The following is a 55672-nucleotide window of genomic DNA, read 5'->3' on the forward strand; positions in this document are numbered from 1 at the left end:
GCTTGAGTCAGCTTTGACAAAAGACAAAACATTCTAAGAATTCGAAAGTAAGAATTGCAATATCTGGAAATAGGTTCTGGCATATTCTACATGGCACAATCCTATTAAGACTCTATCTCTCCTTCGTGGAGTCCTCCTACGAGTCACATTCCTAAAGAATAATGCTTATCCGTAGAACACTCCTCCTCACTGCTAGCCAAGTGAGATGGCAACACTCTACTCGACTATCGATAACTAACTGAGTTACTTTTACTCTGTTCTGCCTCTGGCCGAACTGTGCATACCTTGTTTGCCTAATGGTACTTCACTGAGCTACAGCTAGCTCGACTTTCTTCCCCTAGATAGTCAATCTAGTACCTGGGCCTGTCTATGGATCATACATTGATAGCTAGTTCCAAGCCTTAACAACCCATCATTGACCGGCCTATTACAGGCTCAACCCAAGACCGTCCTATCTAAGCTCTTATCTCGGCCCATTGTGCAACCCAATCTCCAAAGAGGATCCTACCTGGCTTGGCCCAATTTATCTATACAAATTACCCTCTTAGACCTGTAAATTCTTATTGGAACTATGAGATTCTATGTGGTGCTAATTGAATGAGTAAGGACGAAAACTAACAAGATTATTAGAAAAGGGGATCCAGCAAGCAAGGTACATCTGTATTTTACTTCCTTAAAAAAAAAAAAAAAACTTTTGTTTTGAATTAAATTTGATAATTAATTTATGAGAAACGCTCGAACCCCATAATTTTAAATTTATAAATCCACTCATAATGATTTGGCAAAAGAATTGAGTTTTATGTCATTGAGTGTATGACAAATAAAAAACTGACCCTATCATATCACATCAATATAGGCCAAATTAGATTTTGTTTTTTTTATATCTCAATTTTTTTTTATTTAGGGACATTTTGGGAAGATGGATATAAATCAACTTTTTCTAGCGAAAAGTCATTTGAGATGATAGATATAAGCCAGATTTTGAAATTATCGAAATATCATACTATAATAATTTTCAAAAATATGCATGAGGGTAAAATAGAAATTTTACAATTTTAACAAAGGATATGACATCATATTATAATAATGTTTAAAAAAGCGAAAAAAAAGAGGAAGAAAAGCTGCTTATCAACACTTCCTAAATACATTTGTGAAAAAGTAAAAAAACAATTATTTATTTCCACCAACCCAAAACACCCCCTAGTGATGAATCCATGAATTATGCACAAACTATATGGTGAAAAATCAGGACAAAAGTATTTGTTTTTTTCTTCTTTTTTTTTCCAAGTGTTTATTAAATTATTAGATAAATGTCAATGTCAATGAGGTTGGTGGCCAAGAGGTGGTAAGATATTTTTCCAAGCAATAAGGTGTCATTATAATTGACTATTATTTGTTGAGTGAGTTGGTAAGATGTTACTCTCTATTGTCAAATATTCATGTTGAAGCCCCTTTATTTTATTTGCAGCAAATTATATTAATAGTGTTTACATTATATTATTTTAGTTTTTATATTTTAATTGATTTAATTTTATTTATTAATTTTAAATTTTATATCAATTTAATCTAATTAACAAAGTCAGTGAGATTTTTTATAAGAAATTATTTATGAGTTGATTGAGATTGCTTCATTGAGTTCATACAATTTGTAATTTTATTCTAAAAATATGACACACGCGACTCATGTATGAATTTTTCGTTTAAAAAAATGTTAACAATTGTAAACAGTTTAATTAAATTAAGATAAAATCATAAATTCAAAATAAAATTGAGTCAATTAAAATTATAGAGATCAAAATAAAATATAAGAATCAAAAGTACAAAAACTACTTATATAATTTATTTATTCTTTTGTTTATTTATTTATTTAGAACTTCTATTGTTTACTTAAAAATGACAGCAGTGGGTGACTTACAAAATAGTTTTATGTAACATGTCTTTTTAGTGTACAAATAAAATAAAAAACAATAATAATAATTGGTCAAGTACACCACCACCAACTAAACTAAAGTAGCATATTTTATTTTTTTTTCTTTTCCCACCCATCCACAACGAAAAAAAAACGTATTGCACCATTGATGGAGAGCTATTGCCCAAACAATCAGCAGCAATTTTTTTCTTTCCAAAGGCAACCAAAAATAAAAGATTTTAAATGATTGTAAAAAAAATACAAAATAGAAATATTTAATGATGTCATCCCCCACCTCCACCCAACCCCTAAAAAAAAAAATAAAAAAAATAAAAAATTGTTGAGAAAAGAATAACATCTTTAGTCTTATATATTTACAATTTTGATAGAGAACTCTAATAGAACTGCTCTAAAAACAGCTCTAGTGAGCTGGCACTACACCAAAAAATATAAAAATATAAAAAAAGAGGTAAAAGACAAAACATAAAGAGAAAAAAAACAATTTAATACTTATTTAGAGCTTCTCTTTTAGAGGTCTCAACCATTTTTCATATATTTACCATGTTAATCATTACGTTGAAGCAAAATTCAACTTTATTTATATTAAAAAAAAAAATAAGAAAGAAAAAAATTAAAAATTAAAAATTAAAATTAATTTATATTTATATTTCATTCACATTGTATTTTCTTTTTTCAAATCTTTATCCAAATTCATTATCTAAATGCAACATTAAAAAAATACATAAACGTAACTTATGTAATATAACACAATATTTCATAACAAATACCCAAGAAGTCAGACATTTACGTCACATCATTCATAATATAATTATGATATTCTTAATATAATCACAATAGTTCATAATTTTCACTTTAAACTATTTTCAAATCATAAATTTAAATATAGATTTGAAAAGAAAAAGAGAAAGAGAAAGAGAAAAACACTTAAATTTCATTCACATCACATTCTCCTTTAACTTTTCTCGTTCCCTTTCCAAGTCCTTAGCCAAATTCACGAAGTAAAGCCAACATAAATGAAATAAAAGCTATTTTATTTTCCCATTTGCTTTTGTTTTTTAAATTTCTATCTAAATTCATGATCCAAACACAACAAAAGAACATGCACACCATAGATTCACCATTAATCTGTTTTGTGACCTTAACCAGCCAACCCCTTTCATTCCTGTTTTATCGTCCAATTTGTTCATGCGTCTATGTATAAACATAAAATTCATATAGGAAACTTATACATCATGACTTGACTCAGTTTTGAGTCTTATCACTTTAGAAAAAAAAGCCCATTGAGATTCATATAATTACACAAATAGCACCGCCCGCCATCATTCTGGTGCAATATTCTGCACAAAAATTCTGACAGAATAAACGAAACTATTACACGACTTCAATGGGAACAGGAACAGCCGGGTTCTTTGCCGCCACCAGAAGCCAACTTGTAACTAACATCCCAGGTGTCCACAGGAGCTGCTTGGGCATGAGGGACGTGACGAGGATGCTTCTCTCTCTTGTCCCCTTTTATCTGCTTCAATGCATGCTTGAGGGCTGGCAACAGAGCATCCATGCACTCCGCAACTGCATTTGGATTCCCCGGCATGTTGATGATCTAAAACATAACAGTAACATACAAGAAACACAATGTGAGAAGTCAATTCCAGCAAACAGAGTCACAGGAAACTAAATTCCAGATCATTGTATTGAATTTTTATTAAAAAACTAAATTGAAAATATATATCATAGTCACACGTAGGCCCATATGATTTCTGTTAGTATATCAAGATCTTGTGGGTCCATCTATTTTATTCTTTCCTTTCTTTCCTTCTTTATTCAGTGAGACATGCGACCTTTGTCCCAACCAGGACTTGGAACCCTACATGTCAACTTCTAAGGCTGGCAAACTAACATCTGGCTCTGGGGGATATTGAGGGATCACCTGTCACTCCGGTTGAAATTCCAACAGCAATTGTTTGATAAGATTTTTGCAATAAACAATTTATTTATTTACCCACAAAAGCCAACTAATTCTATATATGGGATTTGAAAGGGACCATTTCCTTCCTTTAGAATTAAAATTCACCTATTCCACAATAACTACATGGAATTTCAGAAAACGATGTTACCAATGTCTTCATGTTGACTCCATTTTACGAAAAGCTTTCACGTCCCTTATTCAATGTGCTATCCCAAAGAATGTATTTGTGCTTCCATTTTGAAAAAAAATAATGCTATATGTATCAATTAGTATACTAACTATTGTATCAATTGATAATGTGGCATAATTTAAGAGATTTTTTATATTTGTAATGCGATTAATGAGTGGAGTCAATAATAATGTCATAACTAGTGTTAGTACACCAGTTAGTCCACTAATTGGTGCATGTAACATCACCGTTTTGAAAATAGATAAATCCATTTCTAAAACAAGTCCTATCTGCCCACTTAAAAAGACCGATAACCAGTGTCCATCCCATTAGATGTGCCGTGCTGTTAGGGGTGAAATATGTACAGTGACTGACCTCCAACATTATTAACTACTCAGACATGCATGTTCACACTAAACTAAACACCAAGGCCTTACAATTGCACCAAGCAAAAACAAATCAAATCAAGCACAAATACCTGCAACATAAACTGATAAGTTTTACACGTTGCTTATATTTGTTTCTAACTTTCAACATGATCATAAACGGTTATTAGCATACAGATATTTATTAAATTTTATATTTATATCAACCTGCATGAATCCATTCATTGCCTGTGATGGGATACAGGAAAATCAGGGGTTATATTTTAAAATTTTTCCACTAATATTCAAAAAAATAAAATAAAATTGGAATGAATCTTTGGCCTTACCAATGTTGATCCTCTTATTCCAGCTGCAGCGCGTGAGAGCATAGCAAATGGTGTCACCTGTTTACGAAATGTTCAAGAAGATAATGAAAATAAAGATCTTGGCAATTGAAACATAAGAACCATCAATGATAAAGCAGCAACCAATGTCCAAAGGAAGATTAACTAGGGTCACTAGTACAATTTGTTATCTAAACTTGCCTTTTATCATCTTAGCTCCTACTTTTGATCAGTTATTAGGATCCCAATCTATTAATAAGTCAAGCAATAGTCATATCTATAATACAAAAGACCATGTGATTGTCATGTGAATAACTTACCCAAAAAAAAAAAAAGTATTAATATTGACTACTTACCCAAAAAACAAAAGTACTACTATTGACTCTTAATTCATTAGGGCAACCTTGGGTTGATATTTCAGCTGTTGATATATTTTTAACAGCTGGCCCCGGTATATATTATATCTCATATTTTCAGAAAACTAATACAAGTCAGCCCTGGGCTAGGAAACCCTAGAATCTCAATTATCTTTTGTTCCCACTTCAATTATTTTGCTATCTTGCTCTCTTTTGATTATGATTGTTGGAACTCCTTTAAGGATTAAACTTTTACCTATTGCAACAACCAGGTTGCTAATTCTGCCATCTTGCTGCATCACAGAAGACCATGTGGAGGTCTCTATAGAGTAGTCTTGCCCCAGAGCGGTAGTTTAGTATTATGCTTACAGGAAGAAAAAGAAATGCTTCACATCCAGGTAATGCTGTAGTTTTTTTTTGGTCTCGGTAATACTATAGTTCAACCCACCTTAAATTGGATCATAGAAACATTTCTCCTAGAAGATCACAAACTGTTCATTAATGGATCGACTCTAAAGCTCACAAAGGTTTTTGCATCAGTCATAAATTGATGTCAATAACATTTCAAGTATGTAAATCTTTATTGTTTGCATATGTTAAGATGAATGACTTACTATACTTGAACCAAAAAACACCTTCCTGAATGCACACATGAAGAAATATTCAACAAATATAAGAAGCAATTTATGAAAATAAAAGATGGGAAAACGAAAACAACATGCAGTTTTGTTTTATGCAAGCACAAATGCATTAAGAATTAGATGGTAAAACAAACAATAAATTTCAGATAGGAGAAAATTCCATAAACATTAGTGCATATGTCATTTTAATTTTGAATAAATGCATTTCATTTTCAGATCAACAAAGTTTAACCACGAAGTTTAACTTCAAAACCTTAATAACTAGAAAGTTTCCAGATTTTAAAATTCACTAGTCATTACGGCGTATATCCACTTTAAATAAATTTTAGTTCAAAACCAGTTCAAAGTCTAAACTTTTCACATGATGCATATATTTGAGCACAACTACAAAACAAAATACACACATCTAGGGTTGCAAATGAATCGAACTGTTCACGAATGGGCTTGGCTTGGCTCGACTCGGCTCATTAAGGGCTCGGCTCAGCTCGTTTAGTAAACAAGCCGAGCTCAAGCTCGAATATTAGGCTTATTTATCTTTATTTAAATTATGTAATAAATATATTATTTATATATTAAATAATATAAATAATATTAAAAAAAATCTTATCGAGCCGAGTTCGAGCCCAGTTACTTATCAAGTTGAGCTTAATCTCAATAAATGAGTTCGATAAGCAAACAAGCCGAGCTCGAGCTCAACAAAGCTTGGCTCATTTGCAGCCCTACACACAACGTATGCAAGAGACATGGTTAATATTTGGTTTACTAGAATGGAATGGAACGTAACGATCATTCCATCAAAATGTCCATTCCCATGTTTGGTTGATTAAAAAAATAATAAAAAATACATTGCAAATGGAATTATCATTCCATATGGAAGCTTAAGGAATGACTATTCCATTCCATCTCATTCTATTGAACCAAATAGAGCAATTTAGAAAGCTCTTCTTACCTTCAGACTCTCTTGCGTCATGACATAAAGAAGACCAGGAGTATCTTTCTCTATCACATCTTTTGTTGCTTCAGGGGTGACATCTCTTGGGGTGAAACCAGTACCACCTAGGGAAAAGGGAAAGGAGATACTTAATAGCTTTAGCCTATATTTCCTACTCAACAAGAAAAATGGTTCTTAAATTATAGAACCTTACCAAGGGTAAGAATGAGATCCACTCTGTCAACATCACTCCATCTCTGCAAAACATCCTTTATCTGAGGCACATCATCTGGAACCACAGCTGTTGCAACTACCTTTGCTCCTCCTAATCTTTCTGATGAGGAATTAACCACAGAAACTGCCCTCGGACCACTACAGGTTCAAAAATTTCAAGAACCAGTTCAACTTTATGACACCATGATGCACAAAGTAGAAGTACTGTCCATATGTGAGGGATACTACGATCATAGCTAAATCAAAGAAATAAAATTGAACATTTAATAAAATGGACAAATTAAAAAAGTTATCATTGAAGGAATTATAAATTCTTTTGATCCTAAAGAACTATTCAAGTCAGACAATGATGCTTAGAGTGATTACTTGTAGAGAAATATAAACAGACTGAAAACGGTGAGCCGACACATCAACATTCTTCACAATCTTTGTGTAAAATTATGAATAAGAATGGAGAACAAAGATGATATGACAGCGCAAAAAAATCTTCAATCCATGGAAAAATATTAAGAGACAAGATAGCATGTTGGATGAGGTGGGGTGTGCGCGTGTGTGTGAGAAAGAGAAACAGAGACAGAGATAGAGAGAGAGTCTGAGAATGGAAAATGAGGAAAGAGAAAAAGCAGAGAAACATCATTGCAATATGACTCCTTATCCTCATCTCTTTGAGGTGATAATTCTTTCTTCAATAGCTAGTCATTCAATCTTCCACGCAAGTTCAGCCAGTCCATTTTGTAACCCCAAAATTTAGAACCCTAGAAGGTAATTTTACTTTGTATTTCCACACTTAATACAAAATGGAAGAACAAAGTTTCCTCTTGTTTCCATGGAAATAGCCAAAACGTCTCCATTTTCTAAGAGACCGAAATGAAACATTAGTGAAATAATGAAATTCAAAAATTCCCACTGAAAGAAAGCAACTCATTGAAACATAACGAAACATAGTGAACCAATAAGTTGCGATGACACGAATTTGGAATCTCTCATAAATGTTTTTATAATTTTTTAGGAAAAAGATAAAAGGCCTTATTTTATTATATTAATAAGAATTATTATTATAATATTAGTATAGTAATACTATTTACTTATCAAAAAAATAATTCTATAGAAATACATCTTAGTAAATTTTTTTATCTTATTTTGTTGGAATCTCACACTTGTGTCAATAATATACACTTACATTGATAAATCAATTTATTTGACAATACTTCACAATTTTTTTATTCTTAGCAATATTTACATGTATTCCTTTATGCAGTGAATGAATCTAAAAATCTAATATGTTTAATTAATCAATTATTAGGCTTTTATACATCTAAATAAGTTTTAGTAATTCTTATGTCCTGTTTCAAAATTTCTCCGAAATGTTGACGAAATGTTTCTGAAACGTTTCCAAAATGTTTCTGTTTCCATGCTAGCCAAAACAACACATCAAAAAGAAAACTTCATCCGAAGGCAATTTATTTTCCTCCCCCACCCTCCCTCCAATACGAACAACGAATTGATGAACATGTCAAACAATAAAGGTGGAAACAAAAAATTAATATCATTTTTAAGATGGAAAAGTCAAGTGGTGAAAAAGAACTTACTAGATTGTAATGATAACTAAGATGATGTATGGGAAATTATTACCCCAGCGATTGCGCTTGGGTAGTCAACAAAACAATAAGCCAATCCTTTCCTCCAAACAAAATTGAAAAAATTGAAAACCTAAGAGCATCTAAAAAAAGTAAAAATAACTAGAGGATTTCACAATAAGTCATAGTGTGGGCATATATTGGAAGAAGGTAGAGGTTGCAGAGTTCAAAACAGAAATTTGATGTAAAAGGATGAAGGTTCAAGTAAATCCAACTCTTTATAAACTTCTAGCTAATAAGCATACCAACAGCGTAGAAACCTATAAAATCTGTAAGAATTAGTGGATCCAAAATGCCCAACAAGTAGCTTTTAAGGTATTAACAAGAAAACTCATTATGTCTTATCACAAAAACATACATAACAAATTGCTGAATATGTGTTGCAAAGAACTCAGTACTTCCATGTTCTGCTTTGACAAGGAAAAACGTTTACTTTGCTCTTCTACTGTAGCATCAATGAAGTGACCCATTGGGAATGACGATCCCAAAAGGTGTATCCTAATGCATTTAATTCAGAACCCAAACCTCTTGGTTCCAGCATCCATGGCTTATAAGGAAGAGCGGTACTCATTTAATAATAACCATCCATGTCAAATTTAAATTATCTATAATGCAGCCTTCATGAAAATATAATCACCAATTACATAATTTGAAGCGCTACATTGTTATTATTGATAGATGTTGATTCTCTAAACAAGACTATGCAACTTTCAGCTGGTCCATTTTGTAACCCCCAAAGTTTAAAACCCTAGAAGATTTACTTTGTATTCCATACTACATAGCAGAGTGAGAAGCGATTTTTCTCCCTCTCCAATTATGTTGTACAATAAAGGTCGAAAATAGAAAGTGAAAATCATTTAAGATAGAAAAATCAAGTAAAGAAAAACGACTACTAAATAGTAACAACGTCTACAGTCATGTAAAAAAAAAAAAACACCAAGGGAAGAGAGAGAAGGAAAACACAAACAGCAGCAATAAATCCTTCCAACCAGACAAACTGTAGAGTTGAACACAACACTGACTTCGGGCAGGTTCTTCCATCAATCTCCTGGCCCTTGCTTAACTCTTCATTCCGTAAACAACTCATTGGTTGATCTGATTGAACCCCAGACACGTGAGAGCTAGCCTGAGGAATGCTTGGTTCCCTAGCACTTCATGGGATGGACATTAGCAGTCCCCCTCCCTCCAATTTAACACTACCTCACTCACTCAAGCCCACCAGCACAATAAAAGAATGAGGGGGCTAGGTACTCCCAACACGTCAAACACGGATACAAACGCGGACGAGGATGAGGACACGAGACATGGTGATTTAAAAAAACAATGAGTACACGGACACGGTGGGGACAAGACAATAAAAAATTATTATATTTATATATATATTTATTTTCTATGTAGATTAATATTACATCCACAATAATCAAAATTAACACTAATTCAAGATAAAAAATTTAAAAAAAAAAAAAATTACTCTCAAGTTAACTTATTGTTTGTCTTTTTTTATTGATGTATTAATTATTTAAATCTAAGTAAAAATAATAAGCATTCAACATCCAACATCCATAAAAAACACTGGGGGGGAGGGAGGACAAGTTAGTGTCTCCCTTGAAAGCAAATTAATTAAATAAATACATGTCCCTGCAGTGTGCTTGCGTCCGAAACCGCTACAACACCTGTTTTGGAGTGTCAGTGCTTCATAGCACCCTAGCATAGCCTTCCCCAGCAGGGACATCCACAATAGATCCAATGCACTTTACAGGATCTCCACCTTTAATAGCGGTACCACTACCAAAGACAACAATCCCTACATTCTCATTCTCAAGATTCAACGTTATTCCTTTCACACTGCTAGCAAATTCAACCATCCCCAGCTTGAATCTCATTTAAGAGCATCCAAGAAAAAAGATTTCACAAAAAATCTTTTTTTTTTTTTTTGGATAAATGATTTCACAAGAAATCATAGTCTCTGTATAGGAGGAAGCCGAGGAATTTTGAGCGTACTGTCTCGTTAATAATGAAATGTGAGCTAAAATCAATCTCAATATACATGGCTTCCAGTAAAAGATTGATACATTTTCAATATCATTGACACTCATTTACCAAAAGAGAGAGAATACTGACCCGTCCACCAGCATGAAGACAGCTGAGTCAAACAATCTCAACTTTGGGGTGATCATATTAAGATATTACATTTCAGCAGTAGAACGAAACACGATGTAAGAGCATCATACAAACAAGGATAGTAGGAGAAGCATGCAGAAAATCATGATGAAATAAGAGGAAAAAATTACGAAGAGCATCATGAGAAAAGCACGACATAAGAGCATCATACAAACAAGGATATTATATTTTGCTAATGTAGACTGAACTTTTTGCTTCACATATATATAAAATTACTCCTTCTTCCTCTAAACCTATAAACCCTAACACTAAATTTCTTCATTATAAATTCCAACTCCCTTTATTATTATTATTATTCTATTTTTTTTGAGAAGTATCAAGTCCCAAATATATGAAGGAAGCATAAAAGCCCAAATCAAAATAATGATAAGTGATTCAATTAAAAAACAGCAATGTCAAGTTAGAATACCTCCGATCAGGCCCAGTCCCTGATGCAACTGTGTCACTCACTGTAAGAATGGCTACTTTAAACTCAGAACCTCGAGGATCATCTGCAGTTACTTCTTGTGATACACTTCCTTGGGTAGCACAACCTAAATCTAGCGATACTGAACTCTTGCTCACAGAACTGCTAAAATCAGAAATTAAAATGGCTATCACAGAATTTCCAGCAGAGATTACACAGTCTGATGCTGGCAGTTCTAACAAAGCATTTGCTGACTTCATACTTAAAAGCCGGCTACTCATCTGATGACCAGTGCTCTCAGCAACAAATCTGAAATCAATCAAGAAGTACAACAATATATATGATCTTCATGCCAGTGGAAGCAACAAACGTATTGTAGACTGCAAAGGGTTAATGAGAAGATACACCCAAAAAAACACAAGCCTTGCTAACAAGTGCCCTTGGGGCAGAAGAAGCAGACAAAAAAATTTAAGAACACGAGACACATTTCATTGAATTTAATGCACTTTTTATTGAAATCAATGCACTTTTTAACACTTTTATCTATTTTCAATACACTTTTTACCTTAATCCCAATGTTAAACAATGCCATAGCGGCACTCTTTAGCATTTGCCAAAAAACATAACACCAAGCCAGTATTTGAAACTATGTCGAACTCAACCCTAAAGTACTCTGGACCTGTTACCAAAAGGTAATGCCGTTGAACAGAGAATTAAACTCACCCTGGACTGCCAGATCCATCATTGACCTCCCATCTAATAATAGAACGATGAAATTCGGGACGAACAGGATCTGGTTTTATGGACTGCTTAAGACGAGCATGCACTCTGCCCAAGAAACAAGAGTAAAACTATTATATAATATCAAAAACATCAAACAAACATTTCAGTTTCATAGTAGGTGAAATAGTAAAGTTAAATCAAGGAAATGGGGATGAAAAAGAAAATCATGAAAACACAAAGACGGTGGTAACTTTTATAACCTTGTGTTAAAACCTATCACCTACTTCACCCACTTAAACCTACTCCACTAAACCTAACCCACTACACCACTACCACCTCACCTACTCCACTAAACCTAACCCACTACACCACTACCACCTCCACTTCACCTACTCCTTACCTACTACACACTCACCCTCTTCTATATATAGGAATCATGAATCATTGTAATATATAGACAACAATACATCAATCAATAATACATTTCTCTATTTCTCTTTATACATTGAATTTTTTACATGGTATCAGAGCAGGTTTAGCACCTAGTATTTTTCGCTTCACCGGCGGGCGGCAACCTCACCTTAGCCGTCCGCCGGACCTCAACCTAGTCCGCTAAGATTGTTTTTACACATACCTCCCATCCGCTGCCACAAATTCCATAACTGAACTCTTGTCTCTCTCTTCCATTCTTGCACCAATTCTTCACACCATTCACACAACATAAAAGCAACACTGCACATCGCACATTCCGCCATCAGTTTTTCATCCTATTAACATTAATAGCAGAGAGAGAGAGAGGTACATCACCAATTCCAGAGGAATGAAGCTGTTCACACAGTCGTGGACCCCACTCCCGCCGACGAAGATCATCGGAATAGTCGCCGTCGTCCACGGGTTCACCGGCGAGTCGAGCTGGCTCATTCAGCTCTCTCTAGAAAGAGAGAAGAAAAGGATGATGGCGATGATGATCATGGGGGAGGTGAATCAGCAAAGGATCAAAACAAATGGAATATGGATGAACATAGCAGAGAAAGGGACAGGACCACTGGTTCTGCTTCTTCATGGGTTCCCAGAATTCTGGTTTGGATGGAGACACCAGATCACTGACTTGGCTAAAAAGGGGTATCACGTGGTGGCACCTGATTTGAGAGGCTATGGTGATTCTAATTCTCCTCTTAGCCCTTCTTCCTACTCTGTTTTCCACATAGTCGCTGACCTCATTGGCCTTCTTGATCACTTTGGTCAACAACAGGCATTTGTAGTGGGTAGTGACTGGGGAGCCATAGCTGGATGGTACCTCAGCCTGTTGAGGCCTGACAGAGTGAAGTCACTGTTCCAGGAGGCAGGGAGAGCAGAGAAGGCATTTGCAAGATATGATTATGTGACAGTGATGAAGAAGTTGATTCTGATAAACAAGACTGATCTGCTGATAGCTCCACAGGGGATGGAGATCTTTGATTACCTTGAGTACCCTCTCTAGATTCTCTCTCTCCATATACATCACCAACCCCATTTTACTTTTCTTCTCTTATTTCTTTATTTTTTTCTTTTACTTCCTTTACCACTCACCCATGTGATCCACTCCACCAAAAACAAATAAAATAAATAAATAAATAAGCAACTGAATTGAACCCTCCTCAGGTCACCCAATTCACTTTTTTTATTATTATTATATACACTTTTTCTCCACCCAAAATCATCATCACAGTTTCCATCGCCCACACATTCTTTCTTTTTATATATATATATATATTTTTCTTTTTCTTCTTTCCACCGCCCAACTTTTCCTTAAATCTCAGCTTTTTATCTTTTCTTTTTTTTTTACCCCAACTTTATTTTGACACATATTTTTTCCTTTTAAAAAAAAAAAAAAAAAAAAACCAAAACCATTTACACATTTGCACAACAAACCATATTTTATTCATCTCCGGGATTCACCCCGCTCCACATTTTACACAACCAAAAAAAAAAAAAAAACAAAAAAAAAACCACACAAGATCACCATCACAACAACAACAGATTTGTTTTCTGCAGACGGCCACCCACCGACCTACTCTGCCGCCGGTCTCTTCTTTTTGCCTCCGTCCTGGGCGGTCCTTGACGGTGCTACCTCTGTGCTTCCTAATCCACCAAGCACATTCACTCCCCCATACTCCTCCACTGCAGCTTATGGCGGACCTCCAAATCGAAACATCACGGTGGCCTTCCGCTTCAGCTCCTTATTTTCCGCCTTTAGCACACTTATCTCTGCTCGCGCATCCTTATACATGCGTTGGAGCAGAGCCAGCTGGGCGTTTAACTGCTGCACCTCATTTGTCCTACTCTGCAGCCGGTGCGACAGGTTTGTGACTGCCGTCATGGTCTCCACACATGACTTCAAAGTATACTGATTAGCCTCAATATCAGTTTGCACCGCCATTTTTTGCTCCACCGACCGCATCGGAAAGTTCAACGGAGCAAAACCAGAGGCGCTTGGTTGAGGTTCACTGGCCACCGCACCAGTTATCTCTCTTGTTGACTCGTTGAGGTCGGGAAAGAGAGTGAGCAGACCACGGGACGAAGAGGCCATATTCTGGGTAGCTGAACGGGACGAGGAGGCCATGTTCTGGGTAGCTGGACGGGAAGAAGAGGCCATGTTGCTGAGTGTTTCAGAGACGGGTTGGTTACAGAGTATTACAGAGTTTCTCTCTCAGCAAAGGAAGAGTTTTTTCAGAGGATTTTTTTCAGAGGATTTTCAGAAGTTTTTTGTCTGCCTCAGCCTCAGCATCAACCTTGGTTAAATAGCCAAGGCAGCCACGCGCATCATGCGCCGCTCGGCGCTCGACGCCAACCTGGACACACCTTTTTATGGCACGCCTTTTGATGGCACGCCTTTTGATGAATTGGGCACGCCTTTTGATGGCACGCCTTTTGATAGATTGGGCACGCCTTTTGAGGGTGCGACTTTTTAAGGGTCCGACAAGACTCTGTAAACTGTCCCGACATTGATTCCGGTTAGCTCCTTCAAGGGTCCGACAAGACTCTGTAAACTGTCCCGACATTGATTCCGGTTAGCTCCTTCATGGGTCCGACAAGACTCTGTAAACTGTCCCGACATTGATTCCGGTTAGTTTCTACAAGGGTCCAGCAAGACTCTGTAAACTGTCACAACAACTGTCACAACATTGTCTGCTACAACGGTCCGACATGACCCCATAAACTGTCTTCTACATCGGTCTGACACCGCCATCCAGTGTCTTCACCAATGGTCTGACACGACCATACAGTGTCTCCTATCCTCTTTTATTTTTATGTATTTTCTTGTTTTGTTACTCTCTCCAAACTCAAGTTGGCTAGTTCCTATCCCTCTTGAGTTTGCGGGGGGCTGTTAAAACCTATCACCTACTTCACCCACTTAAACCTACTCCACTAAACCTAACCCACTACACCACTACCACCTCACCTACTCCACTAAACCTAACCCACTACACCACTACCACCTCCACTTCACCTACTCCTTACCTACTACACACTCACCCTCTTCTATATATAGGAATCATGAATCATTGTAATATATAGACAACAATACATCAATCAATAATACATTTCTCTATGTCTCTTTATACATTGAATTTTTTACACCTTGGAAGGTGAGGGTTTGCCCATCCTGCAAGATAGCGAATGGCGGGGACCACAAAAAGATGGAAACAGACTAAACAGCTCACAGGATTTCCAGGTAACCCAAATGCAAGAATCTTCTTTGCTGTCTCATTGTTTGGTGAGTCAGGAATGATCTCAGAAAATGTCAGAGGCTTTCCGGGTTTCATGAGAACCTGAACAGAGAATGTCAAAGGAATGCAATTTAAGTCATATGTCTGCCTTCTACTGATTATTGAAGCATGAGAAGTGAGAACTATGTATTTGATGCAAAATCATATACGTAAATAGTAGTATTAAGAAAGCATTCTAAGATGCTTTGTGGTCAGTCAAGTTAGTGGTATTTTTGTCATTTCGAGCTTAGAAACTTTGGTAGTTCTAGTTGAGTCTAAGTCGGGTATTTTGGTATCTTTGGGGGCATTTTTTGTATTAAGGTCAAGTTTTGGTGGTCTTTTTCAAATTTTTTTATTATTTAAAAATTTTTATGTAATTTTTTGTATGACTATGGGGTTGCACCAAGAATCAACCTTAAGTCCTTATCTTTTTACTTTAGTTATGGATAAATTGATAAGAAATATTCAGGATGATGTGCCATGGTGTATGCTTTTTGCAGATGATATCGTGTTAGTGGATGAAACTAGAGAAGGAGTTAACACTAAGTTGGAGACTTAGAGAGAAGCACTAGAATCTAAAGGATTTAGGATAAGCAAAACTAAGACAGAGTACATAAAGTGTAATTTTAGTAACAGTAACTATAAAAACAGAGGAGAAGTGAAAATTAAGAATGAAGAACTACCTAAGAGTGCACATTTTCGTTATTTATGATTGATTATTACAACGGCTGGAGAGATTGGAGCGGATGTAATCTATAGAATTAAAGCGAGGTAGCTTAACTGGCGGAATGCGTTTGGGGTAGTATGCGATAAACAAGTACTCACTAGACTAAAAAGGAAGTTCTATAGAATGGTTATTAGACCAATGATGTTGTTTGGGTTGGAATGTTGGGCAATGTAGAAACAACATGTAGATAAGATGAGTGTTGCTAAGATGAGGATGCTAACGTGGAGGTGTGGCAAGACTAGAAAAGATAAAGTTAGGAATGACTATATTCGAGAATGGTTTGTTGTTTGGAATGATCTAAATAAGTGCACTTTTTGACTTTTTACGAAAAGATATGTAGAAAAGTAGAGAAGTGGAGAAGTGATGTGATCCAAAAAAGATAAAAAAATAAAAAAATGTGCTTATATAGCACACCCCAAACAAGCTCAGAGAGAATAGATTCAGATGGTTTGGTCATCTACAACGGAGACCAACAGAGGTAGTAGTGAAGAGAAGTGATACAGTAACGGTAGATGAAAGTGTTAGGGAAGGGGCAGATCTAGATTGACGTGGGCTAGTATAGTAAATAGACATATGAACCTCCTTAATTTGACTAACGAAATGGCCTTGGATAAAGTTGAGTGGAGAGGAAAGATTCATGTAGCCGACCCTATTTGATGGGATTTAAGGCTTGGTTTGGTTTGGTTCATTTAAAAACTAGGTCCTTTCTATTTTACATCAAAGTTTGGGGGGTGTTAGAGAGTTATTTGGTCTTTTGGGAGAGTTTGTATAAAGGGTGTTGATCTGTAGCAATAACAGACTTTTGCTTAAGAAAATACAGTTTGGGCTGAGAGTTCCATACTAGCTAGGGTTGAAGAATTGGAGGCTTAAGTCATATGAGAATTCGATCCCACAGTACCTATTGATCCCTATGTCACTCACTACTATGTGGGCGAAGAGGCTAGCATGTAAGCTGTTTAAAGGAAGGCTGATCTGCATAGAAAGGGGACTTTTGCTGTAAAATATAAATTTGAGCTTAGAGCTCCATACCAGGCTGGGGTGGAAGAATTGGAGGCTTGGTTCTTGAGGATTGGATCCTGCAGCACACTGATTCCTCCATCACTCCTTGCTGCCCAAGTTTGGAAAAAGTCTGGAACAGCCCCCAGACTTCATATTTCACTTGGAGTTAAAAAAGAATCACTTCGTGTCTTAATATTGGTTCCGGTAAATGTGTTAAGCTAGAATATTATATTTATTTGCTAGCCCAAGTCTATTGGCCCTAGAATATTACGTGACCTCAGCAAAGTACTTGTTCTAGTGATCCAATATCACATTGTAATGGTTGTTTATTATTAGATCCTGTTCCATTTCCTGAATTCAAAAGTTCAGGACTTCATTTTTTGTGTATATATTGCACCAATAGAACCCATACTACAATCACTTGAATCAAGAAACTAGGGTATAAATACATAGCATCTTGATGCTACGTACAAATTGCATAACAGGTTCTAAAACTACTAGGAGTCAGGAAACAAATTCCTTAAAAACGATAGAAAAACGTATACGTGGGCCACCATTGAAAATTGATCAGAAGAGGGCATCACTTTACCTTATGAAAATATAATTTCCCTCTCTTTTCAAGCAAAGGCTTGACAAAATCCCTGTCTCCCATAGAAACACCTCCCGAAGATAAAAGAATATCAATTCCAGCAGAAAAAGCACTATCCAAAATCCTCTTAATCTTTTCTTCATCATCAGGAGCTATACCAAGGTCAAGAACTTTGCACTGTTGCTGTACTGCAGCAGAAAGAAGCATTGCACGGTTGGAGTCTCTAATCTGCACAAGAAGATGATCATCTTATAAGAAAAACATGGGATTTAAAACCAAGCATATAATGGATGAAAAATAGACATAGTGAGTTAAAACCACTCTTTTTGCCGTCTTTAGTGGGTTTCTTATTCAGGCCAATATGAAAAAAATTTAGAAAGAAAAAAAAAAAAATCGGCAAAAAACATACTTAAACCAATGTCCCTTCAACAATTACAAATCAAATTGTTGACAAAACCTTAGGGAATTAGATTCAATAATTTAAAGTACACAAAAACATGCAAAATATCAAAAAGAGAGAGAAGAGCAGAAATCATCTAATCATTTTCTGGAAGAAACCAAATTTATGATGAATAACACACACAGCTAAAATCGAGGAGCTTCAGAGCATGAGGTATATGCCCCATGCATGCCTCACACTGTGGTCTTGACATGTTAGGCCTCAGATTAAGGGCTTTATAAACCTTTGACAATAGATAGTTCAACCACAACCCACCCACGCAAAAATAAAATAAAATAAAAGAAGTTAAAAGTAATATCATAACAAAAAAAGAAAGGAAAATAATAAAAGAAACACCTTAGAAAATACCATAACAACACTTTAAACGGCTTTCAAAATATTGAGATTTTGTTTTAGAGCCTTGTTCCATACAAACTTCAAATTTGAATATTTGATTTCTACTGTAATGCTTTTAGCCTTTTGTAGCCTCTTCACTAATTCATCACTTTTTGGTCCTCCTCCGTACACTTTTTTTACGCAGCTCAAAAATCTTAATCCAAACTACTAGGGTCAAATCCCATGGATCTACCTTCACCAGTCAGGCCTTTGTAAAGCCATTGTCCACTATAGACTCTCCCAAAGCCTGAATGTTTCAGTGAGGAATCCACTGCAGACATCTATACCAAAATCAAGCCAAGGCAACCACTGGTTCCCTCAATAACACAAAGTGGGTTATCCCTAAACATTACAGTACCTGGCCACGACTTAAACACCCAGTTGTTGGCTCTACAAGTTCATCTCCCGTGGAAAGCACAGCAATCGTTGGGGTAGGATATACCTGGATAACAGCATTAGCATTAGCATTAGCAATCAATCTTTTGGGTATTTCTCCACACACTGAAATTTAGTGTTTGACCATAATTCAACAATGCATAGTTTTGGTTCAACTAAAATGATCATGAAAATCAACCGACTAATAGGATTTTTTTTTTTAATCCCTTAGAGGAGAGTGAAAGGAAACGATACTGATGTTCAAATTTAATAAAGGTCCACGAAAATAACCAATCCATCCATGGTGTCTTTTTCAAGTATTAAACCCAGGGAAAAAAAAAGAAGAAAAAAGCCCTTTACTACCTTCACCATTGTAACACCCACAGTGGCAAGTAGGCCAATTTCAGCGGCACCTAATCGCTCTCCAGATTTCAGTACTACATCATCTTTCTTTATGTCACATCCCTGAACAAGAATATTCTACGTGAGCATTTTAAAATCAGCAATTAATAACATAAGTATCAGAGCATGCAGAACTGTGCAAGGCATGGTCAGAACAAGAAATTTAAGAGAGTGTGATTCATCAAAGGTGAATATTCTACATTCAGGTTATCATGCCATCACAGATGTAAAGTAATTATCTGCAAATGAAGCCTTTGCAAATATTTAAGGTAATGGGTAGACCATGGGAGACCATCTACCAATTCAAATTCGGCACACAAAGAATCAGCGCATACTTTTAGAATATAAATTTCAGACTAGGTAAAACGAGTGATGCAGAATACTGTGACAGCAAGAAAGATTACTACCAGAGGAGAGGAAAGGAGACATTAGAGAGAGAAAAGACAAGGTGGAGGGAAAGGAAAGACTTCAGAGATCAGAAGAGAGAGTATAAGAAAAACAAGGAACCATCTCAATTCAATATTCCAATTCCTCAAAATCCAAGTCATAGCATCCAAAATCATTACACTCTAAAGAGTCTAAACCCTTATGAAAATTTACCAAAAATAAAAAATGACAATAACTAAATCCTAATTAATAAAACAAACCTAATAAATCTTAACTATTTGATGGATAGAAAGCAAGGTAAAAAAAAATAATTATATAGTGCAATTCGCATCTAATGCCTAGTCATTCCCCATCAAGGAGTATCAGGCATGCAGAAGGATAGAAAACACGGTAAGAAAAAATAAATAAAACAATTAGTGCAATTGGTCCAAGGCCAATCATCCACTTTTGAGGTTTTCACTCTCTATTTCAGATGTAAAGTAATTCCCCACAGATGAAGCATTTGTAAATATCCACAGTAACAGGTAGACCATAGAAGTTGATCCACCAATTGCACTTTTCCATTGTAGTTTCAAGGAGGGGAGGTCTTGTGATTGCGCCATCTATTCAAAGCAAGAGTCCTCACATGATGCAAAATGAAAAAAACGGCACTTGCATGGTATTACGAAACCCAAAATACGATGGTGACAGTTGACAGGCCAATATGATCAGCCGATTCAAAACCTTAATTTTCAGAATTCCGCTTGACATATTCAGAAAAAGTTCCACCACAGAAAGGAACAAATCATTGCGAAATAAAACAAATATTGCAAGGAACTGCTGTGGTCCTCTTCTGCAACCTCAACGTACTTCGGTCCCAACAAAATCAATACATTAATTTGGTGGGCGCAAGCTTAGGAAGGCAAAAAGAGAGAGAGTAAACCTATTTCCTCTGTATGACCCTTGTGCATTTCACTGGATTTGGAGAAAAAAATATAAGTTATAGCTTGCAACTCCTGTAGGCCTCTTCTGCAACTTCAACGACTCGGGTCCCGGCAAAAACAATACACGATTTTGTCGGTGTGAGCTCTACTTCGATGGCATTTCCTTACAAATCTCATCATCATGACTCCCCGACGACAAAATCGGCCTTTCTCCTCATTCTACTCCAACTCGAAGAACTGATCATGATTATAGCAAAGATTTGGTTGAAGTGATACAGAGAAATATTCGTTTTACAATGCATCAGACAGTTTTTTGCAAGTTTATATATGTACTCGTGTTATCATCCTTCAAGCTCATGTTTTAGGGTATTCATCTATGGCAATTGAAGAAGTTACACCGTCTGTTTATCCTTCTGGGGCACTCTTCCCTTATGAGGAAAGGACCTTGGAACTTTTGGGGAAGGAACACTTTTCTGTTGTCAATGTCTACGATGTAATATTGCACTGTCAACTTAACATCATGGGCGTGGTTGAGGTCCCTGAAGGAAATGGTCTGGACTAATCTCAGATGGACAAGGTCACATTGCGATAAATTATCATGTAATTGCTAATCCTCTCTTAAGAATCCTAGTTGCAGGCAAGTCATTGAGTGAATTAATATTCTTGCTTCAGAAGGGGTACACAATTTCAAGGGTAAGTTGATTCGTGCAGACAGTGCTGAGGATCTTGCTGTGTATAAGGTGGAAGACACCGATGATCTACTGAGGCCCATCAATGTGGGGCAGTCATCTTCTTTAAGAGTTGACCAACAGTGCTTAGCCATTGGAATTCATTTGGTTTTTGATCGCACTCTCACTGTGGGGCTATTATTGGACAAAATCAAGACATATTTAGTTAAACTGGGCTCACAATTGGTGGTGGAATTTAGATGCAGCCATCAATCCTGGAAGCAGTGGAGGTCCTCTGTTGGATTCCAAGGGAAATTTAAACAGGGAGTTCTGCCAGTGTTTGCCATGCCATCCTCAACTGTGGTAAAGATTTTGCTTAAATTTGGCAAAGTCGTGCAAGCCGGTTTTTATGTGGATGCTGCTCTAGACCTGGTAGCAAATCAACTGAATGTTCGAAGTTGAGCTCTGGTTCTGCAGGTTCCTGGAAACACTATTGCAGCCAAAGCTGGGATACTTCCCATTACAAGGGGCTTTAATGGTAATATTTTGCTTGTGGATATATTTGTGCAGTTGACAACAGACCTGTTAAAAGTAAGTTATATAAAAAGCATTGGACGAGTACAATGTTGGGGATAAAGTCCTCTTGAAGATTCAGAGGGGCAAAGAGAACTTGGAGCTGCCTAAAGTTTTCAAGGAAAAAGATTCCACAAATGAAAAAAAAAATCAAAAAAAAAGTAAATCTCCAAAAATTACTAGTCTTCCAGTTGACGTCTCTTGCACCTAAAATATGTTTCCATGCCTCCCCCTCCTTGATCCTCATCGTACCATCTAATATCATACAATCACTTTTCATGAAAGACATTCGTTTAAAACTCAATAAGATTTACACTTTGATGTGTTTCTATTACCTTTCTCATACTTTGACCAATAAACTTAACTCTATTAATTTACATGAATTATTACATAAAAATTAAAGTTTAAACACTTAAAGTGGTACAGCAATTCAGAGCACATAATCTGTTGAAAACATTGCAAAGTCCTACAAATAATTTAAGCATGAGTTCTTTAGTAGGCCACACAAAATACCAACTGATATTGCAATATTCAAGTGCACAGTGCAAAATTTACAAGCATGATGGGACATTTACAACCCATGGAATAGAGAGATCATGGGATCAAATTTTCCATCTTATGAAGTTCCACATCATAAACGATATCTTTCTCTTATGATGCAATGTATCATGTTGCTTCTTAAGAATTGGCATTGCAGTCAAACATTTTCTAATACATGCTACTTTGTATTTTCTCAAATTATTACCATGAGAACTTTTTCTTTTTTTCTTTTTTGTATCTTTTCACATAATTGTTCGCATAGAGTTGTAAAATGTCAGTGTGGCACCTTGAATCTAAATAATATCTTCATTAAACAAGTACTCAATTCCAACAGCGTCAACAAAATCATACCACTGGACGAATATCAACTCCTCGGGTAGTTTGTACCAATATTCTTACTCTCTTCACTTCAACTGAAGAACTTTTTATTAGTTCAGTGTCCTCTACTTGAACAACTGCGTCAGCACCATCAGGTAGTGGTCCTAGGAAACATGGGGAAAATCACTTAAGAGAGAGAGAAAGAAAGCATGAAAAGAATCCAACTTTCTAGTGGAAGAGTTTAACCCCAACATTGTTTACAAGGAATATCTTCAAAAGGGGTTATCAAAAAAAAAAAGGAATGTCTTCAAAAGGGAAATTATTTTCAGCTCATTATGAGGGACAAAACCCCAATCTTTCAAACGCAATTTAACTTGATAATAAATTGATTGAACGCTTGTTTTTAGATCACTCCCAACCTTGTTTGAAGTGTTTGGTTGACGACTCTAAATCCTAGAAATAGGCAGCAATTAGTTTAACCCCAGTAAACTTACTCAAACACAAGGTCAACAGATATAAGAACCTTCAAGGCCTAAATTGCAATGTCTGTTTGAATTGAACCTAGCATCGAAAACAGATGTTCATGCTATAAAACACACACTTGAATAAAAGAACTCATAACCTATAATCAAGACCCAAATTTTTTTTAATAGAAAACAAAATCCAAATATTGATCACTGCTCAAACATCTCTACAAAAAGAGATGAATGCAACACCTCCTACACAACACATCACTACTCAAACATCTCTACAAAATCCAAATATTGATCAACGGAAGGACACACAACTCCCTTGTACCAATTATACAACAGGGTCAATACTCTACTGTTCAACTTGAAGACAGGGTCCTCTGCCCTTTGATTACAAGCTCGCCATATGATACACATCAAACCCAAAGGCGCCAAGAGCCAAGTCTTCTTCCTAACAGAGATGTGACATATGGCGTGACAAGAGTAAAGGAAGAGAACCCTAGCAATTCGATAAAAGTAAATAACAATTATGGAAACGTGAGCTAGAGGGAATTATCTGGAATAGCTATGAAAGGGGTGAAGATGACAAAAAGAGGCTCTCTCTTGACACAAATCATGTCAGACATGACCTATTCATTTTATCTTTGCTTTTCTCTTAGTCAGTCGAATTCTTGTTCAGTGTTTTTAGTAACTTTAGTTTGTCAATTTTTACTCCAGTTTGTACAATTCTTTCAATTTATCAATTGTAAATTGTAATTATTAGTTTCTCCACCTTTTCAAATGCTCTTTTCTGCAAAAACTTTTCCTCACAATTCAAAAATATTCAAGTTCTTGCATCCAAGGGAAAAAAGAGAAGGGGGGGGGGGAAGAGCCAGTGGCTCATTCCCCTTAACCAAAAACATATCACTTGGTTAGAAGTCAGATGTGTACCATTAGTGCACCATTACATCTGGACCGCACTGGTCCTGGCATGCCTCCACCACACAAACTGCCAACTATTTTCTCCTTTCTCAAAAAGATAGAATATGTGATATGACATAACAAAAACTTACTAGTATATGGAATCAATGGATGGAAAAATGTAAAATTCATTTTAGAAAGAAAAGGCAGAATTCTACCATGGCAAATTGGAGAATAGTTTGTAGTTTCCAACTTAAGAATATATATATTAAATAAAACAAAAGAAAAACAGGAATCTTGTTTGTAAACAGCAACATTTAGCTATTTGGTTTAGCTATTTATTCGTTGTTTGGGGTTGGCTTCTTCGTGGCTTTGTTTTTCTGGCTTTTTTATGAGCTAAAAAAGCTAATGTGTTTGGAAAGTTGCTAAAAAAGTTGCCTTTTTGTGAGTTAAAAAGTGGATGTGACATCTAACTTTTTTAGTTGATGGCAAACTAGCTTATAGGCTTTTTGGCTTTTTGGCCAAAAGCTGGCTTTTTTGCCAAAAGCTGGCTTTTTTGGGGAGTTCCCAAATAGCCTCCTAGTGTAAGGAGAACTAATTATGCATTAGCAAAAAATCAAGTACAAAGCAGAAAACGGAAGGTAATTACGTGAAGATGCTCAAATGAGTTTGGCTTTCTAGAATATAATAAGAGGAGAGACTTGCCATAACGAAAGTTACTCTAACTATACACACTGTTTTCCCATTCCCCGGGATGATCAGTTCACATGCAAGGTTGGTGAACATAGGGTATTTCCTTTTTGATAATTTAGCAAAGTTTCAATCACTTAAATAATTATTACTTTCTTCAGCCAAGAACATCACAACTTGTCCAAAGGAGATGCCCAAGTTTGCCAACAATTATAGATTCCATGTAAACAAACACACCTCCAGTGGTTACATACGCAACAGTTCCAGGAGTCACAGTCACACCAACTCCATCATTTCCAGCTCTTGATTCAGTAATTATGGGATATTCACCAGGCCCATCTGAAGCAACTACTGCATAGCCATCCTGCAAATATTTAAAAAATAAAAAATATATATATATAATATAAGAGAAAAAGAGAGAGAGAGAGAACAACATTTAATCAAGCATTTAAATATATTGAGCTACAATCAACAGCAACACACACCCAAAAAAAATATATATTTGGTTAGCCCTTTAACCACCAAGTCTCTCCAAAGGGAAGGTCTTGGGTTACACTCCTAGAAGTGGAATGGGAGGGCAAGATTTTCTTGCAAGGTGTATGGATGTGAGTTTCAACTTCCCAATGTGCTAATCTAACAACTAACCACTGACTTTCGTCGATCAAAAAAAAAAAAAACACACACACACACACACACCACAAAAAAAGAAAGAAAAAGAAGCATTTCTATTTTCCTTCTATCTTGCCATCTTTTTTCTTCTTACTTCTATGATTAAAAGCCCAATCAAGCACAACAAAGATGGCCAAGCAAACCACAATAAGCTATTCTTAAGCTAAGCACAACATTGCTACCAATATTCCAGGTAACAACAAAGGTCGTTCAAAACTTATGAACACAAGCACCAGAGAATCTAGAATGAAGGCCAAGGGAAATGGGTAAGAATTATTGCAACCCTAGGAGAAAGAATTTTAAATTTAAATAAATTAAAAAAAAAAAGGTACACTGCATTTAAACTGGTAGGCTTTCATCATTGATAAGCACATCCATGCCACACACAGGTACACAAAAAGATGACATAATAATTCCATACTGGATTTAGATCTCACAGTTTTGAAGTTTTGCAAGTACCACAAATATTGTGAGGCCTTAAAAATTCAGCCTAATGAAACAGTTCGAAGCCGTGGTTTTAAAAGCTTCCTTCAAAGGCATCAATTATTATCCATCTCCCTGTAGTCGCAATTTAAGAACACCAACCCATCTATTCCAGCGAGGCATGTCCATCAAATGAGAACATCTATAAAAACAGTCACTATGATTGAAATCTTATAAAATTGGCTACATTAGAGAGGATTTAAAGATCTTCTCAAATGCCTCATTTTTTTGCTGAGGGGGATTTTTTTTCCTTTTCTTTATTTTTGCTTACTTTTTTGAAAACTTGTACATCCTTGTAAATATATAGTGAGTCAATATTTTTGTTTTTGTATACATCCTTTGTACAAGGTTGCAGCACCTATTTTGGTGCTTTTTTTAAACAAAATTCATATATATCAAACAAAGAAAAGGCAACATTGATGTGTGAATCCTATAACAGTCACAAAGTTTTACAGCTGCATATGAATGAAGTTCTATAATGTGGTAGCAGCACTCTATGAATTGAAAAAATTAATTTTTACTCTTTCTGTCCATTTAAAAATAATAATAATAATAAAAACTATAAAAAAAAAAAAGGAAAGAAAGGAAAAAAAACAGCGACTGAAACAAAATAAAGCTAATAGCTATCAACATTTTAGGAACAAATAAAATGTAAACCTCTAGGGATAAGACGCACATCCAAGTCCAAAGGCAAGTGATTCAAATACTTTTCAAAACATACATCTAACCTCTTCTATCATACCTTCCAACAAAGCCAATAGCTAACTGATACAATCTTTTTCGAATAAAGACAGCACAATATTGAAGCTATTGTGTTCATTATATGAATTTATAACAGGGTTGCTTAATCAATGGCCAATATTATCAAACTTGACAGAAATTTATATGAAAAGCTACCTTGCGTCACCTTATAGGTTCAGTTTTCAAAGTGAATCTGCTGATTGGATTCACCAGATTTCTTAAAACTTGAAGGTCAGGTACATACTCTGCTCATTCCTCCTCGTGATCAAATTGGTCTTTAATGTATTGAATTACATATCTCATCCACAACAGATAGTCCTAAGATTGTAAATTCACATCAAAAAATAGTAATTGCTAACTTTTACATTCACTACGAAAAAAATTGGTTGAACAGCAAAAAACCGGCAATGACACAAAGCCAAGGAAGATTGCAGTGGTTCTGACATAAACAAATCAGTAGCATAATGTTCAACACTCAAATTATGTTCCAACTTCCAAAATTTAGTTCCCACCGAGAAAAAAATTATTTGTATCCCCATACCCAACTCAGCAAATAACAATTCAAAGCAAATCAAGAAATCCAAGCAAAAACTTACGTGGTTTTCGTATTAAAAAAAAAAGGTTACATAATGTTCAACATTCACTTTATGTTCCAACTTCCACCAAAGTTGACCAAAATTTAATTCCCACCAAAGGGGGGGAAAAATTATCAGAAATTTTCCACTCATACCCAACTCAGCAAAAAACAATTCAAAGCAAACCAAGAAATCCAAGCAAAAACTTATTAGAATAATAATAGCAGTGTAATTAAACTCTAAAGTGAAAAACAAAAAAACAAAACAAAATAAAATAAAATGATCAACCCAGAAAATAGATTAGATTAGATTAGAGGGAGACCTTGAAAGAGGCAGGGTAAGGAGGAAGAGGGTCGGGGGCTGTGATATCATGGGCCAAGACCTTGCCGAGAGCTTCGTGGAGGGAAACAGTGACAGGTGGCAGTCGCTGAGCAACATTGAGAACAATCTGGAGAGCGTTGTCAGCTGATATCATCGTCGTGGGTTTGCTCTGATGATCATCATCGGATGAGGAAACTCTGCTTCCATCGTTTTCAGCCATTTCAACACCCAACCCCAACCCCCAACTGTACTTCGGAATCAAACGAAACGATTTATATTTGGCGCCGGCACAACCCTATCTATTTGCCTTTATAGCAAATGTTTCCCGGATACCACCGCCATGGTGTGGTGCGTAGGGCTGAGTGCGGTTCGCATGGTTTAAAAATAAAATTAGTTTGAAAATAAAATTATAAATGGAAATGTGGTGCGTAGGTCCGAGTGCGATTCGGATGTTTTGAAAATAAAATTATAAATGGAAATAGAATGACGGATTGACATATTAATAAATTATTGTTTGAGTGATTTTTGGTGCATTGATAAATTTAAAAATATTTTAATAAATTATCAAGTCTTTGTATAATATATAATATTTTATATATATATATAACATTAATTAATTTTATATAATATTTTTTATATATATTATTATTAATTTGTAATAAATTTCTCATGTTAAATTTGTCTTATACTCGGTTTTAGTTTGATATTTTATTATAGGTTAAAAAATAAATATCTATGTATTAATTATAGCGGAACTGAGTAGTTTCGAAAGCAGTCCGAAGATGTGACGTGTTCCTTGTTGCGTGGCAAGTCACACAGTGAAGACGGAACATCAAAACCGTTTATGAGTGAATGGGAAATTGATGTCGTTTTTGTTTTAAAAAAAAAAAGATACCCACAACTCCATCTTAAATAAATTTAAAAAAAAATGCCCGAATAGAAACCACACAAAAATAAAAATAAAAATAAAAAGATATATCTATCTATCTATCTATACTATATATTAAGCAAAAGGGTTTTAACCCACAAGTCTTGTGGGAGCTCTGATATCCCAATCCTAATTTTCTAATTTTTTGATTTAAAAAAAAAAAAAAAAAACTCAGCATTTATTAATTTCTCTCAATCCCCATGCCTTTTGGGAGATTTGGTCAAAACTCCCTCATAATTATTTAATCGTTTTATTTACTATTTTAATGGTTTTTCTTTACAATTATTTTTTTTATTATGAAAAAAATATGATTGTAATTAGATATCATAAAAATATTTTTCTCCTTTTTTTATGTATTTGGTCTAGCCAAAAGAAAAAATTTATAATTTGTATTTGGTTTAGCAATTTCTTCTTTTGTGTACTATTTTAATGGTTCTTTTGATTGAAGTTATCTCCTTTTGTGATTTGTAAAAAAAAAAAAATTATAATTTAATTTTTTAATATGATTGGAGTTAGATAAATATAAATACTCACAAAGAAAAAAATTTGATTGTAATTAGTTCAACAGTTTTTTTTTTTTAATGTGATTGTAGCTAGTTCAATAATTCTTTTTTTTAATGAGATTGTATTATAATTAGTTTAATGGTTCTTTTTTTTTTTATTTGTCTTTTTTTTATTATGAGAAAAATGTGATGTGATTGTAGTTTGTTCAATGATTTTTTTTAATGTGATTGTATTATAGTTATTTCAATTTTATTTTTTTTCATTTATTTATTTTTATTATGAGAAAAATGTGATGTGATTGTAGTTTGTTCAATGATTTTTTTTAATGTGATTTAATTGTTTTATTTACTATTTTAATGGTTCTTTTTTACAATTATTTTTTTTATTATGAAAAAAATATGATTGTAGTTAGATAGCATAAAAATATTTGTGATTTGTATGATTGAAGTTATCTCCTTTTTTGATTTGTTTTTGGTCTAGCTAAAAAAAATTATAATTTGCTTTTTTAAGATGATTGAAGTTAGATAAATATAAACACTCACAAAAAGAAAAATGTGATTGTAGTTAGTTCAACGGTTCTTTTTTTTAATGTGATTATAGTTAGTTCAATGATTCTTTTTTTTTAATGTGATTGTATTGTAATTAGTTTAATGGTTTTTTTTTTCATTTATTTTTTTTATTATGGGAAAAATGTGATATGATTATAGTTTGTTCAATGATTCTTTTTTTTTTAATGTGATTGTATTGTAGTTAGTTCAATGGTTCTTTTTTTTTCATTTATTTTTTTTATTATGAGAAAAATGTGATGTGATTGTAGTTTGTTCAATGATTTTTTTTTTAACGTGATTTAATCGTTTTATTTACTGTTTTAATGGTTCTTCTTTATAATTATTTTTTATTATGAAAAAATATGATTGTAATTAGATAGCATAAAAATATTTGTGATTTGTATGATTGAAGTTATCTTATTTTTTCTTATTTGTATTTGGTCTAACCAAAAAAAAATTATAATTTGATTTTTTAATATGATTGAAGTTAGATAAATATAAACACTCACAAAGAGAAAAATGTGATTGTAGTTAGTTCAACGGTTATTTTTTTTAAATGTAGATTAGTCAGAAGAATGTCTATACATTTCAGAAGGTTAAAAAAAAAAAATATAAGTATAACATTTTTATTTTATAACATTATAAATACATAATATATGTATTGTTCATTAATTATAATACTAAGCCTTTGTTTGGCAATGACTTTTTTTGTTGGCTTTTTGGCCTTTTTGACTTTTTTAGCCTAGGACGTTTTTGTTCGTTTGGTATTCTTGATTGACTTTTTTGGCTTTTCAGCTTTGGAATAGTGGGTTTTTTTTTTGTCTTTTTGTGATTTTTGGCTTTCTGTAGTTTTTTGATTTTTTTTTTGTCTTTTTGTGATTATTTAGCTAAATATGATAACCAAATACCACCTAACAATCACGTTGACAATGCAGGAATGCTGATGGAATACTCACAACAATTTAGATTTTAGTTATTTTTTTGTTTTACTTTTGCAGTGAATTTCGAACAAATGTAATAAATTCTTATTTTTATTACTTTAATTATGCAATGTCAACATTTTCTTTTAAAATTACAAATATTTTATGCTAACAATTTATAAATATGTTTGACATAATATAAATAGTTTTTTTTTTTTTTAAATTTAATCCCGTGCATAGCACGGGTGATATGCTAGTGATTATTATCAAATATTAAACTTTAATATAATATAAAAAAAAAGACATTTAAAAAAAAAGAAAAAAGAAGACAAAGTGGTGAAACACAACCCGTGCATAGCACGGGTGATATGCTAGTCTATACTATATATTAAGCAAAAAGGGGTTTCTAAACCCCAAGGCTTGTGGATGCTCCAATATGCCAATCCTAATTTTCTAATTTTTTGTTTTTTTTTTAAAAAAAAATTAACCTCAGCATTTATTATCTTCTCTCAACCCATAAGACTTTTTGACTTCTCTCATAATTACTGTAGTACCTTTTCCAAAATAAATAATATGTATAATAAAAAAAATTTAAAACAAATATAAATATCTATATCTATATCTATATCGATATCTATATCTATCTATTTATTTATATCTATCTCTAACCCACAAGTTTTGTGGGAGTTCCAATATCCCAATCTAAATTTCTTGATTTTTTGATTTTTTTTAAAAAAAACCTTAGCATTTATTAATTTCTCACAACCCCCAAGCCTTACCATTATAATAACACTTTAATACATTAAGAATAAGTATAAAAAAAAATTCCTTAAAAAGTCCAACACATATGAATTCCTTGAAAAGTCTCAACACATATAATTATTATCCCTCATAAAAACACTTTAATGCATTAAGAACAAGTATAACAAAAATTCCTTGAAAAGTATAACACATGATTATTATCAAAATATTAAACTTTAATATAATATAAAAAAACAAGATATTTAATTCATTGAAAAGTTCAACACATATGATTATTATATTAAACTTTAATACAATATAAAAAAGAAAAAAGCAAAAGAAGACATTTAAAAAAAAAAGACATTTAAAAATCACAATTCACATATATATCCCATGATCAGCATTTATTACCTTTTTTCAATCCACATGTCTTTCCACATGCATGAATTTATTGATTTGGTCAAAATTATCTAATCAGCATTTAAAATCCCCTCATACAGATAATTATAGATACAACCTGTGCATAGTTACTGCAGTACCTTTTTTAATTTCTCCAATACACTATGGTTAGTGATAAGATTTGTAAGATAAATTGAGATAGAGAGAAATTGTATGTATTATGATTGATGTTATTGATTGATATCTGATGTGTGTTGAGTTGATTACAAGGATTCCTATTATATAGGAGAGGATTTGTGTAGTAGGTGAGGAATAGGTGAGGGTAGGTGAGGAGTAGGTGGTGGTAGTTGATGGTAAATTGGTGGTAGGTGATGGTAAATTTTTAACAGCCCCCCGCAAACTCAAGGAGGATAGAAACTAACCAACTTGAGTTTGGAGAGAGTAACAAAACAAGAAAATACATAAAAATAAAAGAGGATAGGTGAAACTGTATGGTCGTGTCAGACCATTGGTGAAGACACTGGATGGTGGTGTCATAACGTTGTAGAGGACACTGTATGGGGGTGTCATAACGTTGTAGAGGACACTGTATGGTGGTGTCATAACGGTGTAGAGGACACTGGATGGCGGTGTCAGACCGATGTAGAAGACAGTTTATGGGGTCATGTCGGACCGTTGTAGCAGACAATGTTGAGACAGTTGTTGTGACAGTTTACGGAGTCTTGCTGGACCCTTGTAGAAACTAACCGGAATCAATGTCGGGACAGTTTACAGAGTCTTGTCGGACCCTTGTAGAAACTAACCGGAATCTATGTCGGGACAGTTTACAGAGTCTTGTCGGACCCATAAAGGAGCTAACCGGAATCAATGTCGGGACAGTTTACAGAGTCTTGTCGGACCCTTGTAAAAGTTGCACCCTCAAAAGGTGTGCCCAATTTTTTTTAAAAAGGCGTGCCATCAAAAGGCGTGCCCAATTCATCAAAAGGTGTGCCGGACATGATGGCGAGGCACGTGAGTGCCTTGGTTGGTGCGCCCGTTTGTCGTCTGGCGTCAAGTGGCGCGCGATACGCGTGGCTGCCTTGGCTATTTAACCAAGACGAAGGCTGAGGCTGAGGCTGAGGCAGAAACTGAGACAAAAAAACTGAGAGAAACCTCTGAAAAATTCTTCGTTTTGCTGAGAAAGATACTCTGTAACATTCTGTTGCCCAGAAAAATGGCTTCGTCTTCCCGCGGGCTGCTCACCCTCTTTCCCGACCTCAACGAGTCAACAAGAGAGAGAACTGGTGCGGTGGCACTGGAACCTCAACCAAGCGCCCCGGAGTTTGCTCTGTTGAACTTTCCGATGCGGTCGGTGGAGCAAAGAATGGCAGTGCAGTCAGATGTGGAGGCCAATCAGTATACTTTGAAGTCATGTGTGGAAACCATGACTGCGGTTACAAATTTGTCGAACCGACTGCAGAATAGGGCAAATGAGGTGCAGCATTTAAACTCCCAGCTGGCTCTGCTCCAACGCATGTATAAGGATGCGCGAGCAGAGATAAGTGTGCTAAAGGCGGAAAATAAGGAGCTGAAGCGGAAGGCCACTGTTATGTTCCGATTTGGAGGGCCGCCATATGCTGTAGTGGAGGAGCAGGGAGGAGGCAACTTGCTTGGTGGTCTAGGAAGCAGCGAGGCTGGGCAATCACGGGACAACCAAGAGAAAAACAAGAAAAAGAGACCCGCAGCAGAGTAGAGAAGAAAGATCCCTCTGTGGGTGCGGTTGTTTTGTTTTTTTTGTTTTTTTTTTTTTTTTTTTTTTGAATGTAAAATGGTGATCGGGGTGAGCCCCGAGATGAATAAAATGAGTTTGGTCTGCAGTCCGTCTTGGTCTGTTTTGTTGTTGTTTTTTTTTTTTTTTTTTTTTTAAACTTTGAATATCAGAACAAATAAAAAAAAAGGGAGATGTTTGTTTTGGAAGGGTAATCAAAATATATTTGTGGGTGTGTGTAAGGGTGGAGAAAAAGTGTCAAAGAGCACATGGAGTCTGAGTGGGTGCATAAGAAAAATAATAAAAGGAATGAGTGGAGAGAGGGTGTTATGTTTAAAGAAAAGAAGAGTGGTGGAATAATAAAATGGTTTTTTTTTTTTTTTTTTAATAATAATAATAATAATAATAATAATAATATATTAATTGAAGGCATGTGCGCTGGGAGACACAACCTTTGGAGAATCAACCCAAATGGCAAAGAACAGCTTGCCGAAGAAAGGGCCCCATGATTGATACCCACTGTTTATGGCATAGGAAACACCGGCCACTATACCCACCAAGTTAAAAATAAGGACTGTGGTGGGAGGGATGAGAAGAGACGTCCATTTGAAGAGGTGGGGTTGACGTGGCCGCCGGAGATGTTAGCTCCGATCGAGACGGCGACGAAAAGAGCAAAAACATGGACGATGGCAGCAGAGATGACGCCGGAGGGGGTGGTGCAGACGCTGGGGAGGCCGGAGGCGCGTGCGTAGCCCTCGGCTGTTAAATGTTCTTGATCTGCACCGGAACAACTCCATCGGCGGGAGAGATGTATTGCTGCTGCTGATGATACTGATGAGGCCATGATGTTGAGATCCAGATACGGATTAATATCAGCGAACAGATATTCCGAAGACTTGAGATCAGTACTGTTGTCGACGATCTTATGGTTCGGATTCGGAAGCAGCCACGACGCCGCTTCGGATTCGGGAAGAGGAGATTGGTGCACTGGTATGTGGGTGAAAAGTATGGAGGAAGGAAGGAGAGAGAGAATTAGAAAATTTGGGTTTGTCCAGTGGACGGCCAAGGCGAGGCTGCCGCCCGCCGGTGAAGCGGAATCACTAAGTTCTTAACCTGGCTCTGATACCATGTAAGATAAATTGAGATAGAGAGAAATTGTATGTATTATGATTGATGTTATTGATTGATATCTGATGTGTGTTGTGTTGATTACAAGGATTCCTATTATATAGGAGAGGATTTGTGTAGTAGGTGAGGAGTAGGTGAGGGTATGTGAGGAGTAGGTGGTGGTAGTTGATGGTAAATTGGTGGTAGGTGACGGTAAATTTTTAACAAGATTGTTAAATTAGTATTATAAAAAATCTTAAAAAACATAATTTATATACTAAAAAAATTAAAATAAAAAAAATCTAAAATAAATATAAATATTTATAATTATCCCGTGCATAACACGGGTGATAGGTTAGTTATATATTAAGCAAAAGGGGGTTTTTAACTCCAAGTCTTGTGGGAATTCCAATCTCCTAATCTAAATTTCCTGATTTTTTGATTTTAAAAAAAAAAAATCTTAGCATTTATTAACTTCTCCCAACCCCAAAGTCTTACCCTCATAATAACACTTTAATGCATTAAGAAAAAGCATAAAAAAATTTCTTTAAAATTCAACACATACGAATTCTTTGAAAAGTCCCAAAACATATGATTATTATCCTTTATAATAACACTTTAATGCATTAAGAACAAGCATAAAAAAAATTTTCTTGAAAAGTCCAACACATGATTATTATCAAAATGTTAAACTTTAATATAATATAATAATAATAAAAGACATTTAATTCCTTCAAAAGTCTAACACATATGATTATTATTAAAATGTTAAACTTTAATATAATATAAAAAAGGAAAAAAAGAAGGCATTTAAAAAAAAAGAAAAAAAAAACATTTAAAAATCGCAATTCACATATATAGATAATTGTAAACACAATCCGTGCATAGCACGGGTGATATGCTAGTATCTATACTATATATTAAGCAAAATAGGGCTTTTAACCCCAAGCCTTATGGGAGCTCCAATCTCCCAATCTAAATTTCTTGATTTTTTGATTTAAAAAAAAAAAAAAAAACTTAGTATTTATTAACTTCTCCCAACCCCCAAGTCTTACCTTCATAATAACACTTTAATGCATTAAGAACAAGCATAAAAAAAATTCTTTGAAATCCAACATATGAATTCGTTGAAAAATCCCAACACATATGATTATTATCTCTCATAATAACACTTTAATGCATTAAGAATAAGCAAAAAAAAATTCTTGAAATGTCTCACATATGATTATTATCAAAATATTAAACTTTAATATAATATAATAAAAAAGACATAATTCTTTAAAAAGTCTAACACATATGATTATTATCAAAATATTAAACTTTAATATAACATAAAAAAAGAAAAAAAAGAAGACATTTAAAAATTAAAAAAAAAAAGATATTTAAAAATCGCAATTCAAAAAAAAATCTTATCATTTATTAATTTCTCCCAACCACCAAGTCTTACCCCCATAATAACACTTTAATACATTAAGAACAAGCATAAATTTTTTTTTTTTGAAATCCAACACATATGAATTTCTTGAAAAGTCCCAACACATATGATTATTATCCCTCATAATAACATTTTAATGCATTAAGAACAAGCATAAAAAAAATTTCTTGAAAAGTCCAACACATATGATTATTATCAAAATATTAACTTTAATATAATATAATAATAAAAAAGACATTTAATTCTTTGAAAAATCTAACACATATGATTATTATCAAAATATTAAACTTTAATACAATATAAAAAGGGGAAAAAAAAAGATATTTAAAAATCACAATTCACATACATAGATAATTATAAACACAATCCGTGCATAGCACGGGTGATATGCTAGTAAATATATTAAGAAAAATGGGGTTTTTAAATCCCAAATCTTGTGGGAGCTCCAATCTCTCAATCTTAATTTTCTAAATTTTTTATTAAAAAAAAAAAAAAAACTCAGCATCTATTGATTTGGTCAAAATCCCCTAATCAGCATTTATTAACTTTTTCTAATCCACATTCCTGCATTTATTGATTTGGTCAAAATCCCTGATTAGCATTTAAAATCCTCTCATACAAATAATTATAGATACAGCCCGTGCATAGTTACTGCAGTAGCCTTTTTAATTTCTCCTGTACACTATGGTTAGTGATAAGATTGTTAAATTATTTTCAGAAAAAATCTTAAAAAACATAATTTATATATCAAAAAAAATTAAAACAAATATAAATATCTATAATTATCCAGCAATGCTAGGGACCCCCAGTGGCGGCGACCCCCAGTGACCCCCCCCAGTGCCATGTGTCGGCCTGGGGTTGGCTGAAATCAAAAAAAAAAAAATTTGTTTTTTGGGCCAATCACAGCAGACCCCAGCACCCTCACTGGGAGTCCGAAGCTTTATTCTATAATTATCCCGTGCATAGCACGGGTGATAGGCTAATTTATTATAATACCAAATTTACCCTTCACCTTCTCATACCAAAACCTTACTCTCATTCTAATCATCGTCTCCGACACCATTCTGGCACAATTGATTGTCTCCGTCCTCTCCCTTGTTAACCCAACCATGTCCCCCGCCCCCTTTCCCGTCGCACTTCTCAAACCCACAGCAATCACAAACTGGTGTCACCTCCTTCCACCGCAAATGTGAATGCGAAAGAGATTTGGAAAAATGAAGAAGAAGAAGAAGAGAAGAGGGTGGTGTAAAAAGGCGGCAGGGCCGAATCGTGATGGCAAGGCTGGGCAGCAGCAAGATTGTTCACAATCGGGCGGTGAAAGGCGAACCTGAGTTGCTATGGCAAGGTGGGGTACGAAACTGGTTTGTGATAGAGGCAGGGCTAGTCACAATGGTGTGGTGAGTTGCTAGTGAGTCAGGGGAAAAGGTTGCCGTTGGAAAAGAAGTCGCTGATGGGAGAGAATGAGCTAGAGGTTAGTGGTCGTAGATGGAAGCTAAGGTCACCGAAGATAAAAGTTTGGATTGCTAACAGTAGTGAAGTGGTGGTTCCGGCGAAGATAGTGGTGAAAAGATGAGTGGGTTAGAATTTAGGTTAGGATTTTGAAGGATTGTTTGGTATTTTTGAATAAGGATGAAATTGTAATAAAAAAAATTATGGGTGTAAAGAGATAAAGTGATGGTGCAAGTAGAATTACCCTAACCCAATAAGCAATTTTTTTTGGGGTGTCCTCAAAGGAGGCATTTTTTTTTCATTTTTTTTTTTTTTGTAATTATCCATCTCCCTGTAGTCGCAATTTAAGAACCATAACCCATCTATTCCAGCGTCAAATGAGAACATATATAAAAACAGTCACTATGATTGAAATCTTATAAAATTGGCTACATTAGAGAGGATTTAAAGATCTTCTCAAATGTCTCATTTTTTTGCTGAGGGGGATTTTTTTTCCTTTTCTTTATTTTTGCTTACTTTTTTGAAAACTTGTACATCCTTGTAAATATATAGTGAGTCAATATTTTTGTTTTTGTATACATCCTTTGTACAGGGTTGCAGCACCTATTGTGGTGCTTTTTTTAAACAAAATTCATATATATCAAACAAAGAAAAGGCAACATTGATGTGTGAATCCTATAACAGTCACAAAGTTTTACAGCTGCATATGAATGAAGTTCTATAATGTGGTAGCAGCACTCTATGAATTGAAAAAATTAATTTTTACTCTTTCTGTCCATTTAAAAAAAATAATAATAATAAAAACTATAAAAAAAAAAAAGGAAAGAAAGGAAAAAAAACAGCAACTGAAACAAAATAAAGCTAATAGCTATCAACATTTTAGGAACAAATAAAATGTAAACCTCTAGGGATAAGACGCACATCCAAGTCCAAAGGCAAGTGATTCAAATACTTTTCAAAACATACATCTAACCTCTTCTATCATTCCTTCCAACAAAGCCAATAGCTAACTGGTACAATCTTTTTCGAATAAAGACAGCACAATATTGAAGCTATTGTGTTCATTATATGAATTTATCAAAACAAACTATGATCAAAGCCCAGATGTTGCCATGTGTTTCTCACAGGGTTGCTTAATCAATGGCCAATATTATCAAACTTGACAGAAATTTATATGAAAAGCTACCTTGCGTCACCTTATAGGTTCAGTTTTCAAAGTGAATCTGCTGATTGGATTCACCAGATTTCTTAAAACTTGAAGGTCAGGTACATACTCTGCTCATTCCTCCTCGTGATCAAATTGGTCTTTAATGTATTGAATTACATATCTCATCCACAACAGATAGTCCTAAGATTGTAAATTCACATCAAAAAATAGTAATTGCTAACTTCTACATTCACTACGAAAAAAATTGGTTGAACAGCAAAAAACCGGCAATGACACAAAGCCAAGGAAGATTGCAGTGGTTCTGACATAAACAAATCAGTAGCATAATGTTCAACACTCAAATTATGTTCCAACTTCCAAAATTTAGTTCCCACCGAGAAAAAAATTATTTGTATCCCCATACCCAACTCAGCAAATAACAATTCAAAGCAAATCAAGAAATCCAAGCAAAAACTTACGTGGTTTTCGTATTAAAAAAAAAAAGGTTACATAATGTTCAACATTCACTTTATGTTCCAACTTCCACGACATTTGTCCAAAATTTAAATCCCACCAAGAAAAATTTATCAGAAATTTTCCTCCACACACATACCCAACTCAGTAAATAACAATTCAAAGCTAATCAAGAAATCCAAACAAAAATTTATGTGGTTTGGGCCTTTTTTTTTTTCTTTTTTTTTTAAAGTAACATAATGTTCAACATTCACTTTATGTTCCAACTTCCACCAAAGTTGACCAAAATTTAATTCCCACCAAAGGGGGGAAAAATTATCAAAAATTTTCCACTCATACCCAACTCAGCAAAAAACAATTCAAAGCAAACCAAGAAATCCAAGCAAAAACTTATTAGAATAATAATAGCAGTGCAATTAAACTCTAAAGTGAAAAACGAAAAAACAAAACAAAATAAAATGATCAACCCAGAAAATAGATTAGATTAGATTAGAGGGAGACCTTGATAGAGGCAGGGTAAGGAGGAAGAGGGTCGGGGGCTGTGATATCATGGGCCAAGACCTTGCCGATAGCTTCGTAGAGGGAAACAGTGACAGGTGGCAGTCGCTGAGCAACATTGAGAACAATCTGGAGAGCGTTGTCAGCTGATATCATCGTCGTGGGTTTGCTCTGATGATCATCATCGGATGAGGAGACTCTGCTTCCATCGTTTTCAGCCATTTCAACACCCAACCCCAACCCCCAACTGTACTTCGGAATCAAACGAAACGATTTATATATGGCGCCGGCACAACCCTATCTATTTGCCTTTATAGCAAATGTTTCCCGGATACCACCGCCATGGTGTGGTGCGTAGGGCTGAGTGCGATTCGCATGGTTTAAAAATAAAATTAGTTTGAAAATAAAATTATAAATGGAAATGTGGTGCGTAGGGCGCGATTGGGATGTTTTGAAAATAAAATTATAAATAGAAATAAAATGACGGATTGACATATTAATAAATTATTGTTTGAGTGATTTTTGGTGCATTGATAAATTTAAAAATATTTTAATAAATTATCAAGTCTTTGTATAATATGTAATATTTTATATATATATATATATAATATTAATTAATTTTATATACTATTATTAATTTGTAATAAATTTCTCATGTTAAATTTGTCCCATACTCGGTTTCAGTTTGATATTTTATTATAGGTTAAAAAATAAATATCTATGTATTAATTATAGCGGAACTGAGTAGTTTTGAAAGCGGTTTATAAATTTTAAAATTTAAACCACGGTTAGTGAATAAAGCGATGCGAATTGATGTGATTTTAATAGATTGTGCAGTATTTTGCACAACTCTAATGATGCATATGGCTTACTTTTTTATTTTCTTATTTGTGATCGTAGCTTGTTTTAGGATGTGGGTTAAAAAATAGTTTTTTTTTTTTTTTGAAAAAATATATAAAAAAATAGGCAGGTGACTTGATTCAAAAAAAAATTGAAAGTTAAAAAAAAGTTGACTTTTAACTAAATTCTCAAGACATGAATGTGTTAAAAAAACCGTAGAAAGGTAACTTATAGAAATAAGTTAATAATCTAATGAAAATTTTATTTATATCACTAAATAAACTTTTTACGCTCATTTTCTTTTTTCTCTACTATTAAAAAAAAATTATTACATCTATTTATATCTATACTATATATTAAGTAAAAAGAGATTTTTAATCTCAAGCTTTGTAGGAGCTCCAACTCTCAATTTAAATTTCTTGATTTTTTGATTTTAAAAAAAAAAATCTTAGCATTTATTAACTTCTCCCAACCCCCAAGTCTTACCCTCATAATAATACTTTTATGCATGAAGAACAAGCATAAAAAAAATTCTTTGAAATCCAACACATATGAATTCCTTGAAAAGTCTCAACACATATAATTATTATGTCTCATAATAATACTTTCATGTATTAAAAACAAGCATAAAAAAAATTTCTTGAAAAGTCTAACACATATGATTATTATCAAAATATTAAAATTTAATATAATATAAAAAAAGAAAAAAAAGGACATTTAAAAAAAAAAGACATTTAAAAATCACAATTCACATATATAGATAATTACCTATATCTATACTATATATTAAGCAAAAGGGAGTTTTTAACTCCAAGGCCTCTGGGAGCTCCAATCTCCTAATCTTAATTTTCGAATTTTTTGATTTAAAAAAAAAACCCCACCATTTATTGACTTCTCCTAACCCAACCTCAGCATTTATTGACTTTTCCCAACCCACAATCCCTTTTGACTTCTCTCATAATTATTGCAACGCAATTTTCAATTTCTTCCATACACTATGATTACACACAAAAATAAAAAATATATATATAGATCTCAAAAAGATATAACATCTAAATTTGAATTATGATTTAATAATATAATTATGTATTTTTTTTATGTATATCTATCAAAATTTTAAATCACTTAATGGGACAAATTAATCAAATTTTCAAAACTATTGATTTTTAATTTACAAAATAGATTAAAAAAAACTAATTTTCTAATTTTTTGATTTAAAAAAAAACCCCACCATTTATTGACTTCTCCTAACCCAACCTCAGCATTTATTGACTTTTCCCAACCCACAATCCCTTTTGACTTCTCTCATAATTATTGCAACACCCTTTTCAATTTTTTCCATACACTATGGTTACACACAAAAATGAAAAAAAAAGATATATAGATCTCAAAAAGATATAACATCTAAATTTGAATTATGATTTAATAATATAATTATATATTTTTTTTATGTATATCTATCAAAATTTTAAATCACTTAATGGGACAAATTAATCAATTTTTCAAAATTATTGATTTTTAATTTACAAAATAGATTAAAAAAAACTATTAACTAATTTATTTATTTAATAACAAAAATATTTCATAATCTCTCCCTCACAAATTTTCAAAAAAAAAATTAAAACTTGCATTCATTTTCTCTTTCGCAAAAAATCAGATAATATTTTTTATTAAAGTTGTAGATATCTGCTTATATTTTATATATTATATTATAACATAACAAAAAAAAAACTAAAAAACTAAAAAAACAATCAATAAAACTCACATGTCTATCATATATCTAACTCACATCATAACTTACCTAAATAATAATAATTAAAAACAAATGGAAACCACAGATAAATTGAATTTTTTAAAAAAAGATACCCACAACTCCATCTTAAATAAATTGAAAATTTATCCGAATAGAAACCACACAAAAATAAAAATAAAAATAAAAAGATATATCCATCTATCTATCTATCTATTTATCTATACTATATATTAAGCAAAATGAGGTTTTTAACTCCAAGACCCGTGGGAGCTCCAATCTCCTAATCCTAATTTTCTAATTTTTTGATTTAAATAAAAAACCCCACCATTTATTGATTTCTCCCAACCCAACCTCAGCATTTATTAACTTTTCCCAACCCACAATCCCTTTTGACTTCTCTCATAATTATTGCAACACCCTTTTCAATTTCTTCCATACACTATGGTTACACACAAAAATAAAAAAAAGATATATAGATCTCAAAAAGATATAACATCTAAATTTGAATTATGATTTAATAATATAATTATGTATTTTTTTATGTATATCTATCAAAATTTTAAATCACTTAATGTGACAAATTAATCAATTTTTCAAAATTATTGATTTTTAATTTACAAAATAGATTAAAAAAACTAATTTTCTAATTTTTTGATTTAAAAAAAAACCTCACCATTTATTGATTTCTCCCAATCCAACCTCAGCATTTATTGACTTTTCCCAATCCACAATCCCTTTTGACTTCTCTCATAATTATTGCAACACCCTTTTCAATTTCTTCCATACACTATGGTTACACAAAAAAAAAAAAGATATATAGATCTCAAAAAGATATAACATCTAAATTTGAATTATGATTTAATAATATAATTATGTATTTTTTTTATGTATATCTATCAAAATTTTAAATCACTTAATGGGACAAATTAATCAATTTTTCAAAATTATTGATTTTTAATTTACAAAATAGATTAAAAAAAACTATTGACTGATTTATTTATTTAATAACAAAAATATTTCATAATCTCTCCCTCACAAATTTTCAAAAAAAAAATTAAAACTTGCATTCATTTTCTCTTTCGCAAAAAATCAGATAATATTTTTTATTAAAGTTGTAGATATCTGCCTATATTTTATATACTATATTATAACATAACAAAAAAAACTAAAAAACTAAAAAAACAATCTTTAAAGTTTATATAAATAAACTTTAAATCAATAAAACTCACATGCCTATCACATATCTAACTCACATCATAACTTACCTAAATAATAATAATTAAAAACAAATGGAAATCACAGATAAATTAAATTTAAAAAAAAAAAAAAAGATACCCACAACTCCATCTTAAATAAATTGAAAAAAATTACCCGAATAGAAACCACACAAAAATAAAAATAAAAATAAAAAGATATATCCATCTATCTATCTATCTATCTATACTATATATTAAGCAAAACGGGGTTTTTAACCCAAAGCCTTGTGAGAGCTCCAAACTCCCAATCTAAATTTCCTGATTTTTTGATTTAAAAAAAAAATCTTAACATTTATTAACTTCTCCCAACTCTCAAGTCTTACCCTCATAATAACACTTTAATGCATTAAGAACAAGCATAAAAAAAATTTCTTTGAAATCTAACACATAAATTCTTTGAAAAGTCCCAACACATATGATTATTATCCCTCATAATAACACTTTAATGCATTAAGAACAAGTATAAAAAAAAATTCTTGAAAAGTCCAACACATCTATCTATATCTATACTATATATTAAGCAAAAGGAGATTTTTAACCCTAAGGTCTATGTGAGTTTCAATATCCCAATATGAATTTTCTAAATTTTTTTAAAAAAAAAAAAAAAAAAAAAAACTCAGCATTTATTGATTTGGTCAAAATCCCCTGATCAGCATTTATTAACTTTTTTCAATCCACATGTCTTTCCACATGCCTGCATTTATTGATTTGGTCAAAATCCCCTGATCAGCATTTAAAATCCCCTCATACAAATAATTATAGATACAATCTGTGTATAGTTACTGCAGTGTCCTTTTCAACTTCTCTCATACACTATGGTTAGTGATAAGATTGTTAAATTATTTTTATAAAAATCCTTAAAAAACACAATTTATATATTAAAATAAATCTAAAATAAATATAATTATCTATAATTATCCCGTGCATAGCACGGGTGATAGGCTAGTTATATATTAAGCAAAAGGGAGTTTTTAACCCCAAGCCTTGTGGGAGCTCCAATCTCCCAATCTAAATTTCTTGATTTTTTGATTTAAAAAAAAAAAAATCTTGGCATTTATTAACTTCTCCCAATTCCCAAGTCTTACCCTCATAATAACACTTTAGGGCATGTTTGATTGGAAGGATTAAAGCATGGGATTAGGATTATTAATCCGTGGGCCCAATCATCCTATGTTTGTTTTGACATTTTGGTTTAGGACTATTAATCCAATGGATAATTAATCCAACAAATTTGTAGGATTATTAGTAATGGGGTAGGGGTGGGATAGTTAATACCACACTAATTTGATAGGATTATTAATACCTCACTATTAGTATTGTAAATCAAACATGGCCTTAATGCATTAGGAACAAGCATAAATGCAACACATGAATTCCTTGAAAAGTCCCAACACATATGATTATTATCCCTCATAATAATACTTTAATGCATTAAGAACAAGTATAAAAAAAATTTCTTGAAAAGACCAACACATATGATTATTATCAAAATATTAAACTTTAATATAATATAATAATAATAAAAAAGATATTTAATTCCTTGAAAAGTCCAACATATATGATTATTATCAAAATATTAAACTTTAATATAATATAAAAAAGAAAAAAAAAGAAGACATTTAAAAATAAATATTTAAAAATCACAATTCACATATATAGATAATTGTAAACATAATAAAATATGAGGGCATTCATGTCTACACGTTTTTTTTTAACATCTCCTCCATTATAATAAGATAGCACTTTATTTCTCTCATCTTATAATCTCTCTTTCTCTCTCTCTCTCTCTCTCTCTATATATATATATATATATATATACTATATATTAAGTAGAAGGGAGTTTTTAACCCTAAGGCTTGTGGGAACTTCAATATTCCAATCTGAATTTTCTGAATTTTTTATTAAAAAAAAAACTCAGCATTTATTAACTTTTTTCAATCCACATGTCTTTTCACATGCCTGTATTTATTGATTTGGTCAAAATTCCCTGATCAGCATTTAAAATCCCCTCATACAAATAATTATAGATACAATCTGTGTATAGTTACTGCAGTATGCACTATGGTTAGTGATGTGATAAGATTGTTAAATTATTTTTATAAAAAATCTTAAAAAACATAATTTATATATTAAAAAAAATCTAAAACAAATATAAAAATCTATGATTATCCCGTGCATAGCACGGGTGATAGGCTAGTTATATATTAAGCAAAAGGGGGTTTTTAACTCCAAGTCTTGTGGGAATTCCAATCTCATAATCTAAATTTCCTGATTTTTTGACTTAAAAAAAAAAAATCTTAGCATTTATTAACTTCTCCTAACCCCCAAGTCTTACCCTCATAATAACACTTTAATGCATTAAGAATAAACATAAATTTTTTTTTTAAATCCAACACATACGAATTCTTTGAAAAGTCCCAACACATATGATTATTATCATTTATAATAACACTTTAATGCATTAAGAACAAGCAAAAAAAAATTATTGAAAAGTCCAACACATATGATTATTATCAAAATGTTAAACTTTAATATAATATAATAATAATAAAAGACATTTAATTTCTTAAAAAGTCTAACACATATGATTATTATCAAAATATTAAACTTTAATATAATATAAAAAAGGAAAAAAAGAAGGCATTTAAAAAAAAAAGAAAAAAAGAAGACATTTAAAAATCGCAATTCACATATATAGATAATTGTAAACACAATCCGTGCATAGCATGGGTGATATGCTAGTATCTATAGTATATATTAAGTAAAAGGGGATTTTTAACCGCAATCCTTATGGGAGCTCCAATCTCCTAATCTAAATTTCTTAATTTTTTGATTTAAAAAAAAAAAACCTTAGCATTTATTAACTTTTCCCAACCCTCAAGTCTTACCTTCATAATAACACTTTAATGCATTAAGAACAAGCATAAAAAAAATTATTTGAAATCCAACACATGAATTCGTTGAAAAATCCCAACACATATGATTATTATCTCTCATAATAACACTTTAATGCATTAAGAATAAGCATAAAAAAAATTATTGAAATGTCTAATACATATGATTATTATCAAAATATTAAACTTTAATATAATATAATAAAAAAAAGACATAATTCTTTGAAAAGTCTAACACATATGATTATTATCAAAATATTAAACTTTAATATAATATAAAAAAAGAAAAAAAGAAGACATTAAAAAAAAAAAGGCATTTAAAAATCGCAATTCAAAAAAAAAACCTTAGCATTTATTAATTTCTTCCAACCCCCAAGTCTTACCCTCATAATAACACTTTAATTCATTAAGAACAAGCATAAATTTTTTTTTTTGAAATCCAACAAATATGAATTTCTTGAAAAGTCTCAACACATACGATTATTATCACTCATAATAACACTTTCATGCATTAAGAATAAGCATAAAAAAAATTTCTTAAAAAGTCCAACACATATGATTATTATCAAAATATTAACTTTAATATAATATAATAATAAAAAAGACATTTAATTCTTTGAAAAATCTAACACATATGATTATTATCAAAATATTAAAGTTTAATACAATATAAAAAGGGAAAAAAAAGAAGACATTTAAAAATCACAATTCACATATATAGATAATTATAAACACAATCCGTGCATAGCACGGGTGATATGCTAGTCTATACTATATATTAAGCAAAAGGGGATTTTTAATCCTAAGCTTTGTGAGAGCTCTAATCTCTCAATCTAAATTTCTTGATTTTTTTATTTAAGAAAAAAAAAAACCTTAGCATTTATTAACTTCTCCCAACCCCAAGTCTTACTCTCATAATAACACTTTAATGCATTAAAAAAAGCATAAAAAAAATTCTTTGAAATCCAACACATATGAATTCCTTGAAAAGTCTCAACACATATGATTATTATCCCTCATAATAACACTTTAATGCATTAAGAACAAGCATAAAAAAAAATTCTTAAAAAGTCTAACACAGATGATTATTATCAAAATATTAAACTTTAATATAATATAATAAAAAAAAAGACATTTAATTCCTTAAAAAATCTAACACATTTGATTATTATCAAAATTTTAAACTTTAATATAATATAAAAAAGGAAAAAAAAAAAGACATTTAGATATATAATAGAATTATGTGTTATGATATGTCTGATTTTTTGATTTGTTATACAACCAATAATGTCGACTCCAATTTTATTATCATATCATTTTGGGTGAATTTATGAGTTTTAAATATTTCTTCTGAATTCATAAAAAAAAAAAAAAAATTACAATGTGTAGTTGTTTTTAACAGATAAATATAAAACAAATACTAAGATAATTCTCTCATCTAAAAAAAATACTAAGATAAGTCACTGAACTAATGAAGAACCAGAAGAAAATACATAATATACAAATAACTAATTTTGTTAATACATAAATCATACTCTCACAACAACTTATCAATTTTATTAATAAGTAAATCATTAAGTAAATTAATAATTTTTAATGACATGAAAAAGATTTCAGTTAACCATTTTGTTAATAAATAAATTATTAAGTCAATTAATAATTTTTTAATGATATGAGCAATATTTTTCAATGAACAATTTTGATAATTTATTATTGCATGAGAGATTTTTTTTCTTTTTTCTTTCTTTCTTTTCCTTGAGTATTGTATTAAATTAAAATTTATCACAAATGATAGTTGTACTATTATATGACCAATTCATATTTTAAATAAATTTTATGGTATATTGTAATTTGTTAAAAAATAAAAGATTTATATTTCATAATTAACCAAGAATATCCAATCTAAATTTCCTAATTTTTGATTTAAAAAAAAAACCTTAGCATTTATTAACTTCTCCCAACCCCCAAGTCTTACCCTCATAATAACACTTTAATGCATTAAGAACAAGCATAAATTTTTTTTTTTGAAATCCAACACATATGAATTCCTTGAAAAGTTCCAACACATACGATTATTATCTCTCATAATAACACTTTAATGCATTAAGAACAAGCATAAAAAAAAATTCTTAAAAAGTCGAACACATATAATTATTATCAAAATATTAAACTTTAATATAATATAATAATAAAAAAAAGACATTTAATTCCTTGAAAAGTCTAACACATATGATTATTATCAAAATGTTAAACTTTAATATAATATAAAAAAGGAAAAGAAAGAAGACATTTAAAAAAAAAAATTAAAAATACCAATTCACATATATAGATAATTGTAAACACAATCCGTGCATAGCACGGGTTATATGCTAGTAAATATATTAAGAAAAAGAGGCAAACCTTGTGGGAGCTCCAATCTCTCAATCTTAATTTTCTAAATTTTTGATTTTAAAAAAAAAAACACTCAGCATTTATTGATTTGGTCAAAATTCCCTAATCAGCATTTATTAACTTTTTCCAATCCACATTTCTGCATTTATTGATTTGGTCAAAATTCCTGATTAGCATTTAAAATCCTCTCATACAAATAATTATAGATACAGCCCGTACATAGTTACTGCAGTAACCTTTTTAATTTCTCCTGTACACTATGGTTAGTAATAAGATTTTTAAATTATTTTCAGAAAAAATCTTAAAAAAAATAATTTATATATCAAAAAAATTAAAACAAATATAAATATCTATAATTATCCAGCAATGCTAGGGACCCCAGTGGGGTGACCCCCAGCGACCCCCCAGTGCCACGTGTCGGCCTGGGGTTGGCTGAAATAAAAAAAAAAATTGTTTTTTGGGCCAATCACAGCAGACCCCCAACACCCCCACTGGGGGTCCGAAACTTTATTCTATAATTATCCCGTGTATAGCACGGGTGATAGGCTAGTTTATTATAATACCAAATTTACCCTTCACCTTCTCATACCAAAACCTTACTCTCATTCTAATCATCGTCTCCGACACCATTCTAGCACAATTGATTGCCTCCATCTTCTCCCTTGTTAACCCAGCCATGTCCCCCGCCCCCTTTCCCGTCGCACTTCTCAAACCCACAGCAATCACAAGCTGGTGTCACCTCCTTCCACCGCAAATGTGAATGCGAGAGAGATTTGGAAAAATGAAGAAGAAGAAGAAGAAGAAGAAGAAGAAGAGGAGAAGAGGGTGGTGTAAAAAGGCGATAGGGCTGAATCGTGATGGCAAGGCTGGGCAGCAGCAAGATTGTTCACAATCGGGCAGTGAAAGGCGAACCTGAGTTGCTATGGCAAGGTGGGGGACGAAACTGGTTTGTGATAGAGGCAGGGCTAGTCACAATGGTGTGGTGAGTTGCTAGTGAGTCAGGGGAAAAGGTTGCCGTTGGAAAAGAAGTCGCTGATGGGAGAGAATGAGCTAGAGGTTAGTGGTCGTAGATGGAAGCTAAGGTCACTGGAGATAAAAGTTTGGATTGCTAACAGTAGTGAAGTGGTGGTTCCGGCGAAGATAGTGGTGAAAAGATGAGTGGGTTAGAAATTAGGTTAGGATTTTGAAGGATTGTTTGGTATTTTTGAATAAGGATGAAATTGTAATAAAAAAAATTATGGGTGTAAAGAGATAAAGTGATGGTGCAAGTAGAATTACCCTAACCCAATAAGCAATTTTTTTGGGGTGTCCTCAAAGGAGGCATTTATTTTTCTTTTTTTTTTTTGTGGTAATTATCCATCTCCCTGTAGTCGCAGTTTAAGAACACCAACCCATCTATTCCAGCGTCAAATGAGAACATATATAAAAACAGTCACTATGATTGAAATCTTATAAAATTGGCTACATTAGAGAGGATTTAAAGATCTTCTCAAATGTCTCATTTTTTTGCTGAGGGGGATTTTTTTTCCTTTTCTTTATTTTTGCTTACTTTTTTGAAAAGTTGTACATCCTTGTAAATATATAGTGAGTCAATATTTTTGTTTTTGTATACATCCTTTGTACAGGGTTGCAGCACCTATTGTGGCGCTTTTTTTTAAACAAAATTCATATATATCAAACAAAGAAAAGGCAACATTGATGTGTGAATCCTATAACAGTCACAAAGTTTTACATCTGCATATGAATGAAGTTCTATAATGTGGTAGCAGCACTCTATGAATTGAAAAAATTAATTTTTACTCTTTCTGTCCATTTAAAAAAAAATAATAAAAAAAAAATATAAAAAAAAGGAAAGAAAGCAAAAAAAAAGCGACTGAAACAAAATAAAGCTAATAGCTATCTACATTTTAGGAACAAATAAAATGTAAACCTCTAGGGATAAGACACACATCCAAGTCCAAAGGCAAGTGATTCAAATACTTTTCAAAACATACATTTAACCTCTTCTATCATACCTTCCAACAAAGCCAATGCCCCATATTTGTCATCAATAGCTAACTGATACAATCTTTTTCGAATAAAGACAGCACAATATTGAAGCTATTGTGTTCATTATATGAATTTATCAAAACAACCTATGATCAAAGCCCAGATGTTGCCATGTGTTTCTCACAGGGTTGCTTAACCAATGGCCAATATTATCAAACTTGACAGAAATTTATATGAAAAGCTACCTTGCGTCACCTTATAGGTTCAGTTTTCAAAGTGAATCTGCTGATTGGATTCACCAGATTTTTTAAAACTTGAGGGTCAGGTACATACTCTGCTCATTCCTCTTCATGATCAAATTGGTCTTTAATGTATTGAATTAGATATCTCATCCACAACAGATAGTCCTAAGATTGTAAATTCACATCAAAAAATAGTAATTGCTAACTTCTACATTCACTACGAAAAAAATTGGTTGAACAGCAAAAAACCGGCAATGACACAAAGCCAAGGAAGATTGCAGTGGTTTTGACATAAACAAATCAGTAGCATAATGTTCAACACTCCAATTATGTTCCAACTTCCAAAATTTAGTTCCCACCGAGAAAAAAATTATTTGTATCCCCATACCCAACTCAGCAAATAACAATTCAAAGCAAATCGAGAAATCCAAGCAAAAACTTATGTGGTTTTCGTATTAAAAAAAGAAGGTTACATAATGTTCAACATTCACTTTATGTTCCAACTTCCACCACATTTGTCCAAAATTTAAATCCCACCAAGAAAAATTTATCAGAAATTTTCCTCCACACACATACCCAACTCAGTGTTGGAAAAATGATTTAATATAGGCATATTTTTTAGCCCAATTTTGAGTGGGCCCCAAACGTCTTTTGGGGTGGGTCCAAAGAGGTGAAGTGTTCCTTGCCGCGTGGCAAGTCGCACGGTGAAGACGGAACGTCAAAACCATTTATGAGTGAATGGGAAGTTGACGTCGTTTTCGGGTCTAACATTAACTTTTTAGATAAAATTCATTTGAATTTTTTCAATAAAAAATATTGTGGAAATTTAATTTAAATTCTAAATTCAAATTTTGCCTCTGTTTGGCAAGTGAGGTTGGAGGCTTTTTTGGCTATTTTAGCCACAAAAAACAAAATAGGCTATTTTAGCCATAACAAACAAAACATCACATCCAACCCATAATCATTACATTCTTCTCTCACAAAAAAACTCAAAAAAGCCAAAAAGCCAAAAAGCCCTTCCGAAACCAAGCTTTTAAGCCCAGGCTAAAATAGCCAAAAAAGCCAAAAAGCCAAAAAGCCAACCCACTTCCCAAACCAAGCCTTTAGATTCCTAAGTGGTTTCCTAAAGTTTGTAATTATGGGAATTTAATTTAATTCTAAATTTAAATTTTGGGTTCCTAAGTGGTTTTCTAAAGTTTGTACCTTTTCCTTTATTTATTAAACTATTCAAATAGTTTAATATATATATATATATATATATATATTCCAAATAGTTATTACTAATAAAGTTCCTAACAGTTCCTTTGTTTGTCCACCAACGGACACTTTTCAAATGTTTGAATAGTAGTGTTCATGTACAACGGTCAGAATTATTTGAATTCAACTATTGCACCTGTTCTTTCAAAAGTGCATCTGTTCATTCAAATTGTTGTACCTGTTCGGGGACTATGTTGCCTATAAATTGAGATTCTATTCCAGCAGTCTTTACACTGAGAGAGATCCGAAAATCAGTCTGAAAATCTTTTCTCTTGCTGTCCAGATTTTCCTTTTGCATTATTTCTTCATTCTAGTTTTAGAATAAATATTCAGATAGTTAGATCACAGGTTTGGTTCGCCGAACAATTTGTTTTGGAGTGCTACTACAAATTGGTTAAGATCATTGTATCTTGGGAGATAGACGCCACTCAACCGTAAGCACCATAGCGGGGCGAATCTGTCTTAAGGACAGAGTGTCACACACTCGACTTGGTCTCTAATTATTGATTCGGTTCAACAAAATAAATTCTGTAAGTATTATTTTATTTTGTTTGAATTATTTCAATTTATTTTATTTACACAGAAGATTGTTCCAATAATGTTGGAAAAATTAGTTTATTAGGCTTATTTTGGGCCGACTTTGAGCCCAAAATAGAGTGTGCCCCGAACGTCTTTTGGGGTGGGTCCGAAGAAGTAACGTGTTCCTTGCCGCGTGGCAAGTCACACAGTGAAGACGGAACATCAAAACCATTTATGAGTGAATGGGAAATTGACGTCGGTTTCAGGTCTAAAATTAATTTTTTAGACAAAGTTCATTTGAATTTTTTCAATAAAAATTATTGTGGGAATTTAATTTAAATATAAATTTATTTTTGGTTTCCTAAAATGGTTTCCTAAAAATGATTAAACTATTCAAATAATTTAATATAAGTATTCCAATTGTTTGGAAAAAAAAAAACTATTCCACTAAACGGTTTGTTTTTTATTAAACTATTTAAATAGTTTAATAAGTTTATTCCAACAGTTTTATAACTGTTACGCCTTTGGAACCTTTTTCAATTTGTTTGAAAATGTGGTGTTAGCAACGGTCAAACCAACTATTCAAACAGATAAGTTTGAATAGTGGTTGCACCTGTTCAACTTAATGGTGCACCTTTTCACTTCAACTTTGGAACCTGTTCGGGTCTAATGTTTGTCTATAAATACAATCTATTTTCAGCAGTCCAATAGATCCGAAAATCAGTCCGAAAATCCTTTCTCTTGCTGTCCTGATTTTCCTATTTACATTATTTCTTCATTTTAGTTTTAGAATTAAATTCAGAGAGTAAGAACACAAGGTTTGGTTCGCCGTACAATTTTGTTTGGTGTGCTACAATAATATTGTGAAGATCATTGTATCCTGAGAGATAGACGCCATATAACCGTAAGCACCGTAGCGGGGCGAATCTGTCTCAAGGACAGAGTGTCACACACTCGACTTGGTCTTTTGATTTTTAAATTCGGTTCAACAAAATAGATTCTGCAAGTTTTATGTTATTTTGTTTGAATTATTTCAATTTATTTTATTTACACAGAAAATTGTTCCAAGACTCAATAAATAACAATTCAAAGCTAATCAAGAAATCCAAACAAAAATTTATGTTGTTTGGGCCTTCTTTTTTTTTTTTTTTTTTTTTAAAGTAACGTAATGTTCAACATTCACTTTATGTTCCAACTCCCACCAAATTTGACCAAAATTTAATTCCCACCAAAGGGGGGGAAAAAATTATCAGAAATTTTCCACTCATACCCAACTCAGCAAAAAACAATTCAAAGCAAACCAAGAAATCCAAGCAAAAACTTATTAGAATAATAATAGCAGTGTAATTAAACTCTAAAGTGAAAAACAAAAAAACAAAATAAAATAAAATGATCAACCCAGAAAATAGATTAGATTAGATTAGAGGGAGACCTTGATAGAGGCAGGGTAAGGAGGAAGAGGGTCGGGGGCTGTGATATCATGGGCCAAGACCTTGCCGAGAGCTTCGTGGAGGGAAACAGTGACAGGTGGCAGTCGCTGAGCAACATTGAGAACAATCTGGAGAGCGTTGTCAGCTGATATCATCGTCGTGGGTTTGCTCTGATGATCATGATCGGATGAGGAGACTCTGCTTCCATCGTTTTCAGCCATTTCAACACCCAACCCCAACCCCAACGCCAACCCCCAACTGTACTTCGGAATCAAACGAAACGATTTATATTTGGCGCCGGCACAACCCTATCTATATTACTTGAGTGATTTTTGGTGGATTGATAAATTAAAAAATATTTTAATAAATTATGCAGTCTTTGTATAATATATAAATTAATTTACATAATATTTTTATATATATAACAAAAATTAATTTTACATAATATTTTATATATATACAACTATTAATTTGTAATAAATTTCGCATGTTAAATTTGTCTCATACTCGGTTTTAGTTTGATATTTTATTATAGGTTAAAAAATATCTATGTATTAAATATAGCGGAACTGGATAGTTTTGAAAGTGATTTATAAATTTAAAATTTAAACCGTGATTAACAGATAAAGCAGTGTGGATTGATGTGATTTTAGCAGATTGTGCAGCATTTTGCACAACCCTAGTGATCCGTATGGCTTATTTTTTTATTTTCTTATTTGTGATTGTAGCTTATTTTGGGAGGTGGGTTAAAAATTAATTTTTTATTTATTTTTATTTTTTTAAAAAATATATATATATAAAATAGACAGGTAATTTGATTAAAAAAAAATTAGAAGTTAAAAAAAGTTGACTTTTAATCAAATTCTCAAAAGAATAATGCTTGGGACCCCCTTTTGGGGGTCACCCCCTCACCCCCCTTTGCCACGTGGCGGGTGGTAATTGGAGGAGCAAGAAAAAAAAGAAAAAGAAAAAGAAAAAGAAAATCTAACCAATGAGAGAGAGAGGGGCTCAAAGGGGGTGGGGGGAAAATGGGGGATGAATCATTGTTGTTCTCAAAATATGAATGTGTAGAAAAAACGTAGAAAGGTGAGTTATAGAAATAAGTTAATAAAATTATACTTATATCACAAAATAAAGGGAAAATTGGCCTAAGGTCCTTCCTCTACTTTTGATAGGAGGAGAGGTCCAAAATAATATGTTTTGATGGCTAGGGTCCCTCAAATTTATTTTAGGTTGTAAAGTACCTAAATTACCTTTCCTTTATAACATAAATTTGTTTGAATATTATATTGTTGACTTAACTGATAGATTTTGGAAACCGAATTTGCAGTGGAGATTTCGTTGGAGTTTTCGTCGGAGATTTCAGTGGAGATTTCATGGTGGAGAT

General features: G+C 32.8%; 1 protein-coding gene and 2 pseudogenes across 3 annotated transcripts; 2 read left to right on the forward strand and 1 right to left on the reverse strand.

Annotated features, from left to right (window-relative positions):
• Positions 1 to 3043: 3043 nt before the first annotated feature.
• LOC114314616 (molybdopterin biosynthesis protein CNX1) lies at positions 3044 to 54670 on the reverse strand. 3 transcript variants are annotated; one of them, XM_028261087.2, is made up of 13 exons: positions 54288 to 54670; positions 25266 to 25392; positions 23002 to 23132; positions 19521 to 19622; positions 19141 to 19224; positions 17948 to 18175; positions 15505 to 15695; positions 11884 to 11988; positions 11164 to 11469; positions 6917 to 7074; positions 6721 to 6827; positions 4778 to 4834; positions 3044 to 3530 (listed from the first exon to the last, which is right to left on the reverse strand). In XM_028261087.2, the coding sequence occupies exons 1-13, from the start codon at positions 54504 to 54506 to the stop codon at positions 3312 to 3314; spliced, it is 2034 nt and encodes a 677-aa protein (XP_028116888.2). In that variant the 5' UTR covers positions 54507 to 54670; the 3' UTR covers positions 3044 to 3311. The 3 variants fall into 3 exon arrangements, with proteins under 3 accessions (XP_028116888.2, XP_082767088.1, XP_082767089.1); XM_082910962.1 differs by lacking the exon at positions 54288 to 54670 and adding an exon at positions 39718 to 40027; XM_082910963.1 differs by lacking the exon at positions 54288 to 54670 and adding an exon at positions 27819 to 28086.
• On the forward strand, positions 12555 to 13480 carry LOC145814296 (epoxide hydrolase 3 pseudogene; annotated as a pseudogene).
• LOC145814308 (protease Do-like 8, chloroplastic pseudogene) lies at positions 19705 to 22345 on the forward strand (annotated as a pseudogene).
• Positions 54671 to 55672: the final 1002 nt, after the last annotated feature.

The sequence above is a fragment of the Camellia sinensis genome, unplaced genomic scaffold (genome assembly GCF_055761805.1).
Source record: "Camellia sinensis isolate YWXY unplaced genomic scaffold, ASM5576180v1 Unanchor1, whole genome shotgun sequence".
Lineage (NCBI taxonomy): Eukaryota > Viridiplantae > Streptophyta > Magnoliopsida > Ericales > Theaceae > Camellia > Camellia sinensis.

Coding starts and splice junctions, on each gene's coding strand:
- LOC114314616 (XM_028261087.2), bottom strand. CDS start 54,506: ATGGCTGAAAACGATGGAAGCAGAGTCTCCTCATCCGATCATGATCAT. Junction 15,696..17,947: donor GGAAATTATATTTTCATAAG/GTAAAGTGATGC, acceptor TTCTCTGTTCAG/GTTCTCATGAAACCCGGAAA. Junction 3,531..4,777: donor GAATAAGAGGATCAACATTG/GTAAGGCCAAAG, acceptor GTTATGTTTTAG/ATCATCAACATGCCGGGGAA.